General features: G+C 31.9%; 4 protein-coding genes across 8 annotated transcripts; 2 read left to right on the top strand and 2 right to left on the bottom strand.

The window, feature by feature from the left end:
- The first annotated feature begins 7747 nt into the window (after positions 1–7747).
- LOC100569292 (probable serine/threonine-protein kinase yakA) lies at positions 7748–12237 on the top strand. The gene is made up of 4 exons (XM_003241112.4): positions 7748–8934; positions 9488–9575; positions 9649–9848; positions 10632–12237. Exons 1-4 carry the CDS (start codon positions 8508–8510, stop codon positions 11288–11290), a joined length of 1374 nt encoding a protein of 457 aa, XP_003241160.1. The 5' UTR covers positions 7748–8507; the 3' UTR covers positions 11291–12237.
- Positions 12238–14854: 2617 nt separating this feature from the next.
- LOC100162445 (flocculation protein FLO11) lies at positions 14855–19197 on the top strand. Of its 2 annotated transcripts, XM_016800446.2 has the most exons (7): positions 14855–15022; positions 15790–15869; positions 15940–16031; positions 16129–16252; positions 16330–16560; positions 17376–18240; positions 18367–19197. In XM_016800446.2, exons 1-7 carry the CDS (start codon positions 14938–14940, stop codon positions 19038–19040), a joined length of 2151 nt encoding a protein of 716 aa, XP_016655935.1. In that variant the 5' UTR covers positions 14855–14937; the 3' UTR covers positions 19041–19197. The 2 variants fall into 2 exon arrangements, with proteins under 2 accessions (XP_016655935.1, XP_001946634.2); XM_001946599.5 differs by having other exon boundaries at positions 14856–15022; positions 17376–19197.
- A 2642-nt stretch (positions 19198–21839) lies between these two features.
- Positions 21840–25241, bottom strand: LOC100164538 (calphotin). Its single transcript, XM_001949737.5, has 2 exons — positions 25087–25241; positions 21840–23804 (listed from the first exon to the last, which is right to left on the bottom strand). Exons 1-2 carry the CDS (start codon positions 25102–25104, stop codon positions 22026–22028), a joined length of 1797 nt encoding a protein of 598 aa, XP_001949772.1. The 5' UTR covers positions 25105–25241; the 3' UTR covers positions 21840–22025.
- A 6121-nt stretch (positions 25242–31362) lies between these two features.
- LOC100162850 (serine/threonine-protein phosphatase 2A regulatory subunit B'' subunit alpha) lies at positions 31363–45179 on the bottom strand. 4 transcript variants are annotated; one of them, XM_016800444.2, is made up of 14 exons: positions 44681–45179; positions 41891–43270; positions 35747–35844; positions 35530–35659; positions 35355–35458; positions 35107–35287; positions 34367–34610; positions 34099–34270; positions 33892–34018; positions 33642–33806; positions 33537–33566; positions 33341–33423; positions 33164–33208; positions 31363–32911 (listed from the first exon to the last, which is right to left on the bottom strand). In XM_016800444.2, the coding sequence occupies exons 2-13, from the start codon at positions 43049–43051 to the stop codon at positions 33187–33189; spliced, it is 2517 nt and encodes an 838-aa protein (XP_016655933.1). In that variant the 5' UTR covers positions 43052–43270; positions 44681–45179; the 3' UTR covers positions 31363–32911; positions 33164–33186. The 4 variants fall into 4 exon arrangements, with proteins under 4 accessions (XP_016655933.1, XP_016655932.1, XP_003241158.1 ...); XM_016800443.2 differs by lacking the exon at positions 33164–33208 and having other exon boundaries at positions 44681–45177; XM_003241110.4 differs by lacking the exon at positions 33537–33566 and having other exon boundaries at positions 44681–45175.
- Between the last annotated feature and the right edge of the window lie 14405 nt (positions 45180–59584).

The following is a 59584-nucleotide window of genomic DNA, read 5'->3' as shown; positions in this document are numbered from 1 at the left end:
TTTTCTTTACGTCCAAGAAAATTACTGGGGAAATTTAAAATGATACATCAAAGTAAAAACACATTCAAAAATTTGCATTATTCTTCGGACGAAAATTAACTTAATTTAGATATTTTTAAAATAAAATTAACTTGAAGTTAACACGTTAATCTTGAAAAAAAAGTAACGAGTTTATTAACTTAATTAAAATTAACTTAACGTTTTAACTTAATTTTAATTTTTAACTCGTTAATGCCCAGCCTTGTATTATTGTAATCATTGCAGTCATTGCACTATAAATTTACTGTAGGAAATATTTAACATATTACTAGCATATATAGGTTTAAATATTTAATCCATCTTTTTATTGTTAATATTTATATAATATATTGTGTTTTCAGTTTTCAGTTATGTTTATTTACCATAAAATGTGCTACTGCTAAAAGCATTATCACTTTTTTGAAGTCAGGACGTTATACATCTACCTTAAGGTGGACCAGGGCTAAAGCACTGGACGAACATTTTTGAAAAAGTGTGTGAATTTAAAAAAACTAAATTTTTATTTTATTTATATCAAATTTAATTTATTACTTACTTCAATTTTTATCTAATATAATTATACATTTCTAATGGAAATAATATTTAAATATGTTTGTAGTTAAAACGTAAGCAAAATAAATGTAAAAGAAGTTCTTACCGTATGGTAACGTAGCCACGGTATGTGGGCAGCAATATAATATTTGGTTCATGTTTTTATCAATTTTTACATTTTAGAGAAACATTAATATTTTTTTCCGTGAAAATGGTTTATTTATCGTCGATGATTATGGCCATAGTGTAAAAATCCACTTCTCGTTTATAGTTAAATTTTTACTATTATGTTCTGTACAAACAAATTGCTCATAATGTACAAACATTAATTGCAGGGATAGCAGAGATGGAGTTGAAAGTGTGGCAAAAAGTGTGGCTTTAGTCCGCGAAATACAATCTGCTAAATATACACTTATGGTTCGTACTTCGTGCATATATTATTATATATTATTTCGTTTATGGACATATTATACGGTGTAGGTACCTGCATATTTTGTACGAAGAAAGCGTTCCTATTCTGTCTATTATAATCTCTGTATAAGTGGATTATAATATAGTATACAATAATATTATATCGAACCAACGCACGTTTGCTGATTGAGTTGTACTCGAAATTGAAGTGAAATTATTAGCAATATAAATAATAAATTATGATCCATATTATATTATACACTATACATGCACTAGTCAACCTGCTATAGCACAAGGTTAATCGGCAATACGCTAACTTTCGTCGCTGTCCAAAACGTGTATAATGTGCTCATGTACACCTATAACATAATATATCAGATATCTACCTACTTGTTTGAAATCGGATTACCATAACTCATAAATATCAGACGTGATCCAGTATTATGATACATTTATACGGGCTACGTTATTACTGTTATTAGTATTTTTTTCAAAAGTTTAGGTATATAATAATGTAATATTAATTAGTAAACCGATATGTTATTAAATTATTATATTATATTATAATAATATTTTATGGCTATAAAATATGTATTGGGAATATGTGTCTCTTATTGTAATATATGCGATAAGTCTAAATTTACTTTTGAATTAATAATTGTACCTATTATACTTACCAATTGCTTGTGCGACAATATTACATTGCTCAACTTCTGGGGAAGCTCTAACATTCAAATACATCATACTTTATTGTCGCAACTATACAGCTACCAGAACAAGTTTAAAATATATATCTGAACACCTATACGAAGCATTGGGACCTGTCCAAGAAAACATCAACAAAATTCTAAAATTCTTAATAACAAGTAAATTAAATAATTCTATCTAATTATTTTTCATTTTTTTACCATATTCTTGTACATATACTCATCACATTTTTTACTGTAAGATTCATACTGTTATGTTTAATATTATCATAATGTAAATGCATATATTACTGTTGTAAATATTGAAAGCCAATTATCATAGTACCAGAGTACCTATAGTACGGCTCAAATAAAAAAAAAATCGTTAAATGATTTCCAATCCATACTCGCTACCGTTTCTTCCCGATGATAATTATAGGTATAATATTATACTCCCGGTGAGTGCGTATTTATAATGAATGATGACGAAACTTCTTACTGGTAAACCAGTAGGTTTGGCGTATACCTAGGGTTTTACGAGATAAATACAATATTACAAGAATTAAGTCAGCTCACTACCCGACGCGGTCCAAACGATTTATTGTTTATTTTATTACACTATCCATTAATGTATCCCATGTTATCGACAAAAGCGTAAGTGTTAACAGGTACATATTATTATATATGCTATATAGGTATTAATGTCAATGACTATATTATAGTCAATGAAAATATTTCCTATTTAATTTGGTATTATTTGCTATAGGGAATTAAGATAAGTGGATTAGAGAAGGAGAGTGAAGATTAACATAGGGATATCCCACATACGCTACTATATAATATCTATTCATCTAAACTTTAAATTTAATAAAGAAATGAATATGTTTATACGGAAATACTGAGAAAGTGAATTAAAATATGGTTCAAAATACGAAACAAAAACTGGTTGCCGTTTATAAAAAATGAAAATAATCTAAAAGATTACTGTTAAAGCTGCGGACATTAAGAGAACGCTACACAGCCATTTGTTGTCTCCGTCTTACAAGTGCGTAACATAGAGAATTTACGCTCAGCGGATCACAATTATCTCTGTTAATTTAAAAATAAGAGTGAATCGACCTATTATGGAGCTTGATGGTAAGAACATTATCCGTGTTCTTGTGTGTGTTTTTTTACGATAATTCAATTTTTAGCGATTTATGTGTATATAATATAACGTAAATCAAAAATGCCAATCTCTCACTCAAAAACTGACGTCTGGTAAAAATGAACCCACATTGGCCACATTGTCACACAGACAATGTTAATATATTCTGTTATTACCATCAAGTTTCACAATAGGTCGATTCGCTGAAATATTTTAACTAACGGAGCTATATAAAGTATAAACGCGATCTGCTGATCGTAAATTTGTTATGTTACGCACTGTTGTCAGGTCGGCGAAGAAAACAAATATCTGTGTACCGTCCTCTTAAACGAATTCGATAAAAACTCGGTGGAGTGCTCGCGAAACGTTCAGAAAAAATTCATCGTTTTGTACGCTTGGTCGCGTATACAATAGGTATACTGCAGGTATTATTGTAGCGATAAAACCGCCGACATTGTACGTGCTGCAGCCATATAATATAGTTGTACAATACACGAAAAGATTGCGTACTCGGATAATGCGCTCAATTGGTGCGACGGACGCCACCACAGGTCTCGCGCGTCTATTATAATATTATAGGCATACCGTATATACGTATACCGCGGTTATGTGCGGAGCGTGATGAGAGGGGCCGTGACTTTTGCGTGTTAAGTTACCCGCTTTTCCAACACGGTGTGCAGCGCTGCAGGGGTATACCATTATTGTACATTAATCTCGCTTGGACACTCGTCGTCGGAAATATGTATACATAATAATAATATTATATTGTATTTTTACCACTTATGTGATGGGAATCGACGCGAGAACAGACGTTTATCGCGGAGACGATCGCGTCGGTCGTATTATTATTATTATTATTATTATTATTATTATTATATATATAGGCACTGCACGCAGAGCGTACACACAGCAACACGTCGTATGTAATATGTTATGTACATAATATTATATATTACGCGCATGACTATGAAAAAATATAATAACAATAATAATAAGGGCTTCCGTAATAATCGTCCCGCATTTTCGAGGCTAATCACCCTCCGCATCAGTGTTAAAAGGTCTGCGACGATGTATATAGTATTATATATGCTACTCAGTTTATAATATATGGTGCACGTCGTTACGGCTGAGCAACGTGTGTGTGTGTGGAGGGTCGTTGCATGGTGGGACACACTAAGCAGTTCTACACGAAATTCTTAAAAAAAAATTTCTGGTGCACGACCGGTTAAACAAATTTGATAAACACAGCGATTTTGAGGTGATTTTCGAGAAACGGAACCGAGAATACGTTCGGCACTTTTGTTAGCGTTTGCAATTGGGTACCCCGTCGTTTAGTCGAGATGTTTGACTTCCGGAAGCGATATGGATGTCATAAATATACTTATCTGATCGTCTCTCTACTCCCCCTTTCCCTAAACGCACAGTGATGATCGGAGTATTAGGTTTCCTCGAGAAAGGTCTCATGATAATACAATATAATATATCACCGTTGTTTATTTATAAAAAAAAACAATTATAAATTGTCCTGTGCATAATACCTAACATGCATTGGCGTATAACCGAACCCGCCACTATAACCGAATTGTTGCATATTATTTCAATTTATAAAATCAAATTTTGAGTGAGTAAAGTTAATAAAATGCTACCTGTTAATTAATGGCACTAGGAATACCCCGCCAATTATTGGTCCCCTACGCCGCTCATCTGAACTTTAAATACTTAAGCCCAATTATATTATACTACATAGTTGAAAATTCGTTTTAAATACTTATACAAATAAACAGGTTAAATAACCCGATTACATGTGCAAGAAGATTAGATTGAGTTGCAAGCAGTATATAATAATAGTATTTAATATAGAGAAGGAAAACAAAATAAAAGATAAACAACTAATTTTAAATTACAATTTATCAAGAAAAAAATGTATTACACAAAATGCATTTAGCGCAATGGTAAGAATAAAAGAGAAATATATATTAATCTTTATTCTGAAATTTTCAGAAAATAATCTGCTTTAGAATATGAAATTAAAATTGAATGGTTTTTTAAAAAACAAAAAAACTTACGAATAAATGATAATACGATAGAAAATGGAAGAAAAATCAAATTTTTTCAAACACATTATTGTTCAGTAATGATTTAAAATTATGAAAAAGTACAGTTCTAAAAACGTTAAGACTTTTCAAGAAAATAAATGTACACCATTAAAAGAAACACTTTGTATAGGTATATAGTTATAAATTATAACTGTAGGTATATCATTGTGATGTTATTCTAACCTGCGCAACGCATCTATTCAAGAAAGTAAATGATATATGTCTTGACAAACTACCAACTAAATTGCCTTATGCATTTTCTAATTAATTATCAAAAACAATTTAAAAAAATTATAATACCATAATATAACAATTATAAAATGTCGGAAATGGGGAAATGTAGGAATAGAAAATTTTTAGGTTATATAGGAATCTCCTATAGTAAAAATATTAAGGGACTCAGTCCATTCAACTCTGCATAACTTCTGACTTGTACCTATGTTATTATTACGAAGTACAGAATTTCAAATTTTTATTATTATTTATGCTTTTTAATGTGATAGATTTTTTACGTTCCCTCAATTCCAACAATGATGACTAGTTATATATTATATTTCCTTGCATAAATGTGCCAATACAATTAATAGGCTGAATTAAATTTTAAAAAATTGGACAAGTAGGTACCGCTGTACAGTAGTTGTCAAGTATGTCAATGTAATGAATGTGTTGTATTTGAATTCAATGATAAATCATAACATATGAACAACGATTCTCAGCGGAGATGTTGATAAGTTGTGTCCTCCTATAAAATAATAATTCTTGTATAAATAATCAAAATTAATAATAAAAATAAAAATAAAAAAAGGTGGGTAAGTGGATGTCGCTCTGCTATACGGTAGGTTACAAGTGGGTCACTGTATAATGGATAGTATTAAATTTGAATTCAATGATATAATATCACTGTATAAGAAAAACGATTCTGAGCGGAGACGGTATGTATGTCTAGATATTAGACATACATATTTAGGTATACTTATCTATAGTATTATTAATAATTTTATTAATTATATGCTTATAAGAACTACCCTTCCTAATTTTACTGTAAAATTAGGAAGGGTAGTTCTTACAATTTTAAGATAGATGATTATTTCTTTAAATGTGAATTCATCCAAATGGCAATTTGAACGAGTATAGTTTTTAAGTTAATATACTTTATGTAAGTACTAAAAATAATAATATCCATTAATAATTATTTTACACTAAATATAAAATAGACGCAAAATATTTTAGCCTATAGTACTTATATATTATGTCATTAATTAATGTCACTCATTATTAATAAATATAATTAGGTAGGTATTATTCTCCCACCAAAACGAAAATTGGCTATAGCAAGCCTATAATAATCCAACCGAACTTTAGGTGTTCGGTTCGACTTCGAAAGTCGAACCAAGCCTCAAAAATGTTCAAAATGTTCAAAATTCTATAATTATGAAGTCTCCAAAAAAATTGGTCCTAAGTCCTACCTCTTAGCATGAAGTTGTTAGTTATTATTAGGTTTGGCATAAGACTATATAAAGTTTTATTTGACATTTAATTCATAATTTTAGTTTGGATTCAGTTCAATAATGAATTATAATAAGTAATATATGGTATAGGTTTGGTTTAATATTGAGCAATAAAATATGTTCTGTTCAAGTACGATTAAAAAGTTCGGTTCGAGTTCGACATCACACTGAATTTCCCGGTTCACGTTCGATTTGCCATTTATAAAAGGTTCGGTTCGAGACGATATTTTGAGGTTCAACCCATCTCTAATAAAATGTAAAACGCTCTAACTTTTTAAATACACAATATTTTACTGCAGAAATGATACGAAATTATCTCGAAAGTAACTTCCCCTTCGAATTTGGTGAAAATATTCAACTGTCTAATCTCGAATATTAACACTACCTACATGCCACGATTTCTTGTAGGGTTTTGCGATACTATAATATTATAAATACGTTAGACGAACGGAGACGATAATATATTATATAGTACCTACAGGGACGTCACTTTTTTTTATGGATGGGAGGGAGGAGGTCAAGTAGGGACAAAAACTGTAGAATATTTGTATAATTTATTTAATACGTCAATTATATTAGTATGAAAATATCACAATATTGTTACTATTTTTACGAACTATAATATGTACCGTACTTTAAATGTACAGTGTACATTACACTTGGTAAATAAATGTATTGGTATAAAACACTTTATGATAAAATACCTAACTGAACATTTTTTCTCCCTGCATACTCAAAATATATTATTTAGCCAGAATTGTATTTTATGGGTTCCCTTCTTCACAATGTTAGTGTTATAATTTTATCAATTATAATATTGTGGGACCACAAGAAAACATCAAACATTCTTGAAAATTAAACATTATGCAATACATTTTTTTTACTGAAAAAAATATAATATATAATATAAAACATTTAGTATACCGGCGCTTATACTTATTATCGGCAGGCCAAAGAAGGAGTTTTAAAAAAAAAGTTGGTGCAAATGTACACCCTAAACCCCCCCCCCCCCTAAATGACGCCCCTGAGTACCTATATACGTCTCCTGTACTATCGTGAAAAACAGCGTCAATTGTATTGTTGTTTGTTATTATTTCGCAGCGTTACCGCGTATATACTTGGTGCGTCGTTGTATATATTATATTATTACCATGTTAATATCTTCCGAACGGGATTATTTCCGTCTGCCGCCGTGACACCATAATATTATAATATTAATATCGTGTCGGTACAATACAATAATGACAACAATACTGTATGTGTGCGCGTGCGGGCGTGCGTGTGCGTGTGCGGCACTATAATAGCCGAAGGGACCACTTCGGTCCCCGCGAGCCGTATACCTAGCCGCGCGTACGCGCGTCGCATTGGTCGACGGGCCACCACTCCCAAAAGCCCCTATTGGTCGCAGCCCACGTACACGCGCATATATACGCACGCACGTCCCGTCGAACGCGAAAACTTACATCGGGCACACGGTACGTTTTTACTTTGAACTTCACACGGTCCGAGCACGACGTACACCGCAGCGGCCACACGCGTTCCCGTCGCCGTTTAAAATATAACAATATAAGTCGTCGCCGCGCGGACACATCTCATCATAACAATAAAAATAATAACAATTAACAAACGTAATCAGCTGTACCTACGTGCGACGCGCCGGCGATTCGTATTTATCGCGTTTTCGTTTTTCCGATTGCGTCTCCGAAGAGACCGAACGAGCCACTCACCCGCGTCGGAGGAGCAGCGACTACGCGAATGCTCCAAGTCGCGCGCGCCCGACCGCTATTAAAACCGGGTTCGCTTTTTTTAAATTGCCCTTAAACGAAGTTTATTTAATATAATAATAATATTAGGTCCTCTATAATTCAGCCCGTCGTCGTCACCGCCGCCGCTTCAATTGTAGACAATCAACAGAAATTAACCGTCCCTCCACCACCACCGCCGCCGCCGCTCACGGAGGTCCACCACCGCCCGTCACTCGTTGTCGCGACGCGTGCGTGTGCGCGTTGACGCGAACCTGTGATAAACGCAATTGTATACGACGAATACGCCAACAACGATAACCGCCGACGGGTTTTCGCCCGACACCATGGACGAGGGCGCGTTCGACGAGTCGATGATGTTTAACGAATACCACCACCAGACCAAGCCGGGGTCGCCGCCCGCGCACCACCAGCACCAGCCGCTGCTGGCGTTCCAACAGCCGGGCGACATGATGGGATACGCGCTGCCCGTGCCCGACCACATGGACTTGCAGCACCATCACCACCACCACCACCACCAGCTCCAGGACATGGACATGCATCGGCACCATCACGGCGTCCAGGATCAAATGCAGCAGCAGCAGGACAGGCAGGTACAGATTGGCGATCCGCAGGACATATTTCAGATGCCGGTCACGTCCACCGTTCAGGTGCAGCCGGCCGACATCGTCGTCAATGCCAACGGTCAGAAACACGCCATCAAGTTGGAAATAGACGCAAACTCGTTGCCGACCACCGGTCAACAGTCTTCAGGTACATTATTATATTTTAAACAGCTCGCAACTATAATATTATAATGTGCAGGTGTGTGAAGTCACGAAATCACGAAATTTCGTTTTGGCACAGCAACGTAAGCCGGAAATAGGAATAATAAGATCTTTTTTTATCTTGTGGTTATAGAATCCAGATATTGACTTCTATTAGGTAGATAGGCGTAGCTCAGCAGTTGGTTGGAACAGAGAATAGTCTAATAGTTTAAAAAATGATTGCTATATAATTTACCTACTGTTAAATTACATAAGTATAAAAAAGTATACATTTTAAATAGTTGAATATAAGAAGAAAGAATTAAGATTAACATGATAAATTTTAATTACTAAAAATACTTTTTCCTGTTAATTAACAAAAAAAAAAAATTTGTAATATTTAAAAGTTGTATGTAATATGTTTATATTCACTTTTTCAATGGTAAAAGACCAATTTATTTGTTGTGAACGAATACCACTGCAAGGTACAAATGTTTCTTTTACAAGTTTTCGTTTTTTCTCTTTTCCACATCGTCAATAAATCGTTTGTTTTTTTGCAGGACTACCGGCTGATCAACCGGTGCCAAAAAAATCTAGTTCTAAATCGAAAAACACCGACAACAACGGGACGAAGAAGAAAAAGACGAGGTTAGTATACTCTTAAAATACATTGAATAACATTATTAGAATAAAATATCACTATCGTTTACTATTTGTGTAGGACAACGTTCACGTCTCATCAATTGGAAGAGTTGGAACGAGCGTTCGAGAGAGCTCCATACCCTGACGTGTTCGCCAGAGAAGAATTGGCTTTGAACCTTAAGCTTAGCGAGTCTAGGGTTCAAGTATGGTTCCAAAACCGGAGGGCTAAATGGCGGAAGAGGGAACCACCCAGGAAAACCGTTTACTTGACCAATTCCGGTAATTTTATTCTAATATACTAAATATACTATATACATACATGCTGCATACACATTTTCTCGCTCAAATAATCAAAAATACATAACGTTTAGTCTCAAGTGTACCATAAAATATGTCAAATTATATCGTATCGCCGTTAGCAGCAAAAATATAAATTACATATAATCTATAAGCTAATAATTAAAAATATTTCAACCTCCTCTCAATAGACACTACACCTACCATGCACTTTCACCGTTTTACAAACGTAAGACGTAGCAAATTTTCCTTCAGCGAAACAAATTTTGTATTGTTACCTTTAATATTATGAAAGTGAATTAATCTGTTGATAATCTTAAAGGTAAGAAAATTATATAAATGTTTGTACCTACATTGGGTCTTGACAATTATATTTCTATTTTTAAGCGAGTTATGACTATACAGGTAGACCTATGAAAAATATTGAAGTTTATAAATCCAAATTAAAAATTAAAATAGTATAAAATCCAATAGGTACGTACACACACAGATAATGCTCTTATTTATAAGTTTAACTACAGATCAACTCACTGTCATATTAAAGTTAATAACACACAAAATTGGTCAGGTTGAACGCAAATTGTCTATTAAATAATTCACTAAACGTTTTTCATAAAACGAAGGCAGCACTTGCGGGGGTGGCGTCCTCTTAACCACCCTTCTCAAACACAACCGTATGGTGTTCTCGAGAGTGTTTATCGACAAGACGATCGATCCTATAGACGTTTGCAGTAGTCTTATCATCATATTGTGATTACGTTACAGTTTTCCCGTCCGGATCTCCGGGATCGTCGGTGAGCTCGACGTCATTCACCACGCTGACGACGTTCGGTGGTAACGTGTCGCCGTCGTTGGGCACGTGTTCGCCGGTCACGCTCAGCGGCTCGGAGCCCTGGGGCTATGGTGCCGCCGGTTACGGGGACCTCGCACACCTCAACCTGCTCAACAGCAACGGGTCGTCGCCGTTCGCGCAGAACGCGTTCCACGGCAGCGGCAGCAACAACAACAACAACAACAACTTCGGCGGCACGCCGTACGCCGTCCAGCCGCAAGACAGCCCGGGCCTGTTCTCGGCCAGCATGCAGTGCCTGGCCCGACAGGACATGATGGGTCCGTTGGACCAATCGCCGCCCGATCGCGACTATCACGGGCATCAGCTCAACAAGCACGTGGTCGACTCGTACGTGATGAGCCAGGACATGGCAGGACTCCTGCAGCCGGACGCCGAGTGCGACATCGTCGGGACCATGGGATACGAAGTCCAGGATCACCAGCAGCATCAGCATCAGCATCAACAGCAACAGCAACATCAACAGCAACAGCAGCAGCAACAGCAGCAGCAGCAGATAGACGAAGACGGGGAAGAGGAGACTGCGATAAAAGTTGAGCCACCGTTCACGCCACTTCCACCTTTCATCAACTGACACAGGAGGTTTCAGTTTGACACGTACGAGTATCAAACTGAATTCGAATGAATCCGACACGCCTCATTTCAAATCGTTCAAGTCTCCTCAAATAGTTCGTGTGTATAAGACGTGTTCGCTATGCGCTCTGCAGTACGCTATCTATACACATTTTGGTGTACAGGCATGATACCATGTTCTGCATCGCCCACGGCCGGGATAGGTATATACAAATGATGAATAATTACCGATTGACGATCATGGTTTCGTACAAATCACCGTCGTCGAGAATTATGTGACAAGTACGTCCGCAGAGACGATCTATTAAAAAAGATCAAGAATATATTATAAGAATCGATATTTTTAAGGTCTAAAATAATAATTTTTATAATATGTAAATAAGTAATAATTTGAATTATCAATTTTTTTATCCCTAATTTATGTAGGTACGATTTTTATCATAGGAATAATATATTTTTATTATATTTGTGTGTCGTGTGTGTACATTTCAATTGGAACTGTAATCGTTCGGTATTACTCGTCCAAAGGAAATTAATATAAACTATTTATTTATTTTTGTATTTAGATATTAAAAACATTACCTATTACATAGATTATAAAATTGTACATATAATATTATTATTGTATTTAAAAGATGTCGTCATGCACAACAAAATCGCATTATTCTTCCATAACGATTAGATGTATATAAACATAGATATAATAGAGTGAATACTGAATATTATTATATTACATAATATATATTATTATTATTATTATTATTGTTTGAACTTCGATTATTCGAAACCTTGTGTATTCTAGTTGTGCCTTATTTGCTTGTAAGTAGTTTGAATAATTTAAAAAAACTACGTATATTACACACTTTTATGTGGTCTAATAGGTTTATAAGTTATAATAAATTAAGGACTAGTAACTACAATAATTATTATATGACGTGTACCTACAATAAAATTATCTTATTTTTTTATTTTTTTGTGAATCGGTGATCAATTATTTTCAATAGCATCTGGAAAACAGCTTTTATCAAGTTCGTATAGCTTAGAAAAATTTTTTCTATACTTTTTTTAATAATTCTTTATTTGTGTTAAGTCAGGAATCTAGAATTTTAGTTTACATTTGGTTACAAAATAGTTACATAATCGTGCCCAATTTTGGTACAATAATTTATACTTGGGGTGCTAGAGTGACGGAGCTCCATATTATTCGAAATTTAATGAAATAATTAATATCGGGACTTCTTACATCAACATTTTGGAAAAAAATCATTGCTTCCGAGTATATGAACTTAAAAATATATGTCTTGTTTGACGTTATGTACACATGTCCTGACTCCTGATTATTTTATAAAACGTTGTTTTATAAGCGAATTGAAACTATGTAAAAAAATATTTTCAAAAAAAATTACACTTTTTGAAATAATGAGTGTTCAATGATAAAATAATCATCCGGTATAGAAAAAAAATCACAATGATGAAAACTAAAAACTAGTGAAAATGACATATTTGGAAAAATAATATGGTGTTATAAATACTTAAAACTATATTATTATTTTTAAGTAAACAAATTTATGTAGAAAATTATGTGGGACAGTTGAATGGATCTTTAATTAATCATGAGTCATGACTAATGATTATCTTATTTCGTCTGTCCAATACGGATGGGTAAATATTAACATAGGTGTATAATAAAATATACGGCCACATATTGTGATTTATTAGAAACTTTTTTTACACACTATATTAATCCTTTTTTCCTTCTGTGTACTATATAAGATAAATAAGATAATTTTTTAAAGATAATAATATAATGCAGTGGCGTAAACTGGGGGTCGCACAGGGTCGCACTTGCAACCCCTGAAAATATCATAGGGTCGCAAGAGTATCTTTTTGCGACTCCAAAATTTGCTACGTTAAATAAATAATAGGTAATGTTTTGGTTAATTTTTGTAATATAAAAGTGATAAATATGTATTTAAACATACAAATACAAATACAAATATAAATAGTACATATTATAAAAATCTAAATGGCAGCTGTTCTATAAATTTTATAAAATAAAAGAATTGTTGTATTTTATGTATTCATATATTCTTTAAGAAAATTATACATATTTTATTGAAGGTAGTCGCTAAGTAATCATTTCCCTATTATTTATAGTGCATATTCATAATATATACCAATTACCAATAGATACAATATGACAATATGTGTTTAAGCCTTTAAGGTTAAAATAATTTTGTTGAGTTTGTGTACTTTTAATGTGAAATATAGAATAAAATAAAACATTTTAGGGGGAGAGAGTTGTGGGGGGCTAAGCCTCCCAAAAGTCTGTCCAAACTAGAAACTTATTGCAACCCTAACAATTCAGCCCAATTTACGCCACTTATATAATGTACGCTTGTGTTGTACCCAGGGCTTGCAAACGTTTTGATTATAACATTATATTTTACAAGAAACGATAGAAATTTGTAAACGTAATTATAACGGAAAGCGATAATCAAAAATAATTAAATAGGTACCTCAAAACAAAACATAACGCAAAACGTAATTTATAGAATATCATTGAACGAAAAATAACGCAAAACGAAATATTTTAAAATTTATTTATTTAAAAGGTCTATTGGTTTCGTAGAAACATTTATTTCGTGCAAACAATCTAGCTAATAATCTAAGAATTGATTATATTATATTTCGTATTCCGGGTCATGCCTACTTGCATTAGTTATTATTTTAAAATTTAATAGCCAATAGGTATTAACACGATAAAAGCAAAACTTGGATAACGTTTTAATTCTGATTAACGATAAACGCAAAAATTGGATAACGTTTTAATTCTAAATAACGATAAACGCAAAAATTGTGTAACGTTTTAATTGTAAATGACATAAAACGGAATTTTTTTTTTCAAATGCAAGCCCTGGTTATACCTATTTATAGTAGGTAGGTACATACTGTATTATAATTTATAGTTAAGAACAGATATTAATCCAATTAAATAATATACTATAATCGAATTATGTGCAATGTGCGTTTAGGTATACCTATATGAATCTCACACAAAAAATAATTATAAAATAATTGAGATCTATGTATTATAATAATATTATATATTGTAATCTAATCCGGTTGATTCATCATTTCAACATTTGATTGAATATTTAGATTTAAACAATTTAATTAAAAAAATTTTATGATACACCGCACAAGTTTTTTTGTTGCTTATTATTTATCTACAAATATTTGCAAGGAATAAGAACTAGGTATACAGATTACTGACCAATGTATATACGATATTCATATACTTATTATGTCTGTAATTAGTAAACGGCAGTTTTTTATTATCATTATTATTATTATTATTATTATTATCATCAGAACAATCGGAATAGTTTGAAGTACCTACTTGTTTTTCGTAGTCAACCTTCGATCAAAATAAAATAATTTATATTGTTATAACATGCTCCAATACATGTCCTCATAATTTTTACACGTATAATGATAATTCAAGAGAGTGAAGTGCTTATAGAATTATCTTATTGATACTAAACATGTGAAAATTTGTAATCTATTGATTGCCAATAGGTGTCAACTCGCACACCTTAGTGTTAAGTAATCACTTTTACTGTAAATTAAAACTTAAATTTCATAATGTATAGTACTTTTTTATTTTGTTTAAACATGGACAAGTTCAAATATATTCAAATTGTTTTATTCGGCTTCTTGATACTAAAAGGTAAGTGAGAGTAATATTACTCTCAATACCTACTTAAAAAATGTCCTGCTGTAACAACTCTGATATTTATTTCACCGCCTAACGATCAATTAAGTATTTAACTAAAATTATTTTTTAGACAATAAGTTGTTCAAACCATATAATATAATACCATATATATTTCCGTTGTTTTTTTGGTGTGTTTTGATTTGATTTTTAAAGTTTGAACTGAATTGACTAGGTACCCAAGTACTTTTTACTATTGACAATATCTAATAAATACATTATTATTATTTTATCTTCCAATGAAATAATATCTAGTATTAAAATTGAATGCACTGCCATCATTCTTTATTTTAATAATATACATTTTTATCGTTCAAGAAAATAATAATTAAGATTAGAGATATAATTATTAATAATCACTTAAGTTACCTACAAAATCTGTATATCCGAGTATATTTTTTAAATTAAAATGTAGTACTCATTGTTAAAATAATTATTATAACTATATTATTTTATTTTATTTTTCATAAATTAATACCTATATTAAATTTATATAATACAAATTCGATACCTATATAGAAAATAACTATTTATCATAAGCCTAACAACAATATTTTATAGGTATTTCATATTTTTAAAATCAACAAGGAATATGTGACCTATCCCCTGCAAAACCAGACCTAATCACTGGACATTTCTCACGATTCATGCACAAATTTCAAATCGAATATATAACAATTTAACTCCCTAATAATTCTAAAAAATGAAATGTTATTTTTAAGAATCAAGCACAAACCCTTTACCAAATGAAAACAAATGTTCACCACCTTCACAGGCGCAATACGAACAATTCCCTTACATAGTAAGTACATTGATTTTGGTATTTTTCACATGCATTGAAATATGATGGAATTTTATGTTTCCGGATGTAGGTGTTTCTTAGAATGCGTTCAAACGGAGAAATATTATGTCAAGGCACATTGATCGATGTGAATTGGATACTAACCTCTGCGAATTGCATTAAGTAGGTATTTAATTTGTTGAATCTTCACTTTATAGTAATTAGTTATAAAATATGAGTTATTATAAATTATTGAATGGACTTTAATTTTTGTTTCTAGTACTACAGACAACGTTCTATTGAACGATATTGATATTGTGATGCCAAATAATAAATCACATGAGACCATTTTGAAGCCGATAAAAGTGATACAAACAAAATACAACGATGTGGCATTAATTGAGGTAAAAAGTTTAAGATTACTACCATTTTAAAATATTGTTTTAAAAAATAGGTTTTTTTCGTAATTTATGCGCAACAGATGGAAAAATCCATTATTGCAACTAATGTAGCACCCATCGAATTGACCATTGAAGATAAACTTTCGAACAATACAGAATGCGTTGTGACCAGTTTTCAAAAACAGTCAAACAATGATTTATCACTCATATATTGGAACGTGGTTAATATTTCAAAACAACCATATGATAAGAGCGAATGGTACTTAGAAGATACGATTTGTCATTCAGAAATATGGAATTCATTACAGAACGTAAGTCTTCGTAGTTTAAAATGTAATCAAAAAGAATAATTAATGTAGGTACTTATTATATTTATAATCTGAATAATTAATTTACAAAAACGCCTACATAACTTATTATTTCGAAAAATTACCGACAAGGCAACGACGTGGTTTGGAAAATAAATAATAATAATTCTAAGAAACGAATCTTTACGATAATATACAATATACAAATAAACAAATGGTTGTTATTGTCAATATTATAAATACAAAAAAAATAAGATATTTTATAAAATAAACATCTTGATGAATATTTATCATATTATTTATCTACTTAGATAATATTTATTTTAGATTAACGATTTAGTTTTATCAAATTAATGTATATTATTATATTCTATAATACAAAGTAAATCGTATGTGTATACATTATTTTTTTTACATTTAAAATTTAAATTGATTATTATGTCGTTAAAACTTTTATACTCATTTAAACTTATCAATTGAAACTATTAATTTGAACTTTTTTTGCCAATAATTTTAGTTTAAAGCTTAATTGTTTGTAGGTAAGCTTAAATTATTTTCTGTGTAATAATGACACTATAACTTGATTAATATATTCTTATTTTGATTAAAATAGTGTAAAATGTGAGAAATTAATGTTTGTTTTACAATAAATAAGATAATATTAAAAATAATATTATTATTCAACTTTAAATTAATAATAATTTTTTTAAACGGTACTAGATGTTACGTATAAATAATAAATATTTACAATAGTCAATAATGTGCTTACTAGGTGTATCAAATTTATATAAATTATTTTTATCACACCTGTTTTTTAGATAACCGATAATGGAACTCCTTTGGTCTGTAATAATCATCTATATGGTATATACTCACTCAATGAGCCTAAGATATTTAATAACATTTTGAAGTACAACAATTGGATCCAAAATGTAATCAACCCAATAACTTCTAATAAAACTTCAGAAAAACATGCAAACTATTTTGTATTTAATAATAATTTGTTGTCTGATACTAATTCAATGGTAACAGATGGATATACAACAGAAATCGATACGAGTGATGAGTCTTCAGCAAAAACTGAAGAAACATGGATTCATTCGAAACCAACATCTCCACCAACTGACTTCATTCAAGAAGAAAACAGAAGTACCACAGTGTACGTAGAAGATTCTTCCGTAAGTACAGAAAGTACTGAAGATAACGAAAGCACACCGTCCGTCGATCCAACTTCTGAAGCTACAGTAGAAACACCAACTTATGTGACAACAGAGTCAGAGGATCCTACTTCTTCAACACAATCATATTCGTCTACTACTATTATTAAATCATTAACCACGGAAATATCTACTTCAAGCCCGAGTCCTCCAACCACTTTAACTGGAGAAACAGAATCAGCCGAGGAAACCGAAGAAACTTCAGATAGACCCAGCTCCGAACCCCCTATTACTCAATATTCAACTACAGAAAAATTGACTACGAGTTCGAATCCTTCGACCACTTTAGCTAGAGAAACAGAAAAAACCGAAGAAACGGAATATACCGAAGAAACTGAATATACCGAAGAAACTGAAGAAACCTCAGATAAACCTAGCTCTGAACCTCCTATTACTCAATATTCAACTACAGAGAAATTTACTACGAGTAAGAATCCTTCGACAACTGTAACTGGAGAAACGGAATATACCGAAGAAACTGAAGAAACCTCAGATAAACCTAGCTCCGAACCTCCTATTACTCAATATTCAACTACAGAAAAATTAACTACGAGTTCGAATCCTTCGACGACTGTAACTGGAGAAACGGAATATACCGAAGAAACTGAATCTACTGAGGAAACGGTATACACTGAAGAAACGGAATATACCGAAGAAACAGAATATACAGAAGGAACGGGATATACTGAAGAAGCAGATTACTCCGAAGATATCGAACCTTTTATTCAATCTTCAACCACAAAAGTATCAACATTATCCCCGAAACCAACAACGGCTATAACTGAAAGAACAAAAGTCGCGGAAGACGAACCCCATACGGAGTTGCCTACTCAATCTTCAACAGCGGATAGAACTAAACCAACGTCAAAAACAGATGCTACATCAGTGACTCATCATGATACGACATCAATAACTAAAATAACTCCTACTACTCCTACGAGTCAGTCATCCGTAGAACCGGAATCAACCATATCCGATTATGGATCAAATACAACGACGACCGCTGTGGACACTACGTTTACTACAACTGAGATAAGCACAGAAGTAACATATGATTATGGATCAAATACAACGACGACCGCGATGGACACTACGTTTACTACGACTGACATAAGCACAAAAGTAACATATGAAATTTTTGAACCCAAAGAAACTACAACATTTGTGGACGAACAATATGAAGATAAATCGAGTTCCCAAATAATATCTATTCATACAAGTTTAATAACAGTTGCATTTTGTATCGTATATCATATTAATTTGTAATTTATCTATAGCTAGTTATTTGATTTTAATATGTACAGTTAAAAACATTTTAAAATTTTAAAATTAGATACCTAGGGGGCATGTCAAAAAAATCAAACTCAAACGTATTATGATTATAAACAAATCGTGAAATTTATTGAATAAATAAATCAAAATTAAATATACGCATTGTATTTTAAATGTAAATACATGGAATAAATAAAAAACAGCAATTAATCAATATTAAAAATTAAACATATTGTAAACTACTCGAATTTGGAGAGGAACTTACTGCCATCGTCCTATACGGTGCAATACATAGGGCGTACCTACCTTATAACTTATTCCGAAACAATAACGAGTGCACTTGACACAAAATATAATTATTTAAAGCGTACCATTTTATAGTGACATTTCATTATATATTATGTCAATGTGAGAAAAATAATAGGTACTCTTCAAAATTCTAACCTAACCTTGGAATATGGTACACATATTAGTAAACGTTTGAAAATATATTTTGAAAATTAAAATATATTGTATTGTAAATAATGATTGATACATTTAGTTAAGATTTATTGATACATCTTAATATAAGAACAAAAAAATTTTCAAAAACTAATGTCAACAAAGGTCAATAAAAACCATAAAAAATATTACTAGTAAAGCGTGTTATTCGACTTGGGGGTCACCAACTAATTATTTTGGATTACCAACATATGATTTAAAACAATACAATAAATTAGGAAACTCAATAAGAAATAAATATATCATGTTCTACAATTATGAGAATTAGCTATACAAATTATATTACGCCTAGGATAGACAGAATCGTTTCAGATCATTAACATCAACAAAGCCATTAAGAATGATTGTTTATATTTAAACAAATATCTTTTATACAATATAATATACATTTATAGTAAAATTATACTTTACCTATACGGTTTTTAACAGGTAAAACACTGCAATATTTGTGCTTGATGTTTTATAATAATTATCATAATACTAGTATTTATTTTTAATACTAATTTATACATACCTGTATATTAATATTTGTTGTCTTTAATGTCATTTTTAGGTATTGTTTTTTCTTTCCCTTTTAATTCAGAGTTTTGACAAATGTGTGTTGTATTTTTGATTTACCATAATGGTTTGTATTTATTTTTTTGTCAGTTTGTTTGCCATTTTATTTTAATGATGTCTTGAATTCAATTATTTATATCAACATCAGTAGTTATCTGTATGAGTAGTGTATTGGTTAGTTCTAATCTTATCCTTTGGCTCCTTAGTCCTCTTTATGATTCCCTTCAATATTTTTGTGTTCCGGTATCCACCAATATTCAAAACTTGCGGAGTGACATTAACAGATTGAGCGCCACATGAGGCCCAGTTTTTACTGTCAAATAGATTTTAATGACTGCCAACTACAATGATTTTAAAGTTTTGTTTTATATTGCAATGTTATATAAAATTGAAATATATTTTTGATATTTTGTGGTTATATTTAATATAATATTATTTTGAAATAACAATCAAGCCAAGTTATTGCTAATCTGAAATATTGTGTACTGAAAATAATAAATTTAATAATAAGAAACCGATAAATGAGAACCAATGTATCATATTTTAATGAAAGTATAAAAATATTAATGAAACCCAAATGTGGTTCTCATACCAATGTAAAAAAATTCACCAAGAACAAAATATGGGTCTCATGGCTACTTTGGAAAAAACTATAAAAGCCCACATGTAAAATAATATAGAGCTTTTTCGTGAAAATCGGTCTTACTGTACTTCCATATTTTTCCCACCCCCAATCTATTGGATTTAATACATTGTCCCGCCAAAGTTGCACTTGCAAGTAAGCTCGAAAAATGTGTCGTTTTGCAGAATAAATTGTTGGTCGAAGTCGACTAAATTGTAAGTACTTGTTTTTGTTTGATATTCTAGTATCGCAAATAACTATAGCACATCGCCACAAATATCAACAATTTTTGAGACTATGGTACCTAATGTAAATAAATTAAATTTTTTTCAAAAAAACTTTACTTGCCGCTATTCCGTGATCATTCAAGTAAACAAAATGACATATTTCTGTGGTCAATTTTATGGCCTTAAATTTTTGCTGTATACTTTTTAACCATAAGTGCCATTGGCCAATTAAATAGTATACCACTTTTGATGAAATAAACTGCATTGTCGTTTTAATTCGATATTATAAAATTATATCATTTTAAAAAGTTTAAGAATATTTATTCGTATATTTAAACCTAAATTTGTATTATATGCTTATAAATTATCAAATGTAGTATTACCTTTCAACTATATAAAATGCGCAACAACTTATACAAGTGGATTGAAAAACATAGATACGGGGTGAAAGGGTGAATAGCATTATTAATAATTTTATTAATCTACGGTTGACGTCAACTTAAAATATTTATCCAAAATACATTCTATAATTACCCTCAAAAAATTATAAATAATTGACACGTAGATCCTATGTCCTATGACTTATATAATATGTTGTATTTTACATAGTTATTTTTTATTTTATCATAACAAAATATTCTTATATATTATAATATAAATATTCAGCTGTGTAGTACCTACGTTAATTTATTTTTTTTTTTCATAGTTCCAATAGTAATCAGCTATATACCTATATTAGACAACAGTGAAAATATTTTTTAAATTGTCTGTAGACTGTCTACTTTTTCATTGCATATTTATTACTAGTAGCTATTAATTTCAAGCTATATATACAGCTTTATCGTGATTTACGGTGTTGAATAAAATGAAATAAATACATTAAAATAATTAATTACACATATTTTTTTTATTTAAAATTTTTTTAATATTACAGATTAATAATTGAAATCGTCAATCTGCAAAACAAACGACGAATTTTTTTTAAAAAAAAGTAAAGAGCATTTTTCCATTATTCGGTGAACATTAAAATAATGAAAATTCCGTATCAGATAAACTTAATTTTTAAACGATTTATTTCTTGACGACGTCAAAGTTGTTGGCTTTCAAAGATGCACCTCCAATTGCGACCGAATCTAGACTGGCAGATCCAACGCTAGCGGACTTTAATTCAGATGATGCCAAGTCAGCGGAGAAAGTGTTGAATGGAGCTGGTGTCGAAGATCCAAAGAAAGATTGTTGGCCGAAGTTGAATGGAGCTGCGGATGAACCAACGAAACCTTCTTGGGCGACGTTTGAGCCGTAGAATCCAGCCGGGCTGACAGTTGAACTGTATGTGCTAATTGGGCTAGCTGTAGAGCTGTAGAATGCACCGGCAGACGCTGGAGTAGAGCTGTAAAATGCACTACCAGAACCTTGGGCTAAACCAGATGAGAATGCTTTGTAACCAGATTGGCCATATAGAGCACTGGATTCATATCCTAAAGCGACCGGAGATTGTTGATAATAGTGGACAGTGGCGAAACGTTGAGCCGGAGCTGCAACCGGGACTGGGACCTTAACTTCAACTGGAACTTGAACTGGGTATGGCACTCTCTTTTCTACTGGATATGGGACTGGTCTGTCCACAGATACTGGTACTTTAACTTCTACTGGAACTGGTACTTTGACTGGTACATCGTACCTGACTGGGTATGGAACCTTCTTCTCAACGGCATATGGGACTAATTTTTCTACTGGGTATGGCACTCTCTTTTCTACGGCATATGGCACTGGTTTTTCGACGGGGTATGGGTATGGTACTGGCTTTTCTACGGGGTATGGTCTGTCAACGTTTACTCGCACTGGGTATGGGACTGGCTTTTCAACTGCGTATGGGACTGGTTTCTCAACTGGAACTGGAACTGCGTATGGTCTGTCGACTGGTACTTTCACTTCATAAGGTACTGGCTTTTCAACTGGGTATGGCACTCTCTTCTCAACTTCGACTGGGTATGGTTGAGGAACGTGAATTGGACGGTCTACATTGACATGTACAGCGTATGGCACGTGTTTTTCTACAGTGACTTGGTATGGGTGTGGTACACGAACCACGACGGGGTATGGAACTCTCTTTTCAACTTGGACGTAGTATGGGACCGGGACTTCTTTAGTGACGGTAACTTCGTGATGAGGTGCTGGGGCGTTAGCTACTGCTGGTAATTCAACCGCATCATGGCTAATTGCGTCAGACTTGACGACTGCGCCTTGAGAGTATGACGGAGCATAAGCTCCCGAGTAGTATGAACCGTACGACGTAGCGAAAGCTGGTGATCTGTTCAGAAGGACTGGTTCTGGAGTGGATGACACAACTGGTGAAGCTCCGCCCACTAAAACTGAGGGGGTGGAAGAATACGCAAAGCTCGCGTCGGATAATGCAGCACCAGAGACAGCGGCGCCAGACACGAAAGGTGCTGGGGTCGATGATCCGATTAAAGCTGCCGGAGTAGATGAACCGAAAGAGCCATCGTAGAATGGAGCGGGTGTGGACGATCCAATGAACGAAGCAGAGTCGAAGGACTGAGCTGCGGCAGCGTTGGAGTAGGCATTCGACGCAAAAGAGTTGCCGAAAGAGCTACCAAAAGCGAATGGAGCTGGTGTAGAGCTGTAAGAAACGGACTTGAACGGTGCAGCGGTCGTTGAGAACGAGCTGTCAAATGCGAATGGGGCTGGGGTTGATGGGCCAAAAGTCTTGGCTCCAAATGAGAATGATGGGTTGAATAAGGTGTCCCTTTTCTTCTCGTTCTTATCAGCCGGCTTGGTGTCAGCAAATGCTGTGGACACTACTAGGAGTCCTAGTAGAGTGATTTGGATCTAAAAAAAAATTAAATTTTTAAATTAATAATAATGTTAATAATGTAAATTATGTCAAAGTCGGAGAATATTGTAATAAATATAAAATATAATTCTGTGTTCAGATATTATTATTATATCGATAGAAACATCGCGTATTTTGTAACTCATATAATTATATTTGTGTTTGAACCAATCCAATAGTAAGTTTAAGTATATTAAAATAAATTATGTACGATTAAACCTTGTGTATAACTTTTTAAACGTCCTGATATATTAACAAATAACCAGTAACCCAAATAATTTAAATCGCATCAGTATAATATTAAATTTTTTTCTGTAAATCGTTTTTTTAAGTAGGTAGGTAATTAAGTTATTTTTACGCAATTATAATTCTTTAGTAATTTATCTAATGTTTGTAATTTTAAATAATTTATAATTTATAATTTGAGAAGTTTATTAATTATTATTTGTATTTTGTATATATATCTTTATCATAAATATAAATGCAATCAGTATTTCAAACATAATATTATAATTTTCAAATTAATAAAATAAGTTAAAAACTTTTAGTGTACCTACAACCGTTTACTCCACGAATACACTAAAATAAGTATTTCATCGCTAACTATTGAATTTTAGATTCTGAGCGGATGTTCATTTTACAATTGTGAGTTTTTTTTTAATGTTTACGCTTACATATTTTAATAACAATGATATATAAGAATACACATTTTAAGTAACTAACATAAAATAGGTGGGTAAGGTAGATATAGGTAGGTGCATGCAATAGTGAAAAAAGTTTCAAAACACAATAAATGATTTGTTTCAACAAATAAATATCTCTACTGCCATCGTTATATATGATAAAGTAAAAATAAAATTTACGACTATATATTTTAAACCTAAAGCTTTAGCAGTGAAATATAAAATAAAGAATACTTGGATACCAAATAACTTACGTATGAAAAATAATTAAAGTAAAAATAAAATTTACTGTAAAAATCATGACTTTATATTTTAAACCTAAAGCTTTAGCAGTGGATATATAAAATAAGGAATACTCGGATATCAAATATATACTTAGTAGGTACTTGGTACAAAAATTATATTATGATATTATATTATAGTTTTAAAATAAATAAGTTTTCGTAACGTACAATATCATATGTCATCTTTTAATTTTTACTCGTAATTTTAACAGCCAGAAACACAATTCGTTAAACCATATAGAAGTATATTGTTATGATAAGTAAGTTTAATATTATAATATAACCAAAAATAACGTCGTGTTCGTACTCACCATAGCACTGGAAGCCATAATGCTTGTTGCGTCTGCCTCGTCGGTACTGTTCAACCCTACAGCTACCAATGGACTGGATACTTTGCTGATCGCCGGCCTTTACTATATATACCCACACGGCCACAGTGTAATTGGACGGTCTCCAGCAATAATATTATTGTCAAAAAACCAGTAATCCGGGATGGGAGAATTTTTAAGAGACATCTGAACGCGACGAGCCCCTCCTAACGATAAATATTCGATCTCCGTTCCAAGTTTTTTTTTTTTTTTTTATTTATTCCGATTTTTTTCGTATTTTTACACAACATAATAATATACTGTTTACATGTGTGCGCGTGTGTGTAGTCGTTTTGCACTGGATATTACGAATCGTATTATACATATTATTATTATTTCGTCCGTATAAGTGTTATTTTTTGTGGTCTTCTTGTGTCGCGAAAACCGGTCGTCAGAATGCTCATCCAAAGGTTTCACAACCATAATATTATATTATTATTATTATTATTATTATTATATGGCCTCTACGACCTTCAACCGCTAAAATGTATTACCCCGTCCTATCTTTTCCCTGCCGTTTTGAGCTTGCTTTAGGCTTCTACTCCTTCGCCATAGTCACCGCAGTGTCACAGAATACGTATGAGGTACCTACGCACAGTAATCATATTAATATTAAAATACAATTTATAACACGAGCCAATTTGTAATAAATTTTTATTAACGTAGAATTTGAATAATGTAAATGTTGGCTTACCATAACTAGGTGTAATATTATATATTATTTTTAGGTAAATTGTATATTATTATATATTAAGCATAGACAAATCCGCGAGTGTTATGAGTATACATAACTATATATCTATTTCTATTTCTCTTGCACCATAATGCGAAATTTCTGTTACATAAAATAAAACGATTTCGAGCACAGGAATATACCAAAGCCATCAACTATTATAAATCCTGTCAATTTAAAATATTTTTTTTTACCTCAGTTCTAAATATAATTGTTATAATTTTAATGTTTAGTATAGTTTTAAACTAAAATAATATGTTTTAAAACTTAAAATTAGGTACAAACATTGCAGTCTAATATATAATATATGATAATTGATAGGCATATTTAAAGCATAATATACGGATAGTACTGTACAATGTATTATTTCATTGTTGAAATTCTCATTCATAATTTAAAGGGCCTATATAAAATATTCTATAACAATCGTGTACATGTGGCTACATCGTACATTTCAAATTTAATTAAAATTGTTTTAATTCTGTTTTTAAATATTTATTAAAGAGTATAGGTACAATTCTTAAAAATCATTTAGAATCTTATGAGAAAATTTTAAACATTGTTTAATATATTAATTTGAATATTAAATTTCCATCACCCATCTGCACTATTCCATTACAACATTTTTTTTATCTAGTTTGAGCGTCCCGCTGAATGTATTAATTTTACAATAGTGTGTTTTTTTATTGTCTGAAGACACTTTTTCTAGTGGAAAAGATTCCTAGATATTCAACTTGCTATTTCAACATGCTATTTCTGATAAAGTGATAACAAATTTGATCTAGTAACTAGTTGGTACTTTGTGGTAGAGGGGTGGAGTCCAAAATAAAAAATGTCTAGTATTTTTCAAAATAATCATTTGGATTTGAAAAAAAATCGGTATTACCCAAAAAAGAATAAGAGCTGATACTTCAAAATTTTTTCCAAATGTTTCTATTAAAATTGTTTATACATGAAACAACTCAAAATATTTTATGTATTTATAGAAAATTGTTTGCATGGTAAAAAAACCTTGAAAATGTAATACAAGATTCCTCATAAGTTGTTCATATATAAAATATTGAAAATCAAGATTCACAATATATTGCCTTAGTTAGAATTATTGTACAAAATTTGTCAAAAATTTGCAATTTATTTTGTAGTTAAAAATGCATATTTAACATTTTAAATATTCTACGATATTTACTAAGATTTGAAAATATATTACAAGGTTTACTTCGTTATACGTTTTTGTTATAGCTATTTAAAAATATTACATAAGCATGATTTTTTTTTTAAAAGTCGTTTAAAATTTAAATTTTGACAAAATTCGTAAATTTACAAAAATGTGCAAATTATATTGTATAGTTAAGAATGCGTGAAAAGTTAAATTTTTATAGCTATAAGGTTTGCAATTTTGATAAAGGTTACTACTAACTTATAAGAAGTTCATACAATAACTAAAAAATCTAAATAAATGTATATAAACACAATTTTACATAAACCATTTCAAGTCATAATCTTGAAGAGATTAGCTGATATTTAATTATTTAAACGAAGAATAACGATTTTAATTATTTCCCTTCAATTAAAAAATTTCATTCTTTGGTACTTGAAACTTTTAACGTATATACAATTATATTTTATACAGAGGTACGCAGCTATATTTTCAAATGCAATGTTTTCGGAAGAATTAATGCAACCTATAATAATAATAATATAATTAATATATCTTAAGATATACTTAAAGTAATATGTATAGGCTGACAGACCGTTTTCACTCAAAATCGTTTTTCGAATGCAATGATTCATCATACATAGGTAGGTACATTACGGTTCTAGGTCACTTTGTACGGTCGTGTATAAAGGTACATTGCAGAACGCGGAAACTTTGTACTATTATATACATAAAGTATTATATTATAAATATAAGTTATATACCTAAGTAGTAAGTATATATAATGTCAATTATTAAAATAGAAAAATTAAAAATGAGTAGTAAATTGTTATAGCTATTGTATACTAATAATAATCAAAATAAACAAACAATCAACAATATGATTATAAATCTTAATAAATTGTATTATATTTCAGTTTTAAAGTAAATTAAAAATGCGTACAATATAAATATGTTTCAACTAATAATTACATTTCAGCGATAAATGCAAATGATAAATATTTCGATAATATTTCGCGATTGTGAAATATGTACGTATAATGATAAACTATTATCGATCTATATGTAGGTACCCATGCTTCCCCAGATTTACCAGATAATATTTATAACATTTTTAATACAATTTGGCATATATAATAGATAGTATTATTAACTTAGGTATATAACTTTAAGTATATTACTATACTTTATACTTTATGTATATAATAGTACATAGTGTCCGCGTTAAGCATTTTAAACAATAGACCGTACAAAGTGTCTGTTTACCATTACAGTGACTTACCCAATGACAAGGTTCAATCAACGCCTAATAACTGTATAGTACAGCAGAACATCGGTTACCTTTTTTCGCCCTTTTTTTAAAATTCTGAACAGAGCTAGGAAGCTAATGGTTTTACAATGGTGTTCATTTTTTTTTTAACCTGTATACAAAATTTCTACCAGAAGGAGTGCTTCGATCTCAACATAATATAGTACCTACCTTATCCAAATTTTGTTTTTCCTGACAATTTTGAAAACTACTGGGAATTTTTTACTTTTGATTCAGACTATTATTAGAGGTACCACATTATTTAAATTTTTTGCTTTCCCAACTTGTTTATATAATAATATAATAAAACAATAAAGTTCAGTTCCAACGGAAAACGAAACTGTGTACCTATGCAGAATGCGGATTAAATTAAATATAATATTATTAATCATAATATTTACAAACATTTGAGTGCATACATGTATAAAATAATTTGTAATAAAATATTTAAAGTAGATACCTATAATTGCAGTGCCTAATTATTTTTACACATAATAAGTGATATTGTCAAATTAACCTAATGATTAACCCGACATGTCTACGTAAATTTCGCAGCTGCAAAACTAGCGATCACATAAATTTCAGGCTATTCAGTTTTTCGTAGTAAAATAATTCACACAAAACATAATATTATTACTACATATTACATTGTTTGGGCTTGATATGAAAACAAAATAACCCATACATTGGCGCCAACTAGCGACAAAAGTAAACAGTGGTTCTAAACAAATGTTCATCAAAAGTGCAAATAGATAGATGGCGGTGCTGTAGGATGTTCGATTTGAGCACAAATAATGTAGGTAAAACGATGTGTTTTTTTTTTTTAAATTTAATTTAATTAATTATAAAGTATTCCCAACAGTAACATAACTCATTGAGTTCGGTTTTTTTTTTTTGGGCAATTTAACATTTGATAATATTATATACGATTATTTACAAAAATGTATTACCCACTTTGTACTACCTACAAAATAATTTTAAAATATTTGTCAAAATTAAACTTTAAACGCTAATAAAAAATCATGCTTGTGAAAATATACAGGTATATTTAATACTTTTAAGCTACTATTAAAATAATTTATCACGAACCTTTTATTGTCTTAAACGATCCTGGCCTAGAGATCTCCTAATTTAATCTGCTGGGTAGTACTGAGTGCCCTCCCAATATCTGTTAGTCTCACTATGTATATATAATTATCTTTAATCAAAATTATTTATTGTACCAAATGTGTATAGATTTTAATTATTATTTTAATAAAAAAACCTTTTATTACATTTTTAATCTGTTTGATACGGCTAAACACAGTGTATTGATATTTATAGAAAAAAACTGAAAAATTTTGAAAATATCTTTAAGATGCCGTAAACCATCTAGCTTAGTTAAGAAGTTCATTGGAAATCCTAACACTACAAAATTCGAAAAAAATAAAATTTGTATTGAAAAAAAGCCTTTAACAGGTGTCACCAGTACCTAAGTTTGAAAAAAAGTAACATTTTCCAAATTTTTATCAAAGTATACATCATCATTTAAATAATTTGTAAAGCAGAATTTTAGCAGTCAGAAGAAGCTCTTTCTACATAAACGTCGTTTTGAAAACAAGTTCAATCCCTTCCCTAGCTAAAACTAACATTTTCTTAATTATTTTATTGAAAAATTGTTACTCAACGATGGAATAACTATCTAGCTTAGTTTTGAAGTTCACTCTAAAATCCTTCCACTTCAAAATTCAAAAAAAGTAAAATATATGTATTGAAAAAGCCTTCAGCTGATGTCGCCAACATACCTCCTAGCAGTTCCAATTTTGTGTTGTTAGTTTTTGTATTAAAATGAATTGACAATTATCAAACTTAAAAGTTCAATATGGGAATAATATGGTATTGGTAATTATTTATTGTTTTACATGAAATTTTTTTTCAATATTTTAATTGTTTACAGAAACATTATGATATACCTAGGTACCCATCGTGTATGTGAATTATCAGAATTTAAAAATGTTCATACCTTGCTTTAAAATAAAATAGGTACCTATTAAAAAACGCTAATGTAAAAAAACAGATAATGTTTTCAGAACATATTTTATGTTCTTACCTTTAAATTTGATAGTAAATGCGGTCAAATAATTAAACCTAACAATACAAAATTTAAATTGCTGTACTCAAATTTGTTGTGTTGTCCTATTCTAATATTATGCGTATTAATTAAAACGCTAATAAGGGAACAAACAAATTACGACATGATACAAAAAAATCTTACAGTCTCTTATCGTAGTCTTATCCCGGACAGCATTTTGTAATGACAATGTTATAATAGTATTATAATGGCGTTATACTAATATTATTCGTGATTATAATGTTATAACAATATTATTAAACAAAAAATTGTTATCTGGGATTTTACACACAATGATCAATGAATATTACACCAGTGTTTATAAAGGGCACATAATACTTAGGAACTTAAAAGTTAAAACTAATACCTTAATAATTTTAGCTCAAAAATTAAAAAATGTATGATAGTGACTAGACAATTAAACCACTAGTAACTAAACTTTAGTTAGATCGTTGTACACTATGTATGTTACAATAAAAGTACAGATATTGGTATATAGATACTACCATTGATTATACATAGTAAGTATAACTATATATAACTATATATAACTATGTATAATCAATGATACTACTAGCGTCTAGCAGTAAATATCCGAATTCCGGCCTTTTACCTATCGAACTTAATATAACATAAGATATACATAATAATTCAATTGGGAAAGTGGGTACCATTCCACTGTAGGGGTAGAGTGGGTCACTGTAATTTATATGTTAAATTTAAATTCAATGATATAACAATATTGTATACAATTATTTATGACTTCAATTATTGTTATATCTATATATAATTTTATTATGTTGTGTTCAAAGTTATATACATAAGTATAATTTAGAAATGTGCATGCTTTGGTAATCAGATATTGCAAATTGAAGAAAATGCATGAAAAACAGGGTTGAAACGCTTAAATATATAATTTTGTTAATTTTTATTTATCACTATAAACGGATGAACAACCATACAATTGCTTACATAATTTTACAAAACATAAAAATATGTTTGATTTTTAATATTAAGTCATAAACTATTGGAAGAAGACTACTTTAAGTAATTTTTTAACATACATGGGTAAGCATTAATTACAGTGCATTTGTGCTACTAGTGAGTAAATGTCAAAAAAACAAATCACAAGAACTGTCAAACGATAATTCTAAATACAAAAAATTATAGGAATTGTAGATTAATTTTTTTTTTTTATTAGGTAAAAATATTGTTGAATAATGCTGTAGCTGTATACTTAAACATGTATAAATGTATAATTATAATAAGGTGAAGATCTATTTGAAAGTCATCGAGGATAATTAAAAAATTCTACGATCAGGATTTTTTTAACCATTGAAAAAATCAATGGTAATTGATTAGAAGATTAAAAATGTGAGTAAATATCACTTGTGATGAGTTGCGTCGAAACACTACACATTTAATATAGATATTTTTTAAATAATTAAATAAATATTTAAATATTAGATTAAAATATATAAGTACATACAAGTATGATAGATTAGGTTTTTAATTGTCATAATAAAACACATAATAAAAGAAAGAGAAAATTAGATTTTAATATTTCATACGATTTTGTTTTTAAAAATATGTAATTAATAAATAATGTCATTATTATTAGTACATACTATAATAACGATCTATTTTCGACTAGACTATGTTAATAATTTGGTTTTTTTATAACAGAACGGACACAACTCTTAAAACTATTTCAATAAGATTCGTATAACATATTTAACAGATATTTTGGTTTTTTCTTTTTAATCATATTTTACATTATTATAAATAAACTACTTGTATTTAAAATTAATTTAACTAGTTAAAAATTGAATTAATTATTTACAATTTATAAATTTCATACAAAAAAATTATAATAATGACAAATATAAAATCTGGTACATGGCGCAATTTTAGACACCTTTTATAATGCTTTATACATTTTTGAAAACAACAACGATTAATCTTTCATAAATAAAACAAAATAATAATGACCATATTCAGGCTATAGCCTATCAACAAAAACACGCACATAAATTAATGTTATGTAACATTTTGCCAAAAATTATGTATTTAAAAGTTTAAGTAAACAACAGAAGAAAAACATGGGAACAAGAGGACAATATGAGCAACTATATTCTTTGGTATAATAATGTCAGCAATTCCCATTGTCACAAAGAAATAATGTGGTTGTGTTACTAAAATATTACTACAATTATTATTATTATTATTTTTATTATTATGTATAACTTATTATTATGTATTATTATTGAGTATATAAATTAAATGTCATCGTCGCTATCGCCAGCATAGTCAGACGAATCATTATCATCATACATAGTAGACGGTGAAGAGAAATCGGTGACCAAAACTCTAGGCTGATTGGATATTTTATTAAACGTACATGATTTCAATACATCATCCAAATTGGGTGACAGGATATCTTCAATATCAGTTCCGTTTCTAAAAAAAAATTATGGTATTAATGATATTATAACTATAATCATTAAGAACTATAATACAGAAGAATAAAACACAACAGTCTTTGTACAACAGTAAAATGGTGTTATTACGGTGAGGTGATTAGAGCTACAGTGGTTATACAAAAAAAATAAAACAATTGTAAGGAATGATCTAGTTAAAGGGTGTGTTACAAAATTATAGGATTGTGCTAATCAACAGTGGAGGACGGCACAACAGACCACAGACACTTACCACTGTCATATATATTTCTTCCTTCAAATGTCTTCGTCAGTTATTCTGTAATAATATTACCACCAATTTTTTTTTTTATTTATAATATTTAGGTGGTAATGGAAAGTTGAAAACAATGCCCAGATTTCCGTAAAGAATCCATTGGTCACATTAATATAATACATAAAAAATACTTACATTTCTTCTGGTGCATCATTTCCACCTTCTTCAGCTACTAACATTTCATATTCTTCAGCAGCATATTTATCCCAGTCTGATGCCTGAAACAACAAAATGATTCATAAACTTAATGAGCATTAGACTATGTACATATTAATAAATATAAGATTTAACCTGACAACTCAAACAACCTATAAAGATTAAGATAACTGACCTTATAATATTTATTCCCATTTTCGTTATGCTTGAAATTATACATTATCATATAAATACATAACGAATAACAGTTTAAAACTAAATTGAATTATATTTTCCTTACTTCATTTTCATTATCCCTCTGTGAAGCAAATGGATCACGTTGTTCATGATCCAGATATTTTTCAAGGTTAAAGAATGTATCAAAAAATATCGGAGTCATTTTACATGTTTTGAGATCAGCCAATGATATTTTGCCACAACACTTAGGTTTAACCATGTCAAGCATCTAAATTAATTTATAATAATGACAATGGTGTAAACAATGATTTTTAAAAAAGATGCTTATAACAATATGTATTTAAATTTTATACCTGGCACAAACAATCCTCAAATGGTAGACATTCAATTCCTATGCTTTCCATTCTTTGCAATTGCTCGTCATAGAAATATTCAAGTTCGTACATTGACAAATAACCATCACCGTCAATATCCATGCATCTATAACAGTTATATGTATATCCAAATGATGTTTAGCATGGCATTAACATATTAAACATATATTTTGGTATTTATCTTACCTAAACCAATATTCAACTGCTCTAGGATGTCGTTTGTCTTCTTCAGCCATTAAGAACCAAACAAATTCAGTGTAACTCATTTTTTCTTCCATATAATTATTATTAGAATTCTTTTGCTTTTTCTTAGTGACAGTCCCAGAAAATATTCTGTCAATTATTCTTGTGGACAAAGCTATAAAAAATATAAAATATAATGCATTACATAAATTATAACAAGTCAAATAATCTATAATACTCTGCACATAATATCTATGCACATAAAACTAACCATGATCGCTGTGTCTGGCTAAATCGGTTTTGCTAATAAATAAATCATGGTCACGGTCCAACTCCCAGAACTTACAGTATATGACATAGAAATGTTCATAACTGAAGTAAGCAGTCACTTGGTTGATGTCTTCTTCTTTTTCTAATAGGTCAATGACTCGAATTAGATCTGATCGTCTGATTTCTGCTAGACTAAGATCACCGCTCCATGATGTGTTAACACTGTAGAATATCCTTGATATTACCTGGAATTTAAAATTTACAAAAATGTAAAGTATTGGTCGATTTGTAATATGTCTTGAACACTTGAGAAATTTTATTTAAATAGTTTTTTAGTAGTTCATTTAAAATATTAATAGTTAAATACTAATTAAGAATAAAAATGTTGATTAACAGCTTTTAAAATAAATTGTTAACCACAACATCTGGTCACCAGTTGTTCTAGTATGATTATATACTATTATACTACTATCGCCTATTGAAACTCTTTTATTATCTATTATTATTGCATTAAAAATAATTTTAAAATTGATTTTAAGTAAAAATAATAAAAGACAGCTTATTGTATTTTTTTTTTTTTTTTTTAATACTTCTTTCCAGAAATGGTTTAAATAGTTGTATATTTGCATCTATATATTATGTTTATTAATATTTAAAATTGAATTACAAACAAAAAGTAACTTTTTGAAGGACCGATTTGTTTAAGTATAAAACAAATTGGTTGTATAATGTTTTAATTACCGTGTGAACATATCTAGAATGGAACTCTGGCGCAGTTTTCAGGAATGTTAAACCGGGATGCGAATCGACCACATCTTGGACTAATAAGATGAAGTTTTCCGGCGATAATGTTTGTTTTTTTGAGTTTCTTGCCAATATGCGTATGAATATCGATGGCAAGTCGTGACAAGAAGACCACACGCTGAGAAAAAAATCAATTCATTATTATTATGAGTGTTTAATAATAATAATGACAACAATGAACTTACTCTTTCCAATAATTAAGGAAGGTATTTACGTCTATGGTACTTGACAAGTCCCCGCCACAGGCAAAGAACAGAGGTTGCTTCCAATAAAGCGGACAATTACACAACTGTAACACGAACAAAGACGACAATATTAAAATATCGTATAAAAAATTATTATGATTATTATTATGGTTACCTTTGCGATTTGACCGAAATGATGTTTCGAAGCTTGTGAATTCGGCAACGACATAAAGAAATCTGTGATTGTTTTGACGATCGTATCCCACTGCTGTTGACTCTCGGGCTTGCCGAATGGGTAGTAGAATCTAAAACAAAAAGTTGAATTCAATACGCCTCCTATATTATATAACATCGAGTGTCGTTACGACACAAAAACGAATGCGTTAGTATACCTAGGAATGAATACGTTACGATTGGCCTTTGTATGTCTCTGTAACGTAGTGTGCGGTGGAGGCGCTCCAGGTTTCTGATTGGTTTCCTTCGAGTAGTTCTGAAACGATAGGATCGATTATTAACACGATCCTGTCTAGTATAATAGTTTGGAGAAAACACTTTTTTCTCTCCCCCCCCCCCCCACGACTTGTGTGTCTCAATCAATGGCGGACTGTAAATAGGACCCATGAAACTGGAAGAATTGCCCTAATTATCTAGTATTGTTCCTAAATGTCTAAATATCACCAAAATATCGGCCCAATTTATGAAAACCTCCCCAAATTTCCATATCACCATCCTGTCCAGCCTACCCTTAGAAGTAACATTTTTTTAAGCACATTTAAATGTAGGAAGGTATTGACATTAATTTTTAGAATGAAATATATATGATTTTATACAATACACGAGTCACGAATCGGAACGATAACGAATCGTCGTAAATATAATATACCTATTACCTATACATATATACATACTACAAATTTGAATTATATGTTATTTACATAATAGTATATATTATATACTTCAACAGAGATAACAACTCACGACCTCAGACTATGATTACATTACGAGGGACAACATAATATTATTGCCACCGAAAAACAAGCTCACGACTACGTCACCGCGTCCATAATAATATGTTGATTATAATATTATTATAACACGAAGAGTTCGTCCTGCACGCGTTGAATTCATAATAATAATTAATATGTACATAATAATAGGTACACTCGTTATATATATATATGTATACAGATTTATTTAGATTTATATATTATAAGAACCGGGTGTCGTGCGTCTGCAGACTGCAATACGTGCGTATGGTGGTTGAGAGGGGGGGGTCCATTATCAATTATTTTAAAAACGATCTTGTACGTGACCTAAAGACGCGAAGCGATTTCGTTTTACATAATCCGCCGATTACTCAATAACATAATATTATATAGGTACCTACAAACGGACGCGTAGAGCCGCATTCGAAATATTATGGTAATAAAAAGTAATACAATATACTGTAATAAAGTAACACGGTATACACGAAAAGAACATATGCCTATGAGTTGAGGCAAACACAACTCGATTTTCACACGATATCGAAATAGTAGCGAAATACGTCGACACGTATGTATAACAATTCTTGATTTTGGTTCGAATGGGTTTCTCCGCAGTCCGCAAGACCCGTGGAAATGGCATTTTGACGAACGCATATTATTGAATTGAAATAATATTGCATATTACAAACTTCAATTATAATAATAATATATGCATATAGGAGTCGTATAGTATATAGGTATTAGGCATCCATCTATCTATCTATATATGCATGTATTGTGCGTATAAATGAGTACAATGACGATTCGAACGACAATAATATTATTATATTATACCTACGCATTACAAGCGAACGAACGAATTTCGAAAACTTAAGACCACCTCCCCCTCGAGTTGGCCGCGTACACAAGTACATATCCGATATGTATCGCAGTCGACGCAAAGGCATTCGGACATTTCATTTGATTCGAAAATTACGTGGACAGCTGCTGCAGCTGCAGTGTGCTTATTGTATTAGACAATATACATATATAGTTATATACGTATGATGTATGCATCAAATAGGTATACGTAATCGTAATGATGAAGGTAGCCGCTGTAATGTAGCGATGACCATGAAGTCTACATCGTTCGTGCCTATTCGTAATACGTCCGCGCCCTTTTTGCAAGCAAAACAAACCGTACCGCCGTAGTCAGTTTAAACTATATATATTATACCTATACAATAATAATATTACATATCCAGGCTGCAGACTCGATTAGATCGCTATTGTTGTTTCGTACAAATTACGCACAGTAAAACGATTCTTTCGTCTCGTCGAAACACACGAATTTCGTACCACAATAATTTACATTAATATACCTACTGTAGATAGCGTCCGTATTTGCCCCGCGGCCGATGACTTTCGCGAGTTTACCCAAGCTTTAAATGAAATCTTTGTTCCTGTTTAAATACGAGTACACAACTCGTATAGGTAAGTAGTATATATATACAGGTAGGCCAAAAAATACGGTCTGTGTTAGTCTCCATTGAACATAGGTAATGTTTGATGATGTATATACACCGCGATACATCGCATCATGTACCTATATAGTTACGAGCGTGGAGGCGGGCATATTAGTGTACGCCTGTTTCATATATATTTTTTTTATTATCCATATAGTAGGCGGGCGGGCGGATATGTACGAGGACAAAGACAGGATCATGGCATCACTCTGTATAACGGACATGACGACCGCTGCCGGACAGCTGTGTCGTTATATAAGTATATAATAATATGCCCAAAACACGTATAGGACATTAACGTTTTGGTCGCATTCGTTGACAACTGCAAAATATAAATGGGCTGTGGGGAATGGGACACGGACAATTAAATACATACAAAAAATAACAAACGAACCTCCGCCGTAAACGATTCGTCGTGGGCTTTATGTAATCTATTATATTATTATTATTATTATTATTATTATTATTATTAAAAGTCACTGCCGTCCGCGAATCTACGAGTTGTAAGGAAATCGTATTGCAGGCGATTTTGAACAAAAACGATATTCGATTTATATGGCACGCGTACGTCTACATAATATTATATTACCGGATACCATAATATACCATATGCGGTATCACCAACCTTGTTGTAAGACCTGGGCAATCGCCGTTTCCAAGGTTTGTACGGAAACCTGGGCTGCTCGTGAACCGGATCATCGTCCCCGACGCCTGAACCGTCGTGCCTTTGCAACACTAGCACCTGACAGGCGTAGCACCAAGACCGTACGCTCGTCACCATAGTGTCCGGACGACATATCTCACACCGCGGCGGCGGATGCACGTCCGGTGCATACTGCAAAAGTCGCGGCGTAAGTCACGCGGGCCGCGGCGGGAGGCGCATCTGAGGGGGGCGCGCAAGTCACGCGGACGGGATTCGCGTTTGAGCGGCCTAAGTCACGCGGACGGGATCCGCGCGTTTGAGCGTCGCAAGTGCACACGACGACGACGATATCGCACAAACGAGTGTTAAATTAGTATTATATCGCCGTCGTCGTCGGTCGACCGCGGAGGACTGCGCGGAATGGCGAGCCCACGCGCGAAACGGCACCGCCGCCGCGACGGTATATAATTTACGCGGATATACGAAAACGAAACGACCTTAGTAAACAATTAAAAGAGAAGAACAACAAGCGAAATGCTGAATAAAAACAAACTAATAAAAACGCGGTAAACCGATGACGGCCGCGATAACGCCGCAACATACGATAATATTGTACATAATATTATGTATTATTGCAGTGCAGAACGTACGCGCGACGGCGAGACCGCGTCGAGCGGAGGTCGCGACACAAAAGCCGTACGCGAACATCTGACCGGACGACTTTTTTCCACTCGCCAAACTCGCATCGTTATTATCATAACACTATTATTATTATTATTATTATTATTATTATTGTGCGCGACGAAGGCCGCACCACTCCGGTTCTGCAGCGGTTAGCGCGCGACGCGTTGACGCGTCCGACTGCGGCGGCTGCGTTATTATATTATATTATTATTATTATTATGACGATGTATTATTACTATTATTAAACCGAACACATGTTGACCCAGCGACTGTGGTGGAACACATTCACTTGTGACTTTGTAAAATGAAATAGTAAAATATAATAAAAACCTGCCTTGCAACATTCTCCCTCCGCCGCGGCGCGTTCGACGCCGACATCTATAGCGCGATTGCTCGCTCTGTTTTAATATAATATGTGATAAAAAATGAAAACCCACTTTTTAACTCTGCCGCGGCAGAATCCGACGGCGTCCATTAACCGTTTACCTACCGCGATACGAAATACGTAATACACGCGAGCTATAGTCCTGTAGTAGGTAGGTACAACTACATCGTATTATAACAACACAATCGCGATGTGTACACGGTGTAGAAGTGTATATATATATATATATATATATAGTATTATACAATAGGGTTCAACGTCAAATGAGCGAAATCAAAACCGCGAATACAAAAAGAGCAAACGGCTGCACAACTCGCTCAAAAACAAATACAGCAGAAAATTATATTAAACAATTTAAATTAATTTTGATCGTGAAATGTAACAAAAACCATATAAAAATAATATTTTGTAAAAATAATCAAAACAACATGATCACTATATTTACCATCTTGTGTTTTTTTTAAATATCAAAAATGTTTGTGTTCTATAAACTTGTAACGAAAAATTATACATAGGTACCCCTTTTAAATATTCCAATATTGACGTTGTATTATAATTATTGAAACTTGTTTGTTTGAATAGTTGAATGTTTGTCATTTATCGTTTTTACTATTTAAATAAAGTTTTTTGTTTTTATAGTGCTTATGTTATACGCTTCCAGGTTGTTGAATACAACTTTACAAGACCTGAGCAAACAACAGTCATATAACATTTTAAATTATCAAAAAAAAAAAAACAATTCACTCATTTTGTAGTCTCGTTATTTTCATTCTTTATTGCTTTCACTCTTATTGCAGACGGCATAGCATGTAATAGGTAGGTAGGTACATTGCGTATAATAATACAATATGAACGCGACATTGTGATGTCATGTTCATATACGTTTTGCAGGGTATATAAACTGTAGCGGGCGGAAAAGCGCATCCGTCAATAATAATTAATACACCGTTTTTACACACCACACCGTAAGTAGGCAGTTGAGTAGTCAGGGGTGTTATGGATGTTGTAACATTCCTCGTCAGCTGTACTTAAATAAAAATGTTATTTATTAAACATATTTTTTTTTATATGCTTTTGATAGGCATCGAAAAAATATGTTATCATATAGTTATTCTACCCGTATTTGATATTATTATGAATATTGATTACTATAACAAAGAGTATGCACTGACCCCCCGCCCCCTTGGTGATATTTAAATATAAAATTAAAATGCCCCCTTAGAAAAATAATGGCTACGTGCCTGTAAATGGGCACCTATACTATATATTATATGTACCACTTGCCCGTCGTCACATAATGACTGGACAGAATAACTTCGAACCGAACTCATGATAAAGTGGTTCTTGGGTGTGCTCAAGTCACTTACCTCATCATCATATCACCACCCAATCTGGAATAACTTATTTGATACACGTTATAAGTAATAAGGTTCCATGGCCCTGGCAGCGCGAAATTGTGGAGACTTTGAAGTATATTATAGTATATTTTAAATATTTTTACCGCCGCACCCTTCATTAAACCAAAATTAGCAGCAGGGGCTATTAATAATTATTCATTATAATATTTGCCATGATATTTGTGTTGATGTCTTAAGATAATATATATGTTTATACACAACCACCCACCCATTTCAGACATGAAGCAATTGCTTCAAATAATCCTATATCCCGCCGCATAATATACCTATTCGTATAAAAAGAGCCTCACGCCGTGGGAATGAGCACGCGGCAAGCCACGCGGTGATACTTTTGCCTCGTGCATAAAAATCGCACCCCGATGTACCGAACTCTGACAAAAGCTTCACAATCCCTACGTTGCGTAACCTATGTTGAAACTATGGTTTAATATTATTTTTATCCAATTCTACACGTCCTATAGATAAAAATTAATGTTCGTAAATACCTATAACAGCAGGACTGTTATAGGAAAATGGCTACTAAAACTCGTAAAAACAAACATATTTTGATTGAAAAATATGACTTTAATAGACAATATCTTTCTACTGCATCGATTTCCGAATTTAGCGCATAAAAATAAGTTTTTAAAACTTCAATTTATGATTTCAATCGAAATATCAATAATAGTTGAATATCAAATTCATTATAGATATTATAGTCATACGCAATGAGTAAAATAGAAAATATTTTCATCATTAATGTGAACAAGACAATCTATTGACTTTGCAATTAGTAAGCTATTCCCCCTCGACCCAGTGCTCGCATAAAATGGTTTTGGAAAATCCAAATTTTAAATACAATTAACAATAGGACATATCAAAATATAATGTTTTATATGTCTATTTTTTGTATAATTTATTTGACAATGAACTCACTTGGATTTTGCTGTGCACATCCGAGCCGATGTTCTTCCACGACGAATGAACCGATGAAGAATTGCAGACGGCTGAGTTCTTCATCAGTTCGGTCGGACACTTTTCGAATATGAGCACACGCTCGGCGACTGAACCACGTGTTAAAAACGGCCGAACCGGATTGGACTGGTGGTGATTGGACCGGATGTTGGCTCGCTGGTGATCGGTGAGCTCGGGATGCGGCACCTGTTCCTGTTGCCGGTGCGCGTGCTGGTTCCGCCGGGCCGAGCTGAGCGCGGACAGCCCGATGAGGAACTCCGGCTTGGAACGGTGGCCGGTCGCCGCCGCATCGTAACCCCCGGCGGCCGATCGCAACAGGACGCCCTCTTTGCTAGGCACGGCCGGCTTTTCGGGCTTCCTGTTCTCGACCACCGACCCGTTCTTGAGCGCGTCGATCAACCGCTGTTCCTCTTTGGCCACCTCGTCCATAAAATCACAGGTGTTCTGCTGCGACTGGACCGCTGCCGATTTGCCACCGTTCCGAAACGGCCACGCGGGCCCGTCCACGCCCTTATTGTCATCTGCGTCCGGCGACGCCACATAGTTCCGCATCGGCGACGGCTTGCTGCAATACCTTTTGGCGGCACCACCTCCGCCGACGTTTTGCTTGATAGCGGCGGCTTGCTGCTGCTGTAGTTGCTGTTGCTGTGGCTGCAGGTGCTCGGGGACGGGGCTGGTGGACGAGGAAGCCTTCTGTTCAAACTTTTGCAGCGCGTACTGAATGGACGATGCGAACGGCTTGGGCGACAGCGAACGCGACTGCCGGGCCGCCTGCAGCCGGGCCTTGTCCTCCACCACGAACTTGTTCACCAGCCGTTCCAGGTTGTTGGTGCTGTTCGGGTCGGCCATCAGCTGCGTGCCACGGTTATGGTGGGCCGGAGCAGTCACGTCTGCCGGCAGTTTAGGTTGCGGCGTCAGCGCCGAGCCGAACTTGTCGGCTGCGGCCGACGAGTCGCGGTGACACGTCAGTATCTCGTTGGGCGCCAGGCCCCGGGCCTTCCACGTCTGGTATATCGCCTCCGCGTGGTCCGATATCTGTTTGGCGATGGCCGCTATGTCTTCCTCTGGTTCGGGAGCCATGTTACCTCCTGCGGCGGCCCGGTGGTTTGCTGTCGTGGTCATCGCTCGCCGAACCCGGCCGTGTACCGTTCAGCCGACGACGACGACGACTGCAGCGGCGGTCATGCGATTCTTCGGCGGTCGGCGCGACCGTCGGGGCGTGTTGGACACGACACTGCTATAGCGGCGGTGACGACGATGGGCCTCAATGGCGATGACGGCGCTCCGTCATGATGACCGTGTATATATACCTGCGGCCGCACGTCGGTTATGATACCGCGCCTGAAACAGTGTTGGAAATTACGGTTAGGCTATTATAATAATATAATATATATTATATAGAAACGCTGCTATATACACGTGATGCCGCAGCATGTCAAAACAGTCACAAGGTAACTGTAAACAATATAAAATGCTTTTGTGCAACGACCTTCGATTCGAATCGGGATAATTTCACGAACCGACTGCGTCATTTGGATATGAAGCGAACAAATTATATTCATTTTTACACATTATTTGAAACTAAATCATTTCCGATTCATCGTTGAGTTTCAAAACTTTGTACGCGAACGAGTAAAATTTTGAATTTTTAAAACGTGCTGATATATTAAGTTTTTTGTTTAAAACAACGCGATTAGTGTACTATATAATATATTCTTAAATTCTAACGTGGAGCTTAAATTACCTCAACTACATTAGTGTATTATATTATTTTCTCATGAATTGAGAGTTGAGTTTGTATTACTCAATCACGTGCCAAAAAAATGGCAAAACCATAGGGGTATTCCCAAAAACATGACTGTTTTTTTTATAGTGCACGATTAGATATTTAAGTCCACGGAAAGAGTTTAGGTGAGTATGAAAACTTTAACGTAACATTATAATATTATGTTTACATTACATAAACTATGAAATAACGTAAAATAGCTTGATAACATAATTAAGTGCAGTTGATTTTAAATATTCAGACAAAAAAACTCAAATCCTAAAGATTCCAAACGCGATTTCACAAAAAATATTTAAACGTTACTTTTGATTTTAGACACACTGCAGCTGTAGATTAATATAATATGTTGCCATGGGACGCAACTTCGATGCCATTTTTCGTGAGAAAATAAACACCTATTTTCGTAATGACAAATCAATACGAAACTATAATATAATAGTGTAAGTCACTCTCGATTTCACTGCGCCGCGTGAAGCGAGTATATAATATATATATAGGTATAAGCGCATAGCCGGTGTAGTACTTTCCACCTGTTTTTCCGTCGATTAAAAAACCGTATTGTATCGCTATACCTCGTCACAATAACTGCACATCTCGGCAGCGTTTCGTTTACGCACTAAAAAATCATGCTCGATTGCGTTGTCTATGTATACAATTTATTATTCAGCGTTCCGTATTGTCTGCCAATATTTCAGTAGTTTTCCGATTAAAAATATGAAATCAATTATTAAAACGATGAATTGGAGTGTAATTAAAAATGTAAAGTGATTAACCGTTATAACAAATTGGCAGACGTCAAACTATGTTATATAATTTAGTTATTACAACTTTTGTTTCTCCATAAACGACACGTCGATATTATACGTACCGCGCCACAGTATAATATTATCGCTATTCGATCGAAAATACGGCACAGCATATTATACGATATATAATATTATTATATGTGTATACGATGCAATTACCGAAGAGTAGGTAGCAGTGTATAGTAGTAGTAGCAGCAGCAGACGAGTTAAAGGTCGCGTGCTCCAGAGGAAGGAAATGATTAACTAAGGGCGTTGTCAATTAATGTATTAGACACGCAAAAGGCAGCGGTGGCGGAGTGTCGTTTCCTCGGTGCGTATATACGGGCACGGGCGTGCTGGCTGGCTGACGGTCTGGTCGTCTCTCTGTCACCTCACTATCATGCTCTCTCACTCTCTCTCTCTCTCTCTCTCTCTCTCTCTGTGTGATGTACACGTAAATAATATAATAAAAGCCAAGCGCGTAATGTAATTAAACGAACCACCAGCGAGATATTACATCGGTCGAATGAAAAAAAAAACCGGCAAGCAATCGAAGGAGTGGACGATAAAAATAAAAACCAACGACGGCGACGACGACGATCGTCTGGAATCTCTCGTTTTTGCGATTTATCGAACAGGGATCGGACGGACGACTATCTGACGCGGGCGCGCGAGGGACAGGCAGAGCGGACTACTGCGGCCGAGGAAGTACCGAGTCGCCGTCGGCTGCGGCGGTGACGCCGACGGGTTGAACGTTTGACTCCGATCGTACAACACCGCCATAGTGGCGTTTCTATATATAGATCCGGCGGCAGTTTCTCTCGGTCCCATGTGCACATGGGTCGTCGACGAGTGGTTCGTCGTATAATACCGTATACGCGTATACTGAAACATGGTACCTATTACAGTATTACAATGCCGTACACAGAAATTTCCAATTGTGAGCGAAGGAGATTCAAAAGAAAAATATACACATAATATAATCATAGGCACAAAAGCCTGATTTTTTGGGGGACTAAAGCCCTCCATCCTATAATATTTTCTAAAAATGATATATGTTCAGTACCAAGTGAGTACTGACTTTTAAATTGGGGGGGGGGGGGGGGGCTTGGCAGACTAAAGCCTCTCCACCTATTTTCACCAATGCATATAATGTGATTTATAAGAAAATTATTAGTTATTACGTTTTCATAAACACGGTGAAAAAAATGCCAAATGACGGAGGTGGGGTTGAACACCAACGCCGCCGCTGTGGTATTATAGTATTTAATAATAATAATAACATATATCTAGTTAAAGTATCTACTACGATTGTTATTTGTTGTACCTTGCCCATGTGATGTAATATAGGTGTGTACAAGGCGATCCGTTCGATCACGACTACACTTATATATTATGTTTATCGGTGAATTTTTTGCGATTTCTAAAAAAAATATTTTTGTATCGTTTTAGTATTTATAGCTATTTAGGTAAGTATTCATTGTTTAGGGTTTCTACTTTCTTTTCCGTTAAATCATCGATAATAATAAAGCTGTGTCCTATATGATTTCACATTTTAAATCAGTCTTTTTTCTAAAAATGTCGATGTAAAAATACCAAAAACCAAACATGTAGATGTTTATTTAAGAGTGATTTAAAAGTCTAAATTAGCATTTTTTTAAAATCATAGAAGCCAACCGATAAAGATAATAAAATAATAATTTAACCGGTCTTCTCTGAAATGATACAATTCCGGTAAACTTTACATTAACAATAGTCTTGATCAAAAAACACCAAAGATTCATCCACAGGACAGCGGCATAGTGCGTAAAATTGAATTACGTTTTTAGCATTAAAATACTAGTAAAATAATCGAAAAAGTGACTTGGTGCTTTTGAATAGAACACTCGAGATATCATAATATTATCCAAATTATAGTTTCAAAAGATATAAAAGAGCTAGTTTATTATAAGGGTATTTTTGAAGTTTTTGTACATTTGCGTGAATGAAGCAAATTTGAAACTAAAGAACTCTGTGGCTATTATAATATTATAATCTGTTCAATTCCGTTTTACCTGCATGTAACGATTATTGACAACTTATGGATTTTCCCTAGCCCACACCTGCGAATCCAAGGAATAACCACGGTAATCACACGACTGCTGGAACATTTGAATAGTTAGCATATTATGTAACGGTCGGAATATCAGAACACTCTATATAACACAGTTAAAAATAACTTAACATGTAAAAAAAAATCGTTTCGTCCACGCATTTCTTGGACATGGTCGTAAAACATACGTATCAATTAGATTTCTATACACTATACTGAATGTATTTTTAGGAACTATGATCTTCAAACTTTATGATATAAATCAATTTTTAAAACTGTTTCAATTATTATTATTCGTTAATATTTGTTCTTTCGATAATTCAAATTATAAGCCTATTGAGTTGATCATTTGGGATTTTATTATCACAATATGCTGTGAAGTCTATGGTTAGATATCTAAAAAAAACGGTTTTACGACTAGGTACCAAATAGTTTTAAAGTTTACTATAAATAACAAAAAGGTCACGTCATGTATTTATCGAGTTATATTATGTTCCGCGTTTATATTAATCCGATATTTTTCTTCACACACGACTACACGAGTAATGAGGGCAAATGCCAATGCGCATAGATCATCATATATCGATTACTGCAATTAATTTTCATTCAAAAAAAAGTATCATTTTTTTGATACCATACTTCTATGACATTATTTCCACATAAATTATAATTAATAATAAAATATAGTTATTATTGTTACTGCAGTCTCTATTGATATTGTATATTAATTGTATATAATATATATAATTTTTATAATTTATGGAATTCACTTTTTAGGCAGGCATTAATTAGTTTTATTTTATTTTATTTTTATTTTATATAACAACACGGGCTTTCGACCAATTTACAATAATACAATTTAGTACAATACTGTTTTACAACAGTTGCTGTAGAATTCATTGTTTATTATTATGTTTCATTAAACCTGCAGTACATTTAAATACAACATATGTGTAACTAATATACCCATAACGCAGGTAACTTAAATAAGCAATTGAACTTGATATTATTTTAAAACATAATAATTTACAATATCCGCGGCAACCAAAAATATTTTTTATCTAATGGCTACTTTTTAGGTAGTACCTACAAAATTAAAATTTCACAAATATTTAATACCTATCTAACAAAATTTTAACAACGTACTTCGGTCCGGGTGGATCTAGAGGGGGTGCTAACTGCTAATGTGCTATGGCCTATGATGATGTAGAACCCCTCACAACGTGGCTGGGTTAACCTTAATAGTTCTTCCTCGGTAAGGATTAGACCTAGAATTATTTTATAAGGGGTGCTACAATGGTTATATTATTTAAGAAACTTGTCAAACACAAAAATAATAACAAATAATGTACCTAATAGCATACAGGGGAAGCATTTTGGTTAGACCAGTCTCGCATGCTACAGCATCATAGCGCCCCCTCTTGTTTAAACCCGGACCAAATTTACATTATTTATTATTATTTTTGTGTTTGATAAGTTTTCGAAATAATAACCATTGTAGCACCCCTTTTATAACAATACTAGATCCACCCCCGGTTTCGGTACAATATGTATAGAAGTAACATGCCTGCGGAAACTATTAGTCACCTTTCGACCATATTTAAAAACAGTAAATTTTCTTTTCCATCAAAATCGTACCATTACTTTTTCGGCTAAATCAAAAAATGTAATATTTACTTAGAAAAAAAATGTTTATGTACCTACCTATATTATTATTGTATTTTTAATAATTGTATATATTATATATTTTAATAATATTATTAACAGCAATTATATACTATTATTATTTATTTATATATCATACACATCTTATATAACTTATATTTTTAATAATTTTCTAGATATATAACACCAAGTACCTATATAATAAACTTATCATGTTGGCTGAAAAGTGAATCTGCCGAAAGGGATGGGTACGATTTTTGTGAAAACAACCATACACTGCAGTATTTTACCGCAGAAGCCAATATCATTAATTGTATTTAAATAATAATAAATAATGACTATATACCAAATTTATATTATTATTATAAGTTTATCGGACATTCCTAGACATGAAAACGCACTTTGTGTTATCGTCTTGAGGGATTATAGACGTTCAAGTTTTTAGGTAACATATTATAATGTCCTTTAAATTGAACATTTTATACTATTTATTAGGTGTGAATACATTATAATATACTATTGTATTTGTCTTTATTTTATAATGATATCCCTATTATTTTATCATAATACTTTTTATCACAGAAAAAAACGCAAAAATAATGTCAGCTTACAAAATTTAAAAGACATTTTGAGATTTTAATAAATATGAATTAATTAAAATATATAATCATTTTAAGGAAACAGGAATTATAAAAAAAATTAATTTAATATGAAGCACAAACAAATGTTCCAATACATATTATGTACAATCATCAAATAACTTCTAAAACCATGGGATATTAAATAAGATTTATGGACTGAACAGTTGTGTATTTATTGTTTTTTTTTTACCGAAAGTAAAAATAATAAAACATTCTTATACGCGAGAAAATACTGTAAAAATATAAAACGTTAGTACGAGTTTAATTATTATATTGACATAAAAAAACTCAACACAAACTACTAACACACGGACATATAAGACTATTGAATAAACACCGTAAAGTTATAAAAATAATAATAAAAAAACCAAACAAATTATGTTGAACGAGGAAAAGAAATAATACCTGTATAGTATAATACGTAGTAGGTAGGTACATAATACAATTATTAAAACAGGACTTTAGAAAAAATAATTAAAATATTTTTGGTTAGTTTGAATGAATTCCACGAAATCTGTTTTGGTAACGTTCCATAAAACATGGAATGCAAATGATATTTTGAATGAAAAAAAGAAAAATAATAAGAAAAAATATGTATAATATAGGTACAAACGTAACTGCCTGACTAAAAGTATAAAAATTCAATTGTTTTATTATATAGCTCTATTAATATTACTGCATTATTGCAACGTATCATGTCATACAGGCTAACAAATTGCGCCAGACGTGATAAATACATTTTTTAAGAATTTTTTTTCAATTTACCGGAAAAAATAATATCAAAGGGCTGCGGGTCGCCGCCACTTCAACAATTTTATTGATGATACGGGATTTAATTTCGTATCAAATTAACATAATACAACGTTATGCATAACATTTTTTCTATAATTTTTCCATAACATTTACCTATCTGGGTAATTCACCAAGTAACTCATCCTCATTTTTTTTTTAATAACAAACTTTTGAAAATCCAGATTTTTGGAATATTTAAGTATACTATTACTTGAGAACCATATTTGGTTAGATACAAATAATACATTAACATTAGTTTATTAACGTTTTATAATTTGTAAACATTTTCCAAGTTTAATAAATACTAGATCCTATATTGCATCTATACAGACTATTTCATAGTTTTGTAAAACCACTTTTAAGAACTATTATCAAATATCAGATAAAGGTACTACTCGTTTGAATTTTGATTTATATAACATCTATATTTTAAAAAATAAATCATCTGCTTGACAATTTAGAGTAAAAAGATTGTCATTTGGAAAAAATAAGATTGTAATGCCACAGAACACTCCCTTAAATTTTGTAAAAATCTAAATAATTATAAATATAGTTTAATATAGTCATTAAGTCTTCTTAAAACTTCAAAAATCTAAATTTGAATAAATTCATTATTAAAGGATAAATAGAGTGAATATGATGCATTCAGGCAATGCCACAGGAGCAGACCATTGCAGATTATAAAACACTAATTAAAAAAAGTAATAAATAATAATGTATTACTCAAGAGTCAAGAGTACACGCACGCGCGCCGATGATCGGGAGATACAAAAGGGAAGACGCGTCGATGAAAAAATGATTTTTTTTCTCTCTGTCCTATCCGGCTATCGGGTTGCCCATAAAAATAATTGAACTAAACCGGACGGATGTGATGGCTGTGATACAGATTGGAAAATAATAATAATAATGGGTTCTTCTCTTAAAGGTAACCTTACCTATTATATATATACGATGTACCGCATAGTATGTTATACCTATAGAATCGACCGCTGTGGCGCAGTAGTACGCATGTAGATAATACTATTATATATGTAAGACTATATGTATATAATGTAATAATATATATTATAACGGAACGAATGAGATTGCGCGCGCACAATGTTGTTGTCGATAAATTATGTAACACATACAAGGTATATCTAGTATCCATTTGTAATTTTTACAGTATTCGCGTTCCACGAGTTACTATTAAATATTTGGACCTTGCGACCTTGTTAATATAAATCGAGGTGTTTTTTAGAGGGAGGAAGAGAAGTACTCAAATATGAGCTTCTGGGAATTATCACATATTCACATGTCAAACTCTTTGTTTACTGATTGCAGTTTTTTATTCACGATTTTCAGTGGACGCGTTCACAGGACTTGATTCCAGTTAATTTGACCCAGATTTTGACATATCGACAATTATGAATAATAACACGGTTAACTTAAATTTGACGATTTCGTAATTTACAAGTGTGTAGAGGCGATACACCACTCTTCGTATTGAAGATAATACGCTGTAGAACAGGGCATATTCTCGCTGTATAACCGATAATACTATTGTGAAGAATACAATAAGAAGGTACCGCAATAAACACTAAATTATACACGTATTACAATCACATTACCCGGGAGAAGGAGGAAGGCGGCGGCATAAGCCATGGCCTGAGGTCACCGGGTCGTCTGAGTATGGTCAGGAATGCCGTAGTTTTTTCAGCAAACCTCTTGAGACTTGATACACCGTGACACCTGCAAGAAATGCGCCCGCTGACCGTTTAACGAATATCTTTCACGGTTGTACCCAATTGCAGAGAGGCGTATAGGAGATAATATATTATATTATATACATAATATACACCGAGCATGGCCCTACATTTTGCGAGTGCGCTTTGTGAATATCGTTGAAGCTATGGTACGCGCTTCGAGTTGATAACACGACCGGCGGCGGTGGCAGCGGCGGTGGAGTCGTTTTTCTACGCCTGAAATAGTCGGGACAGCGCGGCGGCGGCGGTCGGCCGGGCGTGCGGCGAAAAAACGCGCCCGGCACACGCGCACCAACATATTATATGTGCTCCGATGCACGTGTCACCTACGCAGCCGATTTTCCAGCCTCCGTCCGGATCGTTGCCCTCTGCGGCGCGACAATAACTCTCAATAAAATATTTAAAGAAAAAAAACCCCAAAAGCAAGTTCGGCGGCCAAAAGTGGATTACCGTGTGAAAAACTTAAATAATACGGACGAGATGCATACGAGATGTATACGCTCATAACATTTGTGTGTGTATAATATCAGTTAAACACAATAACGCGTGCCATTTACAAGTATGCTATATTATGAAATTAGAAACTGCTGTCATCGACCGGTATGAAAACAATACACGAAATCAATGTTAAAATTAATATTATTAAGCTTACTAACCCATTATCTCATCCACTGTCGATTGAACAGAAACTCTACAGAGTTCTAAACTACCTACTGATCGTTATTTGAAAAAAAAATGTATAAAGATTTAACCTATTTTTTTAGTACGTTAGAAAACAAACAGGAACTAATCCGAAGAGAAATAAAACAAATATCTATACAAATGGAAAGTCTGAAAACCAATTCTAACCGTCTTTGGTAAATTAAGACAAATTCACGTTTTATGTACATAGATTATTAATGTATATCTACTATTTATAAAGTTATTAAGAACCACCATTAGCGCAAATCGAACACAAAATAATGTAACAAATATAATTGTAATACAAAATATGATTTACCATTAAAATATACTTTTTATTCAACTAGAAATATTACTTTAAAAGGCTAAACTATATTTGTAACTTAAGCGAACTTAAACTGTTCAGTTATTAATAATATAACTTATTACTATACATTTTGATCTTATAAAATATCAATAGATACGTATTATAGTACAACTGTTGAACATATAGGTACCTAAATAATAATAATTGTAATTATATTAACGCGTGTATTTTCTTAATTTATATAATATGATAAATTAATCATTAATCGTTTCTGTTTAACTTAAAAGTCTAAACACTTGTTTAAGTTAATTCGATTACACATTTACACCAATGTATTTGTCCTATTCAACTAGCTAACGTAATATTATTAGACTAAATCGCCAAACACTTAACCGTTAATAAAAAAAATAACCCTTACCACAGAAGCTTTGGATCCTGTCCAGGATTACGATAAATTTATCACGTTCGCATTACCTGTGCCGTTGCCAGCTAAGAATAAAATCCTATAAGTTCATCACTGACGTATGGTCGATAAAAAGGAACGCTGTGGTAAATTTATAAGTAATACCACTAAGTATAATATATTATTATACATAGTGTAAATATCTATCAATAGGTAATACTATACTGATATAATGTAATATATAAGGAAGGATTCGCGTGGCTGTATCTTATAATATAATTGATTAACAACGATTAAAAAAAATTATATAAAAATTAAATAAAACTAGTAGTACTTAAAATACCTTAAAATGTATTTATTTAATATTTAATGAATAGTATAATCTATTTACCAATCGCATTCTTGTATAAAATAATTCTAAATATATATCTAAAAATTTGTATAAAATTTTCAATTTTTCATAAAGGTGATATTTACAGAATTACCTTGTCACCTATTATTTGATTAATCAAATACTAGTCAAAATGACCTCGAATAAAATCCGATTTTTCATTTTTGTTCGACCATCGACTATATTTTGATTGACGTTTCATACAGCCATACTTCATAGTTTATATATCTATTAATATTGTTATGAAGTTGAATATTAAAGACATATTTATAGAAATATCTACATCCTACAATAATAATTAATTGATAGTTGATTAAATTTTAACATTTATTGGTGTATTGACCTACAATCAAAAAGTTCATAATATTATAATTGATTTTAATAATATAAATGGGTATGGTTTGAAAAAAAATATATACATGTTTACTTAAAATTAACAAACCATAAACAATATTATATAGGTGCATTATATATAACATTAATTTAAATAATTAAATAGAAAAAGAAAGGTAATAAAGATTCTATTAGAAATATTAGTTATCAAACGGCTCATTTTAAAAATCATATGCGGTGCATATTATAGTAATGAAGATATGAGGACTTGAAAACAATAAAGATAAAGAAAATATGTAATTGCAAAATGCAGCAATTTGAAGTAGTATATAAAAATGAATAAACACCACCGTCAATCAGGACTCAAATTGATTTTAAAGTAAGTATAAACTTATTATATATTTTTAAGGTGTTATGACTAAAGTTCTGTTCATATTCAGTAATTGGAATTACCTATTATTTTTTGATAGTAGGTTTCATTTATCATGTAATGTATTGATTTGTGTTCTTTTAAGGCAACGCCCTGTTGATTATAATAATTTAGGGATTAATATTTTTGTAAATCTGATAAATTTTTACTTAAATAATTAGTTTATGGCTGTGTAATATTTTTATGCAACCTAAACATGGTTTAAAATAAAATTATGTTCGACAAACTGTCAGCATTCTGTTCAGCATTTACAAGCCTGGGACGTTAGGAATCTGTTATTACTTATTTGATTAAATAATCAATACCTATTCATATGCCTACAAATTTGACCAAACTTGTGCCACTTGTCAGATACTATTACCAAATACATATAATAATAAAATTTATTTATTGTATTTACATTTAATGTAGACTAGCTTTTTTTACCATAAGCTCAGTTCAACTCAGCCTGTTAATAACAGGTAAGTAGGTACTTACTAAAAAGGGCGTTTAACTGTAGTTAACAAGACTCAATTGAATATGAAGGCATATACCAATTAATGTATGTTATCGTGAACAAAAGTTTCCGAAAATCATGCTTATATAACTCGATCTCCTTTTTAGTGGGTTTCAATGGAAGTATATGTACTATTAGGTAACTGTTAATGGTAATACTACCTATGTAATGAATGTGTTGAAAAAACAACCCTGAGAGAATGAGGCGGGTTGATTGATGCTTGATTCATTTCGACGGATAATTTATGATATATAAATTATTATTGGTATTTTCTTAATTATGTAATATTATGTATATATTGGTGGAATGAATAATTTAAAATAAATCTAAATTTTTTGAAAATGTAATGTATATTATAGAAACTAATACTATAATGAAAATTGAAAAGTTTCAAGTTTGTATGAAAATTATTTTTTTGAATTTCAACAAAAATTGTGTCTATGATTTTCGGAACTTTTAAACTGCATGAATTTAATATGTACTTATTTACTTCGAGATTTTAGACTGAGAAACCAAATTTTTTTCAACACAAGTCGGAAAAATGTATAAAGAACAAAATAATTAGATGTTGTTGAAATTCTGCACTAGCCACCAGAGGAAGATGACATATTATATTACGTCATTATTTGTAAACTTGTCACTGTAGGAAAGGTAAATTAATATCAGAATTAAACAATATTACCCAGATGCAATTTTATACAATATTATAGACACGGATACTGAATATAATAATAATATATTATATTATAAAATATACTGCGCAGTGTGATATATGGCGTTTTCTCGTTTTTCTATTTGCCGATAAATCGTTCTAAAAAAATGTTACTCAAATAAATTAAATAAAAATTTGCTTACTATATGTTAATAATTTATATAGGTAGTACACCTATACGAATAATGAATAATACATATATCTATATCTATATTATATAGTTCACAATTTTAAATGATATTTATATATTTTATGATGAAATGTCTTTAAAATCTTTAGATTTTCTAATATTTTGTGTACGTAAATTAACAAAAAATTTTAAAAAAAGTCATGTAGGAAGTCTAATTTAAATTTAAAATACTTGACGAATGTTGGAGCGACTTTTTACTATAACCAGCCTGTATTATAACAAGTGTCCAATATATTCTATAGATGACCAGAAATGTCCCATATATATGTGTACCACAATAACAATACATATATAAAACTTATATGTATACCTATCATGCTCACGCGCTAGATTTTCAGCGTACGCCAAACTATGTGGCGAGAGTACGGTTCATACGGGACGTGTCGTGCCTATAACCGCGCCTACTGCATACCTTAAGACACATCTTAGTATATGTTGTATGCGTATTAAACCATTATATTATATATAAACCTTGATGTGTATTAAATGTGTTATGACTTATTTTAGCAGTTTAAAAACAATATTGGTTAAAACTTTTAAAATACAATGACTATAGTTAAGACTATAATTATAGTTATAGTAATAATTAATTAATTAATTAAGAAAGTATCCGCCCCAGTTTCCGCCTTTTAAAGTACATTTACAATCGTATAATATTATATGATAAACATATTATTTCATTCGTCACTATTATGCCTACATGGTCCTAAATCCTAATACTAAATCATATAGTCCTATCATTTTGATTTCAATCAAATGCCTTAAATGAATTGTAGGTGTTCTAAGCCCATTTGATATCAATCACTCGAAATTAATCTTCAGGATATTATATACGGTACCATTGTTATACCTATAAGTAGGTAAATGAAAGAAAAATAAAAATACTACATTTTGCAGGCTCATACTCGGTGATCGAATGTCTAATAATACAAATTATCGAGGACTATCATAAAAGTCCACCGACACAAGAAATCTCACTTAGGTCTAAATGTCTAGGGATTTTCAAATCACTCAAGAAACGCTCCGAAATGAAAAAGTCTGAGCACACCTTTATGGCTATAAAATATACCATGTGTCCATGAAAACAGGGTACAAAAAAAAGTGAAGTTGTTGCACGTGTGCAAAATAAAGAGTTATAAAATTGTAAGTCATAGGAATTTATTATCCAATAGTTTAGACTCATGTCCCGCAAACAGAATTCAAAAATATATAAGGGCACTGAGTGTATAAGTAATATAAATAACTGAGTTATATAGAGTACCCGGTTTTTGTGGATACACGACAAGACAAAGTTGGTTTTTCTGAAATATACAAAACCATAGGTATTATCGTCCATCCGTACCTATATTACCAGTAATGCAGTAAACCATATATCTATAGCGGTACTGTATATAATAATTACATATGAATCGTACATAACTATTTATAATATTTAACTGTTTACTGTTCGTTTCATAAGCCTGATCAAGGGTGATGTTATAATATATGTATATATACCGTCTCGTGACAAATATAAAAGTTCGCGTCTCGACTAAATTACACCATTCTGTAGTTGGCTGTACGTTTAAGTAATAGTTAACATTTAAGGGAAATTATAATAATAAAAATAACTATACTTAATACAAAATTATTATTGATACTGGAAAGAAAAATGAGCGTACGAAATGGGCATACCGTTACACTACGTCTCAATCGCTCGTTTTTGACGCAGATATTATACCTACTATAAGTATACACAAGTATTAAAGCCGCGGTCATTGACAGATGGGCGGCGACCGGTGTGCCTTTCTTTTTTCTTTTTTTACTATAGGTACTATCAAGTATCAGTGTAGTTGTCGTTATTACACGCATGTCTATATATATTATAAAAAATATAATATGTATAAATATAATATATATATATTTATAGTGGAAATCGTCCCCCCGATGCTACCGTTGAAAAAATCTAGACAAAATATTGCAAAATTAATACCAGGAATATATCCTACATAGGTAGTAGGTACCTAATATATTATATGATGAACATAATAATATAGCGTGCGTAAATAGAGGGAACTTTTAACACGAAAACACGGTCGTCGGGGTTAATATTCGTAATTGGTCTTATGCAGACGTGTTTCGCGCGCGCGTGTACCTATATTATATTATATTATATAAAGCGACGTAGACACTGCACGTCAACTTCATACACATGCAATTATTATAAAGAGCCACACGCATAGATGATTAAGGTTTTGTCTATAGGCATATAATATATGTATACATAAAATTGAATTGTTTTTTGTTGTATTTTTTTCATCAATTACGGGTCAAGGTAATTTTAAGTGCAACGAGCGACTTATGATTGGATACATTGGCAGTATACACACATAATAGAATTAACGTAATAATAATACAACATTCAACAAGTTCTCGCATGTCGTGCTCGAATTTTTATCACGATTCACGACCAATGATATAACGCGAGTGTTCATTTAAAATTTGTATTTTGTATTTAATTTTCATTAAAGCCGATATGTAGGCTGTTATATCATTATAAAAATACAACATAATACATCCTAGCCTAATATTAATATCCGGGCCCAACTAATAAGAAACTAAACGGCCTCATAAAACCCCCTTATTTCTTAATACGACTTACCTTGAGTTATTCAACTATATACAACTAACAATATTATTAAAAATTAAATCGCATTAATAATTATACTATTCTGTATTCATAATAATCAATAATACACATTAGTCTTTACTTTGTTATATTAAAAAAAGAAAACAGCAGGATTATTTCAACCAATGTCTATAAAGTATAGAGGATACTGCATTGATATCGCAAACCACTAGGATTAAAATATAAATACTATAATAAACGTCTGTTTAATATTATTTCTATTATTTATTAATGTTTTTTTTGTAAACGTATACCAGTAAATAGCGCTAATAAATATTAATTATTTAATCAACTTCAGTTAGATATTATTTTACATGATTGCAATTTTTATTGTTCTAAAATGCATAACGATATGTTATGTTTTAAAATTAAATGTGCTTTAATTTTATAATCCTTATAATTAAGGTCCCCAAATTTACCATGATAAAATCTGGGACTAAATGTGTCCTTTTGACTGGGTACCGCCTCAGATATTGTAAGCAACTATTATCCTCGATTGTTAATAGAACTAAATAATATAATAATACTATATTAGTATATTTAATCAATGATAATAGTTATTAACAACGATTTAAAATAATAATATTATTAACTACATTTAATATAGGTAAATATTATGTTAATTTGTATAAACATAAAAATATAGGTTCACAAATATTATTGAAATTATTTATTAATTATTATAAACCTGTACTGTAACATACCTAGTAAACACCGAGTAATGACGAGTGTTTAGGAAATTATTGCTTGAGTTCGATGTTGTTCAACAATTAACTAAATAATAATGATCCATTATAGCTTGTTATAAAAGATAAAATGATCCCATTAATATAAATTAATCTTGGATTAAAAAATAACACTACCTCTGATATATAGTATTTATATTTACAGGATATAATTTAAAATTGGTAATAAATAAATGAGGTAGATGAAAATACATTTTTAAGATGTGTATCATCATAGGAAGTGAAATCTTAACAAATTATAAAAGTATTAGGCGGTACCATGATTTTCATACTTGAGTGATAAAAAACAGTAGGTACTGACTACAGCATGTTTTCTTTTTATTATTTTTGAATAATATAGATACACAGGAAAGACAGTTTCGGATACCATAATTAGTCAATACTCACTGTATTTCATGTTACATACACATATAATAAAAATAATAAATTTAATACAATCTGGGAACAAGAGGAGATACCCGAAGCATGGCGTATATCTATCATTTGCCCTATACACAAAAAAGGAGATATCATGGAGTGTGAAAATTATCGAGGGATTTCACTACTCAATACTTCATATAAATTATTGTCCAACATGCTACTGAATAGAATAAACCCATACATCAAAGAAATAATTGGAGATTATCAAGCTGGTTTTATGTTAGGAAAATCAACATTAGATCAAATACACATTGTAAAACAAGTTGTTGAAAAGAGTCACGAATACAACAAGGATACCTATTTATTATTTGTTGACTTCAAAGCCGCGTATGACTCAATCAACAGAGACAAATTATGGGAAGTCATGGGACC

Source organism: Acyrthosiphon pisum, chromosome A1 (assembly GCF_005508785.2).
Source record: "Acyrthosiphon pisum isolate AL4f chromosome A1, pea_aphid_22Mar2018_4r6ur, whole genome shotgun sequence".
Lineage (NCBI taxonomy): Eukaryota > Metazoa > Arthropoda > Insecta > Hemiptera > Aphididae > Acyrthosiphon > Acyrthosiphon pisum.
The sequence above is the reverse complement of the archived record's forward strand: the minus strand, read 5'-3'. Positions and strand labels throughout refer to the sequence as shown.

Excerpts from the sequence above, each read along its gene's own strand:
- LOC100569292 (XM_003241112.4), top strand. The coding sequence starts at position 8,508 with ATGGACGAGGGCGCGTTCGACGAGTCGATGATGTTTAACGAATACCAC. Across the intron at positions 8,935-9,487 it reads CACCGGTCAACAGTCTTCAG|GACTACCGGCTGATCAACCG; the intron begins GTACATTATTAT and ends GTTTTTTTGCAG. Across the intron at positions 9,849-10,631 it reads CGTTTACTTGACCAATTCCG|TTTTCCCGTCCGGATCTCCG; the intron begins GTAATTTTATTC and ends ATTACGTTACAG.
- LOC100162445 (XM_001946599.5), top strand. The coding sequence starts at position 14,938 with ATGTATAGTACTTTTTTATTTTGTTTAAACATGGACAAGTTCAAATAT. Across the intron at positions 15,023-15,789 it reads CGGCTTCTTGATACTAAAAG|AATCAAGCACAAACCCTTTA; the intron begins GTAAGTGAGAGT and ends GTTATTTTTAAG. Across the intron at positions 16,032-16,128 it reads ACCTCTGCGAATTGCATTAA|TACTACAGACAACGTTCTAT; the intron begins GTAGGTATTTAA and ends TTTTGTTTCTAG.
- LOC100162850 (XM_016800443.2), bottom strand. The coding sequence starts at position 43,051 with ATGACCACGACAGCAAACCACCGGGCCGCCGCAGGAGGTAACATGGCT. Across the intron at positions 34,271-34,366 it reads AGCCAGACACAGCGATCATG|CTTTGTCCACAAGAATAATT; the intron begins GTTAGTTTTATG and ends TATTTTTTATAG. Across the intron at positions 33,807-33,891 it reads TTGAGGATTGTTTGTGCCAG|ATGCTTGACATGGTTAAACC; the intron begins GTATAAAATTTA and ends AAATTAATTTAG.